We start from the raw sequence: 72,089 nt of genomic DNA, 5'->3' as shown, positions 1-72,089 counted from the left end.
AAAGCTTGTCACTTACCTGTAGAGATTGAACATAAAGCTTATTGGGCTATTAAAGCAATTAATATAGATTTTAATCTTGCAGGTGGAAGGAGATTACTTGAGTTGAGTGAATTGGAGGAACACCGGTTACATGCATATGAAAATGCCAAAATTTACAAAGAAAAGATCAAATATTGGCATGACAAGCACATTATTCCTAAACAATTTCAGGTAGGGCAAAAAGTGCTTTTATTCAATTCACGCCTGAGGTTATTTCCAGGAAAATTGAAGTCAAGGTGGTCTGGACCATTTGAAGTCACTCAAGTATTTCCCTATGGAGCGGTTGAAGTGGCAAATTCAAGAAATGAAAGGTTTAAGGTCAATGGACAACGAGTGAAACCCTACTTGGCAGGTGAAATCGTACCCAAAGGACTCATATGTCTTTTGGGCGACTCTTCTTCAAATTAAGAAACTGAATGTGTGAGTCGAGCCAACGACTATAAACAAAAGCGCTAAAAGGGGAGGCAACCCAATGTTTATGTTATGTGTTAAATTGGTGTCATTTTGTGGTTTGAATAAGTGTTTTAGTTAATTTGTTGTTTTTGTGTGATAGGGTTGGCAAATGGAAGCAAGAATGACCATTTGAGGTGAAAAAGGCGAACTGTGATCAAACAACTCAACCCCTCGATTTGCGTTAAAGGTGTTTTTGATTCATTATAAAGGGGTAAAATGCATGTTTTTAATGTTTTACATTTGTTCCAGTGATTAAAATTGGCAAACAAATGATCTATGATGCATTTTGAGTCATTGGGGTACCTTTTGTAATTTTTCAAAAGTTGAAATTCTGCTAAAAATCGAAGCCGAAAACGCGTTTTCCAAGGAAACGCGACTATAAGTCGCGTTTCTCAGAATCGCGTTTTCAATTCTGCGCCTGCAGAACAGAAAACGCGCCTTTAAAACGCGACTTTAAGTCGCGTTTTAGAGGAAGTCGCGTTTTCACGCCTGAGCAAAACTGGAAAACGCGACACATATAAACGCGACTTTAAGTCGCGTTTTAATACGTAACCGCGTTTTAAATTCTGCGAGATTTGTGCAGAAAACGCGGATTTAAAAACGCGCGTTGAAGGCGCGTTTTTAGTCGCGTTTTCGGTTCATTTTTCTGCTTCAAAAACGCGATTTCCAGAACATTTCTTCACTTTTTCATTTTTCCAGCCGCGTTTTTCTTCTTCTCTTCTACCCAACTCACAAATCTTCATTTGTACTCCATAATCGTCTAAGCCGAATTGAAGATCATTTGGGCATTCATCCACCGCCCAATCGTGATGCAGAGGATGACGATGATGCCGAGGGGGATGACTGACTTGGCACACTGCAGAAGCTATCTTTAGTTGATGAACTTGCTTGCCTAATTATCTTAACTTGTGGAACTTAAGATGTTTAACTTCATTTTATTTTTCTGTTTTCTATGTGGTAGGTACTTGTATTTTGACAGTGGTCCGTGATTAGTGGCTGATAAGGATCTCAGCCATTGACTTGGGGAGTACTTCTTTCTTTTCTTTTCTTCTTTTGTTTCATTTCTTCCCTACACATTGAGGACAATGTGTAATTTAAGTGTGGGGGGAGAAATATGTGTGATACTTGTGGTTTTAGTTGTGTTTGATATAATTCTTGTGCTTAAATGGTGTTTCTTGTGGTTGCTGGCAGGGAGTTTTAGTCCACTTTTAAGGGGAGATTCTGTCAAAATTTTTCCAAAACCTTATACATATATATGTTATTAACTATAATAAATAAATAAAATTTTGTCACTTATCCTTTTGAAATAAATATATGCGGTTTTGATACTTCTTTTCTTATGAAATTTGGAAATGATTTTTATGTGATTATAATTTTTACATTTATAGGAAAGTATATCTAGTAAAGTGGAGAAAATTATGCCTACATTTTGTATATTTGATGAAAATTCTTCTTTTTATCTAATTTTATAAGATAAGAAATTAATATGGTTAATAAGTGTCATACTCTTCTCATGATTACTCTTAGAGGGAATTTTATTATATATATACATCAAAAAAAAAGGGGTTATTCTACTCCAATGATTCTCGTACCGAGTAACCGGGGGTTGGCATCTACAAATGTCGACATTCGCGTAAAAAGGTACTTGAATTAAGAGTATGCAAAGCAACTTGAGTATGTGAAATGTTGAGTAACCGGGGATCTGCATCTAAAAATGTTGATCTTCGCGTCAAAAGGCATTTTTCACAACTTAAGTAATATTTAATCCTTAAAATATATATATATATATATATATATATATAAAAGTAAATTAAATCCCTCTTTAAGAAAAATAAGAAGTTGATCATGAGATTAGTTAGCATCTTTATTGACTATAGGAGTTGCTTGCTTGCGAAATTGGATAAAAATAAGAAGTTGAGTTGAATTGGTAAAATTATGGTATACTTGGCTCTTCTTTGCTTGATATTATGAGTACTTGAACTTAATGGAAAGATCACATAAGGTTATTTACCTTGATTCAAGGAAATGGAGTTGAAATACTACATATGTTTATTTTCAATTTTTGGATCATTGATGGTTGGAATTTCATATTGCTTGAGGACAAGCAATGATTCAAGTGTGGGGGTATTTGATAAGAGTTTATTTTACGTATTTTTAAGTGCATTTTATTAGTTAATTTTGAGTTGATTATTTAGTTTTATAAATAAAATAAAGAGGTTTTTGGTAAAATTATATATTTTTGGTAAAAGTGGATAATATTGCATTTCTATTGATTTTAATGGTAAAAACTTCATTTTTATGCAGGAATGATGATTCAATCACCAAAGGATGTCAAATGAGGTAAAAAATAGAGATTTGGTGATGAATTCAAGTGGCAACAAGAAGAATGAAGTGAAAAATGTTCAAGTGAGGAAATGCAATACAAGTCAGTTTTGACACTCTTCAGTATTTTGACCATATCTGGAGCTACACTTATCGGATTGAGGTGATCTTTATACCATTTTAAAGCTAAGAAAGAGACCTACAATTCGTATGAAGACATCGAAATCCATTTCTGCCATCTTCATGGGCAAAACGTTGGAATACAGAAGCTGCATTCTGTGGTCGGAAGTTAAAACAGAGGTTTGAACAGGTGACAGTATTTCGATCATATCTCAGGCTACAATGCTCCGATTTGGATGATTCTTGAAGCATTGGAAAGCTAACTCAAAGGGCTACAACTTTTGTGTTTTGCACAAAAGCTATTTTGGCCTTTATCATGGAGAAAATCGCAGTTGAAATAAGGCCAGAGTGAAAACGCGAGTAGAAAAAACGCGAGTTTATACCGCGTTTTGTGTAGGCGCGTTTTATAGCCGAAATTCTGCAATTTGACTCAGTCAATTCTCTTGTGTGCATACCACTTTCCAGCTATAAGATGCAAGGGAATTCGGTGCACATGCTTCTGCAATAAAAGAGAAGACCAAATGAGTGTGGACAAAAGGAAACATCATATCTTTGACTTCTTTTTACAAAATCTGAGTGGAGGAAATTATGAAGTGAGAGGAATGGAATTTCTACCACCTTTTATGCAGAAATACAGGGGAGAAGCCTGGATGACCAGACGTAGCTAGTTTTCCTTCTTGCAACAAGTTTTCTCTCTAGTTAAGAGTTCTTAGAGAAGCATTTAGAGTTTTCACTTGTAATCATATTGTGCAAGAACATAGCAGGAATTGGAGAGCTTCACCTTCAATTGGCTAAGCTTTCTTTTATCTTTCTTATACTTGTACTTTATGATGTTTTGCAGTAATAAACTTGTGAATTTGATTGTTAAATCATTCATGAGTAGCTAAACTCCTTCATCTAGGGAGTAGATGAAACTTATGGCTAAATAATACTAATTGAATGTGATTTACACTTGTTATATCTTGAGTTAACTTGTCTACTTGTGTAGCTGTGATTTCTTGTTATTGATTGATCACCAATAGCATGTTTATAGTGTTATTATTCAATGAGAATTGGTAATAACAATTGAAACACATGAGTAGTGCTTGAGTTGTATGTTCATGAAAATAGAGATACACTTAGGTGGATTATTGAGCATTTCATGAAATAAAACGGAGTAGTAGTAGTATTTCACCATGAAAATAGGGAAATCTATATTGCTCTAAGCCATTTCATCATGAAAATGAGACTTGGTAATCTTGGAAATAAATCTCTGGTTAAGCAAGAATAATAGCAAGAAGTAAATCCATTCATTTGTGTAGTTTATGCCATAAGTGGAATCTACATCCCTAGAATCTTCATTAAGTGAAATTTCTCTATTTGCATTCAGCATTTGTTAAACTAGATTTGTATATCAGATTTGTAGATTACAGCATTAGACTTTCTCTGCTCAAAAATTAATTGTAAGTCTAAATAATAGAGAGAACAGGGGCTTAGTAATTGTTTAAATTGCTCCTCGTGGGATCGACCCGATACGCATCTTGTACTAAAATTGCGACCTGTATACTTGCAGTCCAACGGGTGTAAAATCGGAATTAAACTTGCACTTAAAGTGAAAACCCGTCACTAGGTCTTCAAGTATCCTCTTTTGCAACTTCTAATTTGCACCAATCTAATGGCTTCATGATGACCATGCACTCAATCTTTTGGTTCTTCAATTTCCACAAATTAGTTTTCAAATTCATCTTCTTCAGGTGTCTCAATAATTCTTCACTTTCTTTTCTGCAAACTCATAAATTTGTACAGTCATTTTTAATTGTCAACCAAGAGATCTAATGCCACTCAGGCATCCCATTTTTATGCATAAAAGGATGAAACCTTATTCCTCCAATATAGTGAAAAGATGTTCATGTATTAAGATCCAATGTGAAACTTTGTCCCTTTTTTTTTCATGCCACATTTGCCCGAATGCAAGGCCGGTACAATTGGAAAAGTCCCATCAACTTGTTAAACATTGATCATTTATTTATTGCTTGGCCTTTCTAATTTTTTTCTTTTTTGCCTGACAAATTTATTGATGCCTTAACATGTTGTTGGTTTGTTTGGTTTTTGCCCATGATAATTTTGTTCTATAATGCGGATAAATTACATAGAAAATGGAATCTTCTGTAAATTTTTCGAAACCCTCCCATGCTTAAGATGTTTTATTTTCTTTCTACATTATGGTCTTCAACCTCCACATATTCTATTTTAATATTCATAGGAACACTTTAAGTACCTATAGTAATTTCATTTACTGGATTGACTTTTACTTACAAATACAAGGTTGTACAATTTTAGTGGAATAGAGGAACTTGCATTTGACACTTGTGGGATTGAAGAAATCTCAAGCAAACTAGACATGCCTTTAATACAAAACAATGCAGCATTATAAGGCAATAAAGCAACTAGGTTGCTTTGAAAAAGCAAATTAATAATCTGTCACTAGTCTATGGATATTCAAGTTACATTAAGACATCTTTCTTTGAAAAATAGAATACATATTCTGCCCAACTGATAAAGCAATCAATACTAACCATGAACTCTTGCAAATGACTACTTGAACAAAAAAACCAGTATTTATACTCTTGTAAACTATATTACCTTAATTTGAAGAGGACAATATCAGCAAACTGCAAATCTAAGGTAAAATTGGAAAGTGAGACTATTTCTCCTCTCTTTTGGCTATGGAAGTAATGAAAAATTCAGCAAATCTTAGGCCCAAACCAGATTTTTGAGGTAAAAGTTTTAGGCTCGCAACCAACAAATCTTCAGGTAAAATTGTAGAACAAATCAACCATATGGGACTGTTCACAGCCATAAACTAAAAATTAGATTTGTAATTGCACTTTCAGTGCTATAATCAACATACACAACAAAGAAGTTCACAATAATGACACATCCATTCCTATACATATCTGTACAATAGATTCTTTGTTGTACAACCATAATCCAATAGTATCACCATTTGCCCTATCACTTTCAAAGCGAAAATCCATAGTTCAATATTCATTAAATGGTAAATTTTTTTAAAAAAAATTGCCAAACATGTTCAAAGAAATAATATATGTGACTTAGTTAGCAATAAAAAAATTTTTTTAAAAAAGAAAGAATACAAACTACTTTAAGGATAGGTTTGAAAAAGATCAATAGCTTACCCACTCTCACCGCTATCGCGCCTAATACTGAACCACTTCTCGAAGGGGTAGAGTTAGATTGCATTCTTTGTAACTAGTTTCACATCTCCTCCAACCTTGTCAAGCTCCTCTAGCCCTTTCTATTCCACAAAAATCAAGTCTAATAGCCACTATAACAAAATCCCCAAATAAACCATACTCAAATTAGCGATTCATTTCCAATTTTTTTAATTTCATTGTAGATAAATTACATATTAGAATAGAGCTTTCAATCCTATACGAAAGACTAAATAATTCTTCAAAAATAAATTAGAATTTAATCATTTCCTATTGGGGTTTCAAGGTTACAATTTATAAATTTCATATCAAATTGCCAAAATATAAGACCCAAGAGAGCAATCACATATATTTACTTGAAATTGGATGACTGAAGGAGATGTTTCACTGAGTTTAGTCCAAAGATTGTGAAGCAGACGGAATCCTAGTAGAGTTGTTTTCATGATTGCCCCTAATTGAGTTCGCAATCCACATGGTTGGCTCCAATTGAACTTCAATGCTAATGCTCACTACAACTTAGTTGAAGAATTTGGTAAAAATAGAGGAAAATTTTGAGTTGTAGAGGTTTCCTTTAAGTGAGCTTGATGATCGATTGGACAAAGAAAAATTGGAAGAATGAAGTGTGTGCGTACCAAATTGTGAAGAAGAACGTTTACAAATTATTTTTCTTTACAAATGTGCATTTTTTTTTTTTTTTTTTTGCATCAAATGACTTTAACAACCTTGTATGCGTTTTAAGTCAAGATATAAGATACCTAAATTTTTACAATACTCATAATAAACATGTAAGTTCATAATACTAAAAATTTGATTAAATTAAAAAAATAATTACTTGATTAAGCACATCGAGCTGCAAGCTTAAGCTCACAGTGTTCAAAATCGACAATCAATTAGTTTGAATTTAACTCAAACTCAGCATTGGCCGAGTTTGAGACAAACTCTTGACCAAACTACTTACAAGTTCGAGTCAAACTACTCGATTTTATGCCGCTATACCTACCCCTAAATTAGTAATGTATAAATTCTGTTGTTTCTTCTTGATAGATTTTTATCACATTTAATGCCAAAAGATCGGAATCCAAATTCATTGTTATATGTTCTAATGTATTTCTAAATCCCTATTCTTCCTCTAAGGATGAAGTCACAAGTTCTCTTAAGAAATTTGGAAGTTTGTTTTGAGTGAGCAATACACTGCCATTGGAGCAGTAAAAGTTTACTGTTTCAAAATGAAACTTTTTGATCCACGGTGAGTGCAATCTTTCTACTTTAGAAGAATACCAGGCATGTCAACTATGAAGTTTGACAATTCTCTTACCTTCTTAGGAATTCCTTATAAACTGAATGAGTAAATGACAATTTACATCATTACAACTTTTCATAGATACTTATAGAAATTAATTAAGCTAAGAGAAATGCAATGTAAATGTGACCTGAACACATTTTTCTACTGGTACAAGTCTCTATTCATTAGCAAGTTGTCCTACATGCTCATTATATAGTATTAAAGTTCATATAGAATAGTTAATGTTAGTTAGGATGAAAGTGAGTACAGAAAAAACAAGAATCAGAGTGAAACCAAAATTCATTACCTGAACTTTTATACATGACCATAATAGTATTTTGAGTAGAAATAGATAGAAAGTTTGAAGTTCTACGCATATTTTGGTTTGTAATGCATGTAGTTTCTTTCATTTGAGTTGAATATCTGTGCAAATTTTTTAACATCCATCGTCAATCAGTTTTTTACCTTTGGTTTCTTGTTCTTAGATTATGATGTCCATGTATTGTAGGAAGTCTAAAAGATTTTCTTTATCAATTCCTAAGAGATTAGGGCTCGTTGGCAGAAAAAATTCTTGTTTTTTCATCTGAATAGGTGCATGCAATCTTTTTAATTTCTATCTCAGTTAAGGTTGTCATCTACAGTTTTTCCTATTCTAATATAATACCATATACCATATGTTAAGGAAATGGGAGTTAGATTTTCCCCATCAAATACCAAGACATCAAAGGTTACTGATGGAGAAGACTATTCTCTAGAAGTTGCAAAGGCAAAACAATTGCTTTCATATACTTCATAGGAGAATAACCTTTGATAAGCCTGCGATTCTGACCTTGCAATTCCAAGATTGAGGAATCGATAATACAATAGTCTCTATAAACTAAATAATCAATAGTTTGGTCAATAAACTATACAAGAACATTGCTACTCTTTATTAGAAAGGATGATCTCTTATTACAGTGCTTATGAACGAACTAATAAAATATATTAGGTTCTTGACCTATGTTTATGTTTGCTTTTAATTCATTTTCAAATTTCAGCTAGGAATAAAATTTACACCAACAAAAGGCTTATATGACTAGTAAATGAACTTGCAAAGAGTTTAAGTATGTATAATTCAGAAAATTGTGCAATTAATGCTCAAGTAAAGAGGAACAATACACTGATAGCAATAATAGAAAAGTATTGTTATACAGTCTCCTTTCTACATCTTTTAATACGTGCTTGGTAAGTTCAAACTAAAAACTGCAGGAAGAGTATAGAAGAATGTTTGTTAAACTTTTTTTGTTGCTTCTTTGTTTTGTTTAGATTCTTTAGAATGAAAAAAATTAGAATTAATAGTTGAGTAATAAAGTCTCTAATTGAATAAAGCATCTAAGGAGCAATGAACTAAACAGTATACTATTTTGAATTATTTTGACAAACCTACCATAAGCCGTCAATGAACCAAAGCTCCTAAATGATCACTTAAATATTGCAAAATAAAACCATGTAATAGGCAAAAAATATATATGCGTGAGTATGCTAGCATGGCAGTTTTAAGAATAAACTGAAGAAGATGTGCAAGAGGGTGTTACCAAATGGTAGAAAAGTAAGGAATTCCAAGCAATTCTTTATTCTATTCTATGTGATTGGGGAATTAAACAAGGGAAGAAAGAGGCATTTTTTCACTTTCACTTATTCGTGCAAAATACAATTTTATTTATTTTTGGTAAAAAATTGGCAAGAATAAGCCATCCAACCCCACCTAAACCAAATCATTCTCTTTGGTTGAATCTAATGGTAAAGGGATAGAAAAAATACAATTGAAATGTTATCAAATGGCTAAGGTTGTTCTAAAGGACAATTTGATTTTAGGCAAAATAATTAAACATTTAATCCAAGGAGGTAATTGTATCTAATGTAGCAGTCAAACGTGATGTCTATAACAAACTTCCTATTGGCTTGTCAGAGAAGAAGAAGAAAACTAGTATGAATGAGCGGCTATTAGCCAATGGCCAAAAATTTTAAGATTAGTCAAAACAAATTCCAAGATTAACTACTAGTTCAATAATTTAATGGCTATAAATAAATAAGTTCTAATTAAGTAATCTAAAGTTAAAAATGTGGCACCAAAAATGTATTCAACTCTATCGAGTAGAATAGGGATCACAAAATGTTTTTTTCAACTATGAGACAATTCTTTTAATGAGCAAATCTAAACATTCTCTCTAGCAATCCTTTTTTGCAAATTGCTATTTTTATTCTTGAGTAAGAATAACTAGCAATTGTTTTAGGTAATAGTTCCACATAAATGACATATATTATAATAAGTATGACAGTTTCCACGACAATCAAAATAGTGAATATGGCAACTTTCAAAAGAAAATTAAAATAAATTAAAATATTATATACTTTATAACGAGTGTGCATTTGCAAATGCAAGTATATCTAAAAGAAACAATGATTGGGTGGTTGGTGTCTTTATCCATTTTTTAACAAGGGGTTGGGCTCTGTTGTTGAAGATTTGGTGGCCGACACATCATTTCTTGGCCCAAAACCTAAATTCACTATGTTGGAGAACCATTCCACTTGCACTTCCAACAACGTTGAGGATAGTGGTAAACCACATTGAAGACTGTTTCTCATACCAGCTCTCCGCGTAGTAGCATTTGAAGTTTACTACGGTGAAATCAGACCTTTTTCATCTATTCACAGTTCCCCATATGCTAGCTCTGACTATGTGTCCTAAAATCAAATGTTACAATAAAACTTTCCAATATACAAATTTCACGACAGGAGCAACAGCTACCTTTTTTTTTTTTCCTTGGATTATTAATTTGTTCTAAGAATACTGTCAGAGAATCTGTTGTGCACCCTTAACATTTTATTTGCAGTTAATGAATTCGATGACATATAATATCTAAAGGGCCCAAAATTGTCCAAGAAAGCATTGCTTAGGATGTTGTTCCTCCAACCCAAAATAAGACTCAGTCCAAATTGGAGCTTAAGTTCATTAGAAAAAAGGCCTCAAGATCCATCTCAATTCAGTGCAGGTAAACTTTACTTTTAATCTTCTATTAGTGGGAATGCACACCTTGTGTGTGTACAAAAATTTAAATATACATACATATATATATATATATATATATATAAGAAAAAATAATAAGCAGTTACTAAAAGGTTTTATTAGCTTGTTTGATATAATTTTTTTGTTTTGTTAACAAAAATTACTAACGGTTATTGGAGGTTTCTACTATATAACTATTTAGCGGAGGGTAAATAAGCAAAAACAAATTAAGTAACAAGAAGTTTACACCATCCGCTCTTCCTCCCCCTCTATATGGCAAGATACTCTCCACATCCTTCAAAACTAAAAACTTATAACTGGGCCTTCCAGCTCTCCATTCCACCCCCACCTCACCTCAAAAAAGGGGGGACCGGGGGAGGGGGGGCTGGATTCTTGAATTTTATTGATCTAAACAAAAGTCTGGTTTTGGGTTTTTTTTTTTTTTTACTATCTTTTAAAAAGGCTCAACAATGAGATTTTTTCTATTAGCTTTATTCAAGTGTCTTTGCCAACTTGAGTTCTATCTATTAGCTTGATGTTTGAAGGGGGATGAAGTGGCCACTAACAAAGTGTGTTACCCAACTTCATAGACTTGAATGCAAGAATTTACCCAAGAGATAAAGCCCCACCTCTCACAGGTCAAACTCTGATAAAATGCCAAAAAACACTCATCGTCACTGGTTGATGATTTTTTTTTTTTTTTATATTCAGAAAACAGCTGTAAGCTCATTCTCTTTGTCGATGTAGAAAATCCAGGGGGCAAATATTTCGCCAAGCAGGCCCTGTTGCTATATATTTTTGTTTCTTCTGCATCAACTTTGTCTACATGCAAAGCAAGGCGGCTTTTCTCATATACTGTACTGATCAACAATGCCCTTCAACTGTCTGGTGTATTTTTTTTCCAAAATTAATTGTTGTAACAATTTTGTCTACCTATATATATATATATATCCTTAGTTCTGACTTCATAAGAAATTACTAATAATTGATAAATCAATAAATATAAATAATTATTTCAGAGTAAATTCTCAAAAGGTGTGACTTTTTCAATTTAATTCCCAAATAGTGAGACTTCTTGAAATTAATTCTCAAACAGAGGTATTTCTAAAACATCTATTCGCAAAGTGAAAAACGCATTCAGTGAATGCATTATTTTCTGGTAAAAAGCATTCACAGCATGAGTTTCTATTTGTCTAAGCCCTTTTTTTTCAATAAAGAACTCATCGAAATGCCTTACTTAGTGAGTGCATTGTTTCAGAACTTTCATTATTTAAAATCTCCTTCAAAACTAGCACTATTGAGGTATGTATGCGTACAGAATTTTTACAAATTAGTGTAGGCAAAGTAAATTAATTTTCAAAATACTGCGCCTAACTTATCTTTCTTGGACCAATTGGGGCACGAGTCAACTCGGGGAGTAAGGTTTGGTACATCACTAAAAGCAATTAATTGATAAATTATTAAAACATTCACAAAAAATTTGGAAGAGTTTCCAATCACCACTAAATGAAGCCCGAAATTTTATCGAACAATACCTATCCAAGTCATCGAAACTAGTTCCTCACACGTGTATGCCACTCTAATATTGTCATGTCGTGTAAAGCGGGAAATGTCATTAGGCCAACACGTAACCTATCCTGCTATTGGCTATTGCCCCAGCGGCTACGAAACGGTTGCAGCCCATTACCGAATACTATATATTTTACGTTGGTTTACCTATTGCTTTTCAACCCTCGCGAGAAAGGCGTTTACGAGTGCTGCTTAGAGACCCCACCCGCAATCAAATGCCGCATCATTTGGCAAAACTCAAATAGTTTTGTTACTATCCTAGTCAGATCTCACTTTCTTGCTTTGGCAGATGGGGTTTGAATTTTTGGAAAATGATCTTTATGCCACTACTCAAATTTTTTGTAGTACATAGTGATGTGAGTCGGTGAAGTTCATCCCGAAATTCTTTGTTTTTAGTGGACAAGGGGATTGTGCGAATTAGGTCGTGACTTTTTTGAGGTTTTTGGCAGTCTGCCCAAATTGATGGAGAATTCTAAATTGAAAAGTTGATGGCGCCAGCCCATGTATATTGTTAGGATTTACTGAAGAAGTTGGAGTACTTGTTGTTTGTGAAGGTTTTATGTGAGGATTTTGACTAATTTGGGAAGATAATGAAAGTCACTACTTAATATACTTATTTATAGTATGGCTATTTGTGAGGAGAAAATTTACATGTTTGGAAATTGTCGGTCTTACTTTTTCATTACATAGTTCTATTTCACTTTCTTTCACATATTCTTGTCACTATATATTATACACCACATTACTTAAAAGCGTGAGAATACAAGTTAAGCAACAACTTGTGATTGTGCATGTAGTCTAAGTTTAGAAAATCTGTGTAATTAGAGTGAAAAGAGATCGAAAATGGGAACAAAAACTATGGAGTATCTATCTCTAGCAGATGCATTAACTTATTATGTGATTTCTTTAGGCGCGTCTATGTAGAATTGCTTACAACAAAATCATTAGAGGCATAGTTCTTAAAATCAGTCTATCCCATCTTGAAAATTGAACCACTTGGCCTAATGAACAGACTACTTAGCAGAGTCGGATTGTTAATCTGACTGAAGAAGTAATCTGATTAAAACCCAATCAAACTCGTTTGGCCTGCAGGTTTGATCAAGGCCTCGTTGGTATTTGTTTCTGGAACTAAACACCACATGTTTTGGCCCATTTTTGAACCTTGAACTAAACACTATTTGTATTCATAAATATCATTTTACTTGTCTGCGGGGTTTAATAACTTTGATTTTTATTTAGTAAGGGTGTGTTTAATAAAATTGAAAATTGAATTTATTAAGTTATTAAATTGTTAAATATTAAATCAAATATATTTGAATGTATATCACATTTAGTAATAAGTAAATAGTTTATCAGTTATTTTTTAGAGTAAATTTTGCCTAAAAAATTCGATATCACGCAATTAATTCAGATGTTCAATTTTTTGTTATCAAACTCATCTGAACATATTAAAATCTAAATTTATTAAATTTAAATATTGAATTAGATTATCAAACATGCCTAACTTAGGTTCCGTTTGATAAATCTGAATCTGAATTCTGAAGTCTGAATTCTGAAATTTGAATACTGAAACAATTAATTTGCTGAATTTTAAGCACTGAAAAAAATATATGAATGTCTGAATTTTAATGCTAAACCTATTTATACTGTTTGATAAATATTTATAACTGAATGCTTAATAAGTTTAATTTGACAATTTTGCCCTTATATCCTTTCATTCAAAAAAGAAATAGAATCTATGATTTAATTAGTTTAAATTTTGTTAGGTATGAAAATGATAATATTTATTTTGAAATCAAATTAATATGAAAGATGAAATATATTATATGAGGAGTATGGAGAAGATGTGAAAGTCATTAAAAGGGGAGAAAGAGAAACTAAAAATCGTTAGATAGAGAATATTAGGTTGTTTAATTAAATAAGAATTTTGAACATAATTAATAAACAAGGGTAGATTTGGTAGATAAGATAAAATAGTTGAAGTAATTCTATTGATTATTATCAGAATTAAGCATTCAGTTAGGATTCTTGTGCTGAAAAAAATACACACAGGTTCAGCACTACTTAACAAGTTCAGCAAATAGATTTTTATTTATCAAACACTCAAAACATCTGAATGTCTGAAACAATTCAGATTCAGCACTTTTTTATGTTATCAAACAGACCCTTAGCCAGGTTACCTTTTATCATGCATTTTGGGAGAGAAGCGGTAATCTAAAGGGTATGTCCCCGTGCATCAACAAAGAAAACGGGAGACGCGCTTTGAGTAACAGATTAGACACCTTTTCCCAGAAAACATGGCAACTACGCAGAAATTTATGTAACGGACACTTTTTATTTTTAACTGTACTAAAGAAATGAACTTCATCAAACACTACTCATTTTTGGTGGACCTTAGTGCGTGCCTCATTTAACAAATTATACGTAAAGTTGATTTTATATAATTAATTATTGAAAATCAGTTTTCAGTATGACATCAATGCAATTTCAAATTCCCCTTAAGGAAAAAAAGATGTTATTGGATTTTATATGGAGAAAAGACAACAGGAGTTAGGTGGTAATGGCAATTTTGAAAGTGCATTTTCGAGTGGTGGTCTTGAAAAAGCTTAAAGTGACAGGCTTGATTAAATCCATAAGACCTCCTCTGGCATTATTGACAAGGACTTTTTTAATAGGTGTCTGGTGGACATTCGCTAATACATCTAGATTATATTTAATTTATCATATTAATATATATAGCCACAATTAATGCACTTCAATATTTAGACACTTTTTTAAATTAACTACATTTTTCTAAAAAAATATTAATACTTCGAACCTCTCTTAACAAGTGTCCATGGGGCACCTGTTAGCCAAACTGATTTTTTATTAATGAAGTAGTAGGAGGAGGACGTGTTTTGGCTTAAAATTTGCTCTTGATTGTTGGAAAACTGGTTTAAAACTGGCATACCATGCACTATCTATTATTCCTTTTCTCCTTATAACATTAAATAAATAATTTTCCTTATTACACACACGTTCTACTTAAAAATCTAATCCTAAATAGTCAATTTCACAAAATTAAAAAAATCAGAAGTAATTGAAAACATTAGCACTCAAGGCATGCAGATAAGGCTGCCAAATGTCGGTGGTGCTTAATGACGTTACTTTCTTTGGTATGGTTCAACAAAAACAAAGTGTAGCTAAATAGGATAAGCGATTAAATACAGGGGTGTCCAATTAAGGAACATACCATAAAATAAAGCCCTGTATGGAAAGAAATTTTAATCATTTGTCCATAACCATAGGTGGTTATACCAGAGCAGTTACAACGACATTGATAGGTGGGATGGAGCAAAGTTTTGCTTTCACGATATAATCTAGTCATTCATATTGTACATTTATAGACCAGTTAACTAACTGGTAATCTTATTATTATAGCCATTATATACCGTAATTTTGTGGACCACTTCGAATAAAATCTTTGGATGATCCCAATATACCTTCCGTGCATGGAAAGCGCACAGTAAACATACAAATTGGTTTGTACAACATCATAAAGCCTGTACACTTTCCTACATAAGGGCAAAAAAAATAAGCAACTTGTATTGCCAATTTCGTCTTGGACGCTTTTAATTGTGTTACCAATTGATGTTGAATTTGATTTTTTGAGGTAGAATAGGTTATCTAATGAGACAGGACAGAAACCATGAAGAAAACTGCCGTCGGTGGCCATTCCATATTATTCATAAAAGAAATCTCAAGTAAACAAAAAATCATTTTATTAATTATATCTCTAAATTATGTAGTCACATGACTCACATTTACCCCACAATTTCACATGTCGTAATCTTGAAAACAGCTCTGACCAAAAATTTATAAGCGAAGGTAATAATAGGAATCTTGAGAATAGGTCAAAATGCTGAAAAGTATAACTCTCTCTTTCTCTTGCCGTCACATGAAGATTGGGAATTCCCTAAATTCAAGTGAAATTAGAAGCAATTTCCTTAAGAAGATAGTTTTCGGACTAGGACAATCATTTAGCATACTGGGAACGTGTCCAATTAAGAAAAGCAATAATTTTTTTTTTTTGTTAAAACGGTCCTCAAAAGATGTACTAATGACAGAAAATATATTGAACATTATAGGAATTCAATTATTATATCTATTTTATGGTGTAATTATAGCTAACAATTTCAGCGCCTTTGCAATTTTTTTAGTGGTATTTGTAGGAGTTCTGAATCCCCCAAATTGCCGAGTTTTTTCTTTTTGAGCAAAACGTGACAATTTCAATTTCAACAATTTTTTTGCTATGAAACCTTTGTTGGCAAACGCGTCCACGCATGCAATTATGCACAAGCAATTCAGTTGGAAAAACAACAACGAAGAATGACTCCAGTCTGCTGTATAGGGACGGAAGGAGTAGCTATTTTAAGTAAGAGAGGCGTTGGCTGAGATGACGTACATAATTTTGTTATTTACAGCTGTATAAATTGTCGAGTTGGATAAAAATAGGATAAATTTTTTATACACTGATAATGTATACACTAACGGATTTAGATGCGTGCCACATATACAAAATTTAATATTTAAATTCAGATTCAGATAATGTGATATTCATCCAACTCTGTCAGTATATACATTGACCGTGTAGGAAAGATTAATTCATAAAAATAATAGACTATACATGGATACTCCGATTGTTGAATTTGTTTCATTGGCTGAATAAGTCGCCCCTAAACATTCATTCTTTTAATGGATAAATTGAAGGACAAAAAGCAACTCCCATCGTAGCTAACCAGTACCGTAGGAGTTTTCCTCCAAGTATGTGGAAGAGCCAAAGCCTAGGGTGGGCACTTGCGGTGTTTTTCAGTTTTGAGCCAAAAGATTGACAGGACTCTTCAATAGTTAATTAGACTTTTCTAAATAAACTTCATAATTCATTAGTACATGTAAGCTCCAAAATATATTCCAAATTTAAATTAAAATCATCTATAATCCAATGGACATATATATATGTATGTATGTATGTATGTATCTTTTCAATTATCAAATCTACAAGTTAGCTGCCTAATATTGGCTTGAAAGGAACAAGAAAGGCTTTAACTTTTTCTCCGATTTTGGAGTAATAATAAGTATGAAGAAGAAATTGGAACTAATGACATTGGACAAATTTCAGAAAAATATTCAAACAGCTGCTGATTGCAAATTTATTAATCTTATACTCAACTGCTGCATCTAACCTAATTAGGCCAAAGTGCAATATAATCTTCATTTTTGTTAGTGTCCTCATAATGATGTTCAACTGCCTCATGTGCATTTTACTTGAAGATCTGTAGCAAAATTAAAATAAATTGATGCAATTAATTCAGGAGAAAAAAAAAAGCAATTATAATTACGGTTTTCAAATTTTTAAGAATGTAGTGTTCCAAAATTACAAGATAACAAAACTCGAGTTCTTTGGAAATTATTTGGTCTAAAGTAATTCCCAAATATAACAGAAGTGCTCAAAAGTACACAAATTGAATATGAAGTATTGGCTTACTGCAAGCTCAAAGTTTTTATAACATAGTAACATTCAACTGAATTCCCGTGTTGTAATTAACTTGTAAACTTATCGAATAATAATTAAGGATGTCAATTTTAAAAAATGTATAATTTATAAATTAATAACCTAACAACAAAACTCAACAACTTTCACCAAGTAAAAATTAATAAATAAGTCAGTGCCAATTCTTACGTGCTCCGCGTACAAGGAATTGGTAATTTTGAGCAACTTTATTAAATGTCAGAATGGATATATATATGCGCCCATGTACGAAAATTGGATACGTACAAAACAATATATATATATATATATATATATATATATATATATACATGCACACATCTGCACATCTACATGTATGGGATTTGGGACCTCCCTAAGTCTGTCCAGTTCCATCCTATCATATAAACTTGCACAATTTTTGTATAAATTAATATATTTTTAGTGCAATCATGAGTTTTGCACCAATTCAGTTATAATTCACGTTTATATTAAAATTGTACTAGTTTACATCGAAATTCAACCATTTTAGATAATTGTATAGAACTGAAACTGGAGAGTCCCTATTTCCACATGTATGAATTAGCTTTTTGCTCTGTTTGTTGCTGGAAGACCAATCTTCTTGGTGTACCTTTTTTACACCAACGCCTGTTCATGGTTGTGGCTTGGATACAGCAATCCAGTTGTTACTAACGGAATTTCATGTTTCTGACAAACGCAAGAAATTAAGCAATGCCATGAGTTAAACGAAGACTTAAGAATAGCATGTACTAGAGTTTGTTGATTCACATTTCCATTCAACTCAATAAAAAAGCAGAATAGCGAAAAATGTTCAAAAAGACAAAACAAGTTGACAAACTAGAAATCCATGATCTCTACATGCAGCTTGCTCGACAAAATCCACTGGCAAGTGGAAAGCCATCTTGACCCTGTCTTAAAATTTCCTTATCACGTTTTAGAATCAAAGGATTCCTCATCTCATTCATAAATCTTTTTCTTTTCTTAGCTTAATTTAGCTAATAAATATAGATTGATAGAGTATACATTCTTCAATGAACATATGCGGCCATTTTTTTTTGTTGATGCTGCAAGTAATATACATTTGGTAAGTATATATTCGAGGATAATCATGCAAAAAATTTGTTTTCATTCCATTTGCAACTAATAAGCCCCTAGCCACCATTTGGTAAACGAAGCATAAAGCCTATTATGTGACTGGATTGTTCTTTAACTGAATAAAGTTCCACATATCCTTTTCAGTAATGCTAGACAAACACACATGGTGTGACAATGAAGAGTCATTGGCTCAAATCATGATTTGATCGAAATGGGTAATGAATCCTACACTACTTGCAGATTCCACCATTTGGTTACTTATCAACAGATTCAAGGCCGTAGGTGCAGCAGTAAGAGGCCAATTCTCGGCTAAGGCCCTATTTGATAACTAATACAGTACTTAAATTTAATTAATTCAGATATTAATATATTAAAACATGTTTCATAATAAAAAATTAAACATCTAAATTAATTAAGTGGCACTAAATTTTCTAACCAAAACTTGTTTTCAAAAATAAATGATAAACTATTCGTTTATTACTAAATGTAATATGTATTCAAATGTATTTAATTTAATATTTAACAATCCAATAATTTAATAGATTTAGACTTTAAATTTCATATTTCAGTTTTCAAATTTTAATTTTATCAAGTGCACTCTTAGATTTGGGTGCTAGGTGATGCGGTATGGGGTCCAAGCCAGAAAATGTTATTCTAGATAGGAAAAGGAAAATTTTGAACATTCATAACGGCATAAGTTGCGGTTTGTGTTTGCACCACCAATTGTTGTTTTGCTTATTTTGTAACATCAGATAACTTTGTGCACTTATCAACTTCCACTAATTTGCTTTCAGTGCCAAATACCCAAAAGAGTATCCCATATTCTCTTAGGATGCATTACACTCTATATAGTGGAATTGGAACTTAATTGCAATTTTCGATTTTTTTTTTTTTCGAAACGTTAGAAGCTATTCATTCATTTGAAAAGGAAATTACATGTACGAGCAACGGCTCGAAAAACACTTTACAACTAGTGCACATCAGGCACCGAGGAAATTCCATTCCTCATCCACTAAAATGCCAAAGGCATAAGAACTTAAAGCTCTAGCTCGTGTAATACTATCTTCATTAGCCAATCTAAACAAGCACATTCGAAACAACTTTTGCATGCTCAGTATGTCGTCTATCAAGGTAGCTAGCCTACTGTTAGAGGGGCTATTGTGTTTTATCTGTCGCATAAGGTCCTGGCTTTGGAACTGGATCGTTATTCTGCTCCACTGATGCTCTAAAGCTTTGCACAAGACCAGATGGACAGCCACTGCTTCATCTATGACTTTGTCACCCTTACTTCGCTCCTTGAGTGCCCATTCCGCAAGTCTAATACTTGGGTACTTGGTAGCTGTGACTCCTATCCCCAGTGGTTCCTGACCATTCTGGCTTGTTGTAGCCACCTCCAGCTTGATGGTGTCCTCTTCATTGCTCCCCTGATATTGCTCATCCTGATTTAAAGATGTTTCTCTTGTGCTCAGTCTAGTTTTGCCTTTCATAACTTCCTCTTGCTCCAGCCACTCTTTTTGAGCTTTAACAATTGTCCGAACTGGAGAGCAGCTGGTCTTGTTTTCAAATTCCTTGCTATTTCTTTCTTTCCACAACTGCCATAAGATATTGGCAGTCAGGCCAATGTGTTCCATCCCTCCATGCCTATTCCTTGCTTCTGAAATTCTGATCCACCACCTTTTGAAATCCCCTGTTTGATCAACAGCACCATCCCATTGTAATGGAGCTGCCTTCCATACCTGCTGCGTGTGGTGGCAGTTTAGCAATAAGTGTTCAACTGTTTCCTGGTCCTCCCCACATAATCTACACACAGGATCTCCCAAACTTGTTTTCCTAAAAATTGCTGCTCTTACTGGTAGTGCCCCTGTTAAACATTTCCAGATGAATATCTTCACCTTATGTTTGATGTTGAGCTTCCACAAGGTGTTCCACATTTGTCGAACTTGCTGACCTTCTCCTGTGATGCTTGGTCCAGCTGCCTCTGGTACTATCTGCCTAGCTTTGGTACGCTCTTTCATTAAACATTTGTAGCCTGAGCTGACAGTATAGGTTCCCCCTGGATTATGCTGCCAATAGTAGTTGTCCTCCCTCCCCATCAGGCTTAAAGGAATATTCAGTATCTTCTCAGCATCGCTTTGATTAAAATGCTGGAAGATGGTGTTCCTCTTCCATCTATGATGGCTTATAAGTTCATGTACCATCTTCAAGTTGAAGCTTTGAGGTCCAAGGGAGGTTGGCCTACCTGAACTGGAACCTGGAATCCACTTATGGCCCCAAATGCTCGTACTTCTCCCGTTACCAATTTTTCTGATCACCCCTTCCTCGATTAGACTTCTAGCTCCTAACAGTCCTTGCCATATCCAAGAAGCATTCTGTTGTGGCCTGCAAGTTAGTAAAGAATCCTTTGGGAAGTATCTTGCTCTCAGCACTTTACTAATGAGAAGGTTTGGGTTGGTGAGGATTCTCCATATCTGCTTACCCAACAGTGCTCTGTTGTAAGCTTCAATGTCCTTGAAGCCCAAACCTCCTGCATTCCTGTTCATAGACATTTTCTTCCAAGATAGCCAATGCAATTTGTTTTTCCCATTTGCTTCTCCCCACCAGTAGTTAGCCATCAGAGCACTTATGTCCTTACAAAGCTTTCTTGGCAGCTTGAACACAGACATGGCATAAGTTGGCATTGCCATTGAGACTGCTTTAAGCATTACTTCCTTGCCAGCTGTGCTCAGTAACTTGTTCCTCCAGTCTTGTATCTTCCTCTTTATGTTTTCCTTTATAAAACCAAAGATTTGCTCTTTTGTCCTAGAGATCACCATAGGCAGACCTAGGTACTTTCCTTGTTGCATCTCTGTCATTCCTCCCAGTGAGCTGCACACGTCTTGCCTATGTTCCAAAGACATATTCTTACTAAAGAAAACAGATGACTTCTCTAGATTGATTAACTGACCTGAGGCCTCCTCATACGTTTTAAGAATCTTCATGATTTCTGCGGCCTGCTGTTTGTTTGCTTTGCAGAAAATGAGGGAATCGTCTGCAAAAAAAAGGTGAGTGATGACTGGTCCATGTCTGCTTATCCTCAGCCCATTTATATCCTTTCTCTCTTCAGCTTTTCTCAACAAATTTGAGAAACCTTCTGAGCAAATAAGAAATAAGTAAGGGGACAAAGGGTCCCCTTGTCTTATTCCCCTTTTAGGATTTACAAAGCCTTTGGTTTCCCCATTACAATTGAAAGAATACGTGACAGTCTCCAGACAGCTAGTTATCCATGTAATCCATTGTGCACAAAAACCCATCTTTTGCATCATAGCCTGTAAGAAATGCCACTCCACTCTATCATATGCTTTGGCCATGTCCAACTTTATTGCCATATAGCCTTCATTTCCTTGCCTTTTGTTTTTGAGGTAATGCATGTACTCATGAGCTAGAATTACATTATCTAAGATTTGTCTGTCTGGGATGAAAGCAGATTGTGTGTTACTTATGCACTTGTCCAGGACAAGCTTCAGTCTGTTAGCCAAAATTTTGGAAATGGTTTTGTAGATGACACTACACAGGCTAATGGGTCTAAAGTTTTTCACATTTGTTGGGTTCATGATTTTAGGGATAAGAGAAATGATAGTATGGTTTATGGATTTTAGCATGAATCCTGAGCTAAAGAAAGACTGAATAGCTGGAACCAAGTCTCCTTTGATAGTACTCCAAAAACGTTGGAAGAATAAAGGGGTCATGCCATCTTGGCCTGGGGCTTTATCAGGCTGCATAGAGAAGAGAGCTACTCTAATTTCCTCTTCCTCAACTGAGTTAGTTAAATTGGTGTTCATTTCCTGAGTTATAGAGTGGGGGATACCCTCTAGCATCTCAGTCATATCTCTCCTACCTCCACTGGTAAACAACTCACTGAAGTAGTTTGAAATTTCTGTGGTTACTTCCTCCTCATTCTCCGTCCATGAGCCATCATTCCTTTGCAAATTTCTAAGCTTATTCCTGGTTCTTCTACCTCTAACATAAGCATGGAAATATCTAGTATTTTTATCCCCATCTCTTAGCCAATCGATCCTTGCCTTTTGACACCAGAATTGCTCCTCCTTTTCATAAGCCTCCTTCAGTTGGTATTTGATCTCAGCAGTAGCTTTTTTCTTGTTAACATAATTCGAAACTCTCACAGCTTCCAACTTTTTCCTTAGTTCCTCAATCAGACTTTTAGAATTTGCTTGGAAGGTGTTCCTCCACTTCAATAGTTCAACCCTACAATTTCTGATCTTCTTGGTAACCCTGAACATTCGAGAACCAGGCTCTTCCAACTGCCAAGCTTTCTCCACCACCTGTTGGCACCCTTCCCTTTGAAGCCAACGTTTATCAAAAAAGAACTTCTTCTTCCTTTTTTCCTTATGTGGCTCAGTATCTAAAAAGAGCATGCTATGGTCAGAAGCAAAGGTATCCAGGTGTTGACATCTTGTCTTCTCAAAAGTCTGGACCCATTCATAGCTAGCAAGACATCTGTCTAGCCTCTGTCTGATTTCTCCATCTTCCTCCCAGTGGTTACTCCAAGTCCAAGGATGTCCTTCATAGCCTAAATCTATCAAATTATTCTGGTTGATAAAATCCTTGAAGTCCTTAAAGCTTTTCTCCTCCCTGAGAGTTCCACCCCACTTTTCATCATTCGACACTATATCATTGAAATCCCCTGCAATCAAGAATCTACCTCCCCACAGCCTACTTCTATCCCTCAAAACTCTCCACTGTTCCTTCCTAATTTGAGGATCACAACTCGCATAAATCCCTACAAGCCACCAATCGCACTGAGACTCTTGATCCTCAATTCTGACCTCTATGGTGAACGCAGTCTGATTGATTTCCCTGACATTAGTGTCCTCTTTCCATATCACAGCCATACCACCTGCCTTGTGCATTGCTTCCACTACAAAACAATTATCAAACCTTAACCCTTTTGCCATCCTGTCTACCACTAGTTTCCTATTCTTAGTCTCACACAAGAAGATCACATTTGGGGAGAGGAGGTTGTTCACCTCCCTCAGGTGGGGAACTGTCAAGGGGCTCCCCACTCCTTGACAGTTCCACACCAGAGCCCTCATTTCCTTTGGGGGGCCCCATTAGGGAAGGACCCCACCTCCACCTCTCTCATAGCTGTGTAATCCACTATTTCCAGAGGCTTAGCTCGTTTGCCTGATGCCTCTTGCTGATGCGCTTCCTCCATATCCTCATCATATAGCTGAACCTTCCTTTTCCTTCTTCCTTCAAAGATGTTATCCTGATCATTCCTTTCTTTCAGAGCCCTTCGTGTTTTCATAGGGGACTTCAACTTCTTGTAAGACCTTTTGACTTGCTTGTTAATAGCTTCTTGAATCTTTACAATACCTTGGGACTCTTCCTGCCTCCCTGCCATCCGAACTGGAATCTCTAGTAAACTATTCTCCTGAACCAGCCACCTTGTGCAACCTTCTCTGTCCTCCTCCATATCCTCCATTTCAGCTATAGACTGATTTTCCTCTACATTCACTTGGTCTAAACTAGGAACATCAATATTCTCCTTATTCGAGGATTGGGGATCTTCTCTACGCCCATGTTCCCTTCCGCTAGTTTCCACATTAGTATAGGGTTCACTTCGATTTCGCAGGACTCCCCTTTCATCCTCCTGTTCATTCGTAACCTCCTGGGTACTTCTATTTCCTACCCCTGAGGTTCTAAGAGCCTTAAGAAGCACCTCTCCAGAATGGATCCTACACTTCTCCCTCTCCTCCATTTCTCCATTCTGAAACTTCCAATATCTTTTATCCTTCACCGTATCATCCCTTACCACTCTTTCCTTTGCTGGGCTTCTGTTAATCCCAGCTCGCATCCATGGTCCGTATTGGTTCTCTAGCATACCTTCTGGAACAGCTATACGTTCTTTGCAAGTCCGTTCCCCGTGTCCTACTATTCCACACTTATAACAGAAATCCGGGCACCTTTCATACTTAAAAGCAACCCACTTGAGTGACCCTGCTACCTGCACCAATGTTCCTCTGAGCAGGGGTTTTGACAGATCAACATGCACTAACACTTTCAGATGCCTACCTTCTTTTCCCCCTCCCTGAGGGATAACCACTTCCTTTATATCCTTAAATACTGCTCCTATTTTCCTGCCCACCTCTTTGGAAAGCCAATGCATGGGAAGGTTCCAAATCTGAACCCATAAAGGAGCAGTAACAAAAGCACCATAGTCATCTTCAACCCCTTCAGACCATCTGTTCAACACTAAGATTTGGTTATCCATTAACCAAGGACCCCCTGCCAAAATTCTTTCTTTATCGTCCCGGTTTGGGATATTGAATTGGAACAGGTTTGGACCCAATTCCATAACTGTCAGATTCTTGGGGTAGCTCCATGCTGCAGTCACAAAATTCTTCACTCCGGTGAAATTAGCTATTTTCTCCCCCATGATTCTCCCTACCAGACTTCCTTTACAGTCCTTTACTCCACTGCTCAGGTCCTCCAGCTCCAGTTTAGCTCCAGAGATCTCATTCCCTTCCAGCGAAAATCTTTGTAATAGTTCAGATAGGTCACCCTCCATAGATAAAACTGAGATGCGATAGGGTATGCTCTCTCTGAACTTAGAAGTTACGCCGTTTCAACTACCAGCCACGATATAGTCAAAGGAAAGCACAAAGAGTAGCTAAGAAATAAGGAAGCGGAAAAAAAACAGGGGACAAAACAAGCACTTCTGGATCGAGACTATCCCAATAAATGAGACCAGCCAGACTTACGACAAAGAGAAACAGACAACACTGACAAATAAAAAACGCTGTAAAAACTAATGCATGAGTACAGGCCTTACCTCTGAAACGGGAGCAAGGAAAAGAGAAAAATCAATTTTTACCTTGCTTTCAGTTGTTCATAAAGTGTAGGACAGACAACTTTGTGTTCCCCCTGGATAGACATCCTTAAATTTCCTTGAGTGCGATGATTAAAGCTGCGTTAATCTTTCATTGATTGCTGAAACAGATTGGTAGTGGTGATGGTTGGAATATTGTGGAAAAAAGTGCGGGATCGTGTGGATTTTGAAAAAGTTTGAAAACATGCTGAAACTCCCACCAAAGGGAGGTTGGCTCTTACCCCAAGAGAGAGCTTCCTCTACACTAGAGAGAGGATCACTAGTGTAATCTTGAAATTACCCAAATATGTGTAAGGATTTTATTTTTCTTTTTGTAAGATATACTTTTCATTGATATTCCCAAATAGCAAAATCGAAATTGAATTTAGTGCCATCTTGCTCATCTACTTTAATAGACTGCGTTTATAACTCTACTTCTAAATCATGTGATATGTTCAACGGTCACATAAGTTTTCTTACATTATTGTACAAAATTCATTATCACTTTTCATACATCAATCAGCATACATCACCAAGACTATGGTATAGTTTAATATCTTATATGGTTTTACAATTCTACTCCTGAACCAAGCCTATCTAACTAAATATATATTTTTATCAACACCTGACCATTTTTGGCAATTGCGTCTTTTATGTATTGTAATGAAAGCAAGATAACAGACTGGGAATTTTAAGAATCTGAAAGCCAACTACAGCAATTCTAATCGGAAAAAGGCTAGCTTGACGAAAGCATATGAAAAATCTAATTTAATGTATTTTTTTTAAGCATCTGACTTGATGCTCAGAATCGCCAAGTCATTTGTTTTGCACATATTTCTTTCTAACTACCGTTTTCAAATTTTGTCATTCGGAGTTCAGCACAAACTTTATGCAATATCTTTTTTCTTCTCCAGGGTCCTTAAAACCTCTAAAGTGCCCCACAAGGTTCAATGATCTTTTTTTTTTTTTTTTTTTTTGTGTTTGTTAGTGTACCTAATGATCCAACTTGACTCAGTAACAAACCAGAATTATGATGTAGGATTCAACGGATACTCTTCTCATTTTTCTTTTTCTTTTTTCTTTTTCCAGCTTTGGACAACACTAAATCTGTTCTCAAAATTATTGGACCCTAGATAGAACTGTAAATATACTTGAAAACAGAGGCAAATATATTTAGGATAGAATGCTCAAAATGGAACAAAAAGGTCCACATGATTAGAACTTGTCCCTATTGTATCTTTAAGAAAGTGGGAGTTTGCCTTTTTTTCCTCCTTTACTCGAAAGGTCGGATGCTGCACTCAAACCAGTCCGGGTTCATTTCCTTGCTGCTGTATATATAGTCCTCCAAGGCTCCAACCAACCCAAACATGAAGAAAAGGAAAGGATACACACAGCCGAAATCCTTATAAAAAAACCCGCACACACACACACACGCACACAACAATAACATTCCAACAGAGAGTCATCACAAGTCACTAAGAGTGTGTGATCAAACAGAAAACCAACATGGAATGGAGGAAATGCTACCTTGATGTTGTTCTTGTACCTTTAGGGTTTCTAGTATGCATAGGGTATCATTTTTGGTTATGGCGCAAGGTTCGGACCGACCCCCTCTCCACCATCATCGGAACAAATGCTAGAGGTCGCCGGTTGTGGGTCTCAGCCATGATGAAGGTATCATATCAGCTCCGCCGTTCTTTTTTTTTTTTTTGTTTTACACACTTTGCTGATCATTCCGTGAAACAATTGCTAAAATGTTTTTCATGTGAAACGTTTGGAGAGTGCTGACGTTAGGTAATAAGCTAAGCCCATCATTCATGATTTCCACCTTAGATAAACACTTTCTCGATAAAGAAAATCTTTATCAATTGGATTTTACAACCACCAAAATTTCATTTTCCACAGATTTTGTAAGAGACATTTTAAATTGTTGCTCAAGAATCGTATAGCTATCCAGTTAATTTGTAGTTTAATTAAGCAGAATAAGTATTCCAAGATAGAAAAATTTTTCCTTAATTAGGTAGAATAAATATTCTAAGATGGGAAAAATTTTTCAACTTAACGAAACGCAGTTTATTTTAATAATAGTGGATTAATAGTTAATAGGACGTTATTGAACAAATCGTGAAGGCATATATCGAATAACATTTACTTAAAAGTAGCAGTTTCCTGTCCTTAGCGGTCTCCACTTTAACTGAATATAAAAAGCATATGTTGAAGCGCTTATTATTAAGGTAAAATACATTTTTATTATCATGTGATTTAGTGATTTTTTACATAATCCCCCGACAATTTTAAAAATTATATATAACCCCCTTATAATTTGGATTAAAGTATATCATTTGTAACGGAGCCCATGAAAATGTCAAAATTACTCTTGTTTAAAAACTAAAATATATAAACATAATATGCATGACATTCTAACTCCATATGATTTTATATTTTACCATATAACTCCCTTATGATTTTTAAAATATATACATAACTCCCTGTGGTTAATAAATAATTTTTAATTTTATATAGGAGTACTTTTAACATTTTAGTTGATTCAGTTATAGAATGCAAATTCCATCATTTTGACACTTTAATTCAAATCATGAGAGGTTATGTATAACTTTTAAAATCATAGAAGGTTATGTAAAAAATGCTAAACCATAGGCAGTAAAGTGTATTTTGTCCTATTATTTACATTCTCTCCCTTTTCTTCATAAAAACCAAGATATGCACCGAAATGCCATGAATGAGAATGTGACGATTGCATATTCGATATCTTTTTGGTACAATAAGCATATGTTGAAACGCTTACTAGATATAATCTCTCCCTTTTCTTCATAAAAACCAAGATATGCACTGAAATGCCATGAATGAGAATATGACAATTGCACATTTGATATCTTTTGGCACAATTCCAAGATACAAAGTTAATTAATTCTTAATTAAAGAACTTGTTCTCAGCCAAGTCACAATCCAATGGATGATTTTTGCTTGACATATGCAATCTAATCAGGTATACAAGAGTTTATTATTCGAGGAATTTGTTTAATGCCCAATTAAGCATTTGTTTTCTGCTGAAGTATTGGTGACTTAGCTGCTGTTAGTTACGTATATTCTCTTATCTGTTTTTATTCCCCAAAAAGCGATCGATTGGTTCTTCCGGTACAGCTTTCTTTACACCAAAATTGCATGATTGCCATTTAGAGTTCAAAGCATCCAATCTATTCCGAGTAGATCTTTAACTGACACGCTTGATCTTGTAAAGCACGGCAAGTAATATTCCACATGGATTTTTTATTTTTTATTTTTTGCAAGTGGCAGACACAAAATGCTTTCTCACCAATATAAAATCGAAACTTTATCGCTAACAATCTTTCATTGGTAGGCGATATATAAATACTACCATAAACTCCATGCGCCATGTCATGCTTTCCATTGGAATGTATTTATCTCCTAGTTCCTAAATTTTTATTACCCAAAGAAGGAAAAAAAAAAAAAAACCCCAAAGTAAAAAATAGCCAAATCATTAAAACAATCGTTGACCATTAAAATACTTCTTCTGCTTAGACAATTTATGATAAATCGGAAGCTACGCAATCTTGAAAAAAAAAAAAAAAACTTAGTACTATTTCTTTGCTGTGGACTTTCATAAGTGTCACCATTTTGTGTTCCATCCGGTGCGGCACTATCTAACGACAATGTTGCTTTTTTGTCAAAGACATTTTGAGTCTTATGCAAAAAATCAACAACAAAGTGTAAATTTCTATGCCAACTTGTAATGCAGGATAATGACAAGAAAAACATCCTGGCTGTACAAACACTTCGGAATACGATTATGGGTTCGACACTGATGGCCACCACATCGATACTTCTCTGCTCTGGCCTTGCTGCTGTCATAAGCAGTACGTACAGCGTGAAAAAACCAATCAATGACTCTGTATTTGGGGCTCACGGGGAGTTCATGGTGGCACTCAAATATGTCTCAGTGCTCCTGATTTTCTTGTTCTCTTTCATCTGCCATTCTCTGTCAATCAGGTTTACCAACCAGGTAAATTTCCTCGTCAACTGCCCGCGAGATGAGACGGGGATAGTGACGCCGGAATACGTATCGGAGCTGCTGGAAAAGGGATTTGTACTAAACACGGTAGGAAATAGATTGTTCTACGCTGCACTGCCTCTCCTGCTTTGGATCTTTGGACCAGTGCTTGTTTTCCTGTGTTCTATAACGTTGGTTCCAGTGCTTTATAATCTCGACATTGTTTTCGTCAGTAATGTGAAAGGGAAGTTCAATCTTCAGGATGAGAATGGAGCTTCTGAGTTTGCATGAATGTGATTTAGGGACAATTTGAACAATATACATTTTCATGTGAAATGAATCGTGATGCAATCCAAAGACTTGGAGAATTAATGGACAATGATGTTAAGTTGAGTTTCTTTTGGAATTGCAACCGTGTTCCTTCCAAATGATTTATTAATGAAGTCCTTATTCTATGCTCCTTCTAATGAAAAAGCTTTCATCTCTTGTAGTGGATGTCAATTGGGATGCAACATTTTAATGGAGTTGGTGGCTTGGCGCTAGCAATGCTTTGCCTTACAAAACAGCGAATTTAAACTTTGGAGTTTAGTGTTGATTTGAAATTTAGTCAGCAACTCTTTATCAAAGCGAAAGTCATTTGGTACAGAAGCCTAGGTGGTACGAAAAATATTATATGATATTCAATCTTCTCACCCCAAACACTAGCTCGAGAGGTGAGGCCTTCTCTCACACTCATAATCAATATATTGCCTCTACTATAACCGATATGAGATAAATTCAATAATCTCTCCCATCACACATCGAACATTCGGTTGGGACAATATCAATCTTTTATTCGAGTATTTGCATTGGACTTTAAGTTGGATTAGATCATCTACCTTTCATCTGAGTCTTTTTACTGGGGGAGTTGTCAGAACTAAACTCTAAGTGTTGGGTGCTGTTGGACCTTTTCGCTCCAAAAGTTAGCTCAAAGAGTGAGACTTTTCCTCATAGTTATGACCAAGCACACTGCTCCTTCCACAATTGATATGAGATAAATTCTGTGACGGCCCCACCTCTCCCTGGGCGTACCCTAGGGTTTAGCGGACCGCCTGTCCAGCTCTCGCCAGGACTCACTCACTCGCATTAATTAAAATAAGGTGCAATCTCAATAATAAACGAAATAACGGTTCCCAAGTTTGGAACATACGAATACATTCATTTCTATCTCAATCATCCATACAGTCCCAAATACATCAAAAGAGTTAAGTTCTCAGTACATCCAACCCTAATCGAGCGACTAGTGCGAGTACAAAATTCAAAACAACTAGACTACGCTAGCTTGTACACGTCTTACGCCTCGCTCGTACCCCTATAAGGAAAACAAATGGCGTGGTATGAGCTAAAAGCCCAGTGAGGTTCCAGATAGCAAATTGGCCATTATTTATAAGTACAAGTTTTCGATATAGCAAAGTAACGAGCATGAAGAGTTCATAAAAGTAAGCAATAACACGTCAAGTAGCAATCTCAAAATGAGCGAGTGTAAAAGTTTTTCAGAATAAACAATAATCCAATAAGCAATAATCATTCCAAAGCATAAGGATACGGATGGCTCTCAGGAGCCAACTTCCCATTTCATCATCAGGAGCTTGATCACGTAATAGTTGACACTCCGTCAACTTTCAAGTAAAGGAACCAATCCAGTAGAGCACCACTTACACTACTCTCCGTCCACCATTCACACCCCTTATTGGGCCCAAAATCCTCAATAAACACGGGTGGTAATACTCGAGTATACCGATTAGTCGAGGAGATATCACTCCACTCGACAATCAAGAGACCCAGGGTTCGTTACCCAATCGACCAAGCCCTTGCCGGCTCGACCCGAGTAACTTGCCGCAGGGTTTCTGGAATTCCAGGAAGTGCGCACCTCATAACAAGTATGTCAAGTCAATTGCAACAATAAACAAGTATATGTCACGTAAGGGCAAGTGCGATAAAGTACACTCTTGCCCTAACAATTCACGTATACAACATGTAATCACATTGGTCACGTATCAAATACAAGTATCAAGTTCAATTCGGTATTTGAAAGCACTCACCACAATGAAGTGTCCCTAGTAATCACGTCTGGGTTATACTCCGGGTTCGGAGTCCAAATCTGCGATAAAACTTTGTTTCAGAACTTTAAAAATCGACTAAGGTTCGAAACTTAGACGTTTCGTTCAATAAGAATCAAGAAATGGAAATTCACTTGGAGAATATTCGTGAAACACTCGCTCGCTTTTCAAACTATATAACTTTGTAACATTTATACTTGAAAATGCCATTTAAGTCGAAAGTACAAGGAAAACGTATTCCTAGTGGTCATAGTTGTATTTCTCAAGGGTACAAGTTCGGCTAAGTTCTAACGTATAACCCTCGATAACCAAAGTAGCAAAAGTCCTAGATGGTTCAAGTGATAATCACTCTTAACCCTTACTCAAGTTGCAAGTATATTTCTCTAGTCCTCGAGCGTAAATTTGGGCAGCATGTCCTTTGTATTTACCTAATTTTCCAGCCATTTATGGCTTCATTATTTTCCTCATTCAAACCCAAAGGTACACACACAACAATCTAATTTTAATAGCCGTTCAATAGGCTCATGACAATATAAGAACAAAATCAAGCTAACAACAAGTGCGGAAATGAAGTTTAACAAGAGATAGATTTGATAGAGTTTTGCGTAACAGACACAACCAAAGCTACGCTTATCGGATTGGGATAAAAATTATACCGTTTCAAAGCTAAGATGAGGGCCTACAACTTTCATGAAGATCACTTAGTCAAATTTCCAGTGTAACCCAGTCAAATTCCCAATTCACAGAACCAACTTCCAACTAACCGGCTAGTTAACCATACTATATTTAAATGGCCATATCTCAGGCTACCAAAGTCCGTTTAAGGCGTTCTTGGAGGCGTTGAAAAGTTAAGACAGAGTACTAAAACTTTCATGTTTTGGAAAATGGCTAAATCAGCACGTAGCATAGTGAATAGACACGGTCAACTAGATGAACTGTCTAAAACGGATCACTGGAAACATCCTAGGGCAGCGAGGGTATTTTGGTCTTTTCACAGGTTACGTTGCTCCGATTGAGTTGAAAATTTGTAGGTATCTATAAAACATCATTCTATACAACTTTCATGTTTTATGGTAAGCCTAATTCGGCTTCTAACATAGTGCACTGAAACCGGACAGAACTGAAGTCAAATTTTCCAGAAATCTGGAATTTTTTCATTTTCAAAGGAAACTTTCTTCATTTCTTGCTTCAATCACTACCAAAGCCCCTTATATAATCTTAGATACAACATATATTAACCATACAGCAAGTATAGGCAGCAAATACCTCAAACCCTAACTCATGTAACTCAAGAAAACATACACTATATCCACCCAAATCATGATAATAGCTATCATCCACCACAAATTTAAGGTGCTATGCCAAGTTAAACAAGATTAAGTGTAAGAAATGGGGAAATCAGCATTATTACCTTGCTAAAGTGACTACCAAGAGCAACCCTAGCTTTTCCTTTCAAAATTTCACCAACACACCACTAGCTAAACACTCAAGGAAGGTTTTAATCGGTTTAGTTTTTTGTTTCCTCACTTGGATGATTCAATTTCAAGATGAAATGGTGAAGCTCTCCCTTGGGTTTTTCTCTCTCTCTCTCTCGGCCAAACAGCAGAAAAAATGAGGAAGAAAGGTAGCCCAAGGTGATAAGAAGGCAAGACAAGTTGTCTTGGTCAAGGCCCTTAGGTGGCCGACAAGTGTCCTCACCAATTCCACTCATTTTTTTTCTTTTCCTTGCAATTTTTGGTCCAAATTTTCGGTCAAAGCAAGCTGGAAATGAGGGGATATTTTGCTCAAATATTAATGAGCTTGTATGGTAAGAAAGTGGTGATCAAGTGGTGTGTTCAATCGGTAGTGATCGATACCCGTCGGTTCGAGCCGTTTTTCCTTAAATCACGTATACTAGGGTTTTTACCTTCTAATCACTAACTTATTATTATCACTTCAAATCATATAATATTTCCTCATCCAAAAGTCACTCGTACCTACCAAATTTGATCCTTACTCCGTACCGAATAGTCACACTACGGAAAAACGTGAAAACCCTAACTCGCTCCAACTTGAAAACGAAAAGTGAAAACCTTTGCTTTCATGTTCATTTGCACTTATTGTGGGGTGATTGGGTGGTAGGGCTATAATAAAATCATAATTTCCAATTAAAAGGGCATTTTTAAGAAAACGTGAGGGGTTTTACAATTCCATAAATTGAATTTAGGGTTTCGGTTGAAATATGAGAAATTTGAGAAAACGGTCTGTCACAAATGAAACTAGGGTTTTGATTAGACTTTATTTCTAGAATTTAGGGTTTCTAGTTTGTAAAACAAAACAATAAAATAAAGAAACCGTAATATTCTATTTGAGGCTAAACAACAATAGTATCCTAAAAGTTGGGGTATCACAAATTCAATAGAAAATATTGCCAAAATTATATAGCTTTAAATTAGACATTATGGATTATATGCGATATGAAATACATAGTTACATATTTAGGCAACATATTGTAACAGGTATCAGTATATTTGGAGTTCTACTTCACAATCACCTTGGGCTTCTAGGTAGAAGGTTAATCGGATTAGGGATATATCGTTTCGGTGTCAAATTATCAATTACTACAAAATGCTTGGATCCTGAATTTCCAGCAAAAATAGCTTTGGGTAATTGCTGATTATCCATTTACACCAATTTAGGGGTAAAAATGCGCCTTGTGAATTTTGATTACTGACTAAGAAACTTTGATATACGTTGTGACAAAGGACTTCATTTAGTCTTCAGGGGTTTAGTGGTAGGGGCATTATGATTTGGCCTATCGAACAAAAGAAACATGATAAATATGAAAATGACCTCATCAATCTTTTCCTCTCTGACAATTGCACTGTTATTTTACCTTTTTTTCTTTTTTAAATATAAATGGAAGATTTTAAATTCAAGACTTGTCATTTATGCTCTGTACCATTCAATCTATTCCTTCTTCCACAATGTTATTTTACCTCATACATGTCCAACCTAAAAATTATCCAACAACTTGTGGACCACGTTTAATACCTTTGAGTTATAAATTGACTATGTTTTTTTGTCTTTAGTCAACTATAAAAATATGAGCATTGTACATGACATCAAGGGAGCATAAATCAACACTTTCAATTAATTATGAATTGTGAATAGTTTGAGATAGGTGTCAAAAAGTACTTCTCACAAGAGCTTGATCCATTATCTTCATAATCTAGTGCACTATTAGACCACCATTTTTAGCAACTTTTTTTTCATCTTGTTGATATGACTACTTTCCAAGTGTTGGAATGCCCTCATAGACCACAGTGTCATGTCATGCTCCATATGCGAGGTTCTTACAATAGAATTCACGAAGTGTAATCCCGTGGAGATGACGCATTTCTCTCACGGATATAGAAAGATGTTAGTGCTGTTTGAATTGCTATTTTAAAGTGTTTTTGGAAAAAAAATATTGTAACAATTTGATATATATGAGGTAAAAAGATGATTAAAAAATATATTCAAGAAAAATGTAAAATTTGTTTTGCGGAAACTAACAATCCAAAAATTATTTTCTTACTTGGACTATCAACATTTTATTTCATCTTGTGAAAAATGGGTCAGACGAAAGCAAATAAAGTCAACATAAATCAGCATTTCGAATTAATTACAAATTGTTATTGTTTTAGATAGTTGATGTCATGAAACAGGTACGGGGCCTCGCAAGTTGGGACCAGGGTCCTGGACGGTTGTCAGACAACCATCTAGAAACTTTTCATGGCAAAGATTAGATGGGCCCATCATCAACGGCGAAAAATATAGGGAACAAAATGGAGATGAGTGTAGACGATTGTAACTTTAATAGAAACTTGACTTTTAACTCCGTTTGGTCTGGCCGTTAAGGGTATGAAAAATTCAAAATCAAAATTTGAAAATCAACTTTTGGTATGATCGGCGAGCTTTAAAACTCTTTCAACTTAAAAGAGGTGGGAAGAAAATGGCAGTAGTGGGTTTTCTCTGAAAACAATACATTGTCGCTGCAGCTCCTTCTGTTCTTCTCCTCTCAACAAACTATTTAGCATAACATAGACATAAATCTTTATTTTCTTCTCTTCCAACTCTTAAATAAACCCTATCAAAACGGGCATCTTGTTTGAGGTGTGCACAAGATAATTGTGAAGATCCATTGCAGCAACAATACACGCCGATTTAACTTGTGGATGCCTGAGATAGATATTCATCGAGTAACAAATGCATAGCCGAGACTTGTGAGCGGCCCATCTGAAATCCACTGCATGATGAACTCTGTCCAAGGTAAATGCTAATATTATATGTAATTTGATTGTAATAAATGTGTTATCTAGTGAAGCATGATTTGAAAATTATAAGAAGTATGTCATTATCCTTTTACAGAGAATGGTTAACTTGTACAATAAAGATCCCGTACAGAGTTTCAAAAAATGAATGAGGATGTGTACAAATAAAATAACATAAGCGTAAAAACAACATAACAATGTAGCCAACTTAAATAACTACACAAACGGTACAAAAGACGATGTATAGATTTTGAGAACTCTGTTGAACCTTACGCTATGTAAAAGTGTATTTTACATACATGCATTTGTTATGTTACAAGTTGCTATAAATGGTGTACACATTGTTATAAAGTGTGTACATATGATTGTAAAGTATGTAAATACTGATATTATACACAAATTGGTTATAATATTTGGTTGAAATGTATATATTATATAGTGAAATATGCTTTGCAAATTATTAGAGTTATGTGATTACCTATTACAGAGAATATACATATCCATAAAAATTATTTTACAAAATGTTGTAAAGTGTGTACACCTTGTTATAAAGTATGTACATATGTGAATACAAATAATTAAGTGCTTATGATGTGAATAAGGAAATAAAAAATAAATATAATAGTTTGTCCTGAAAAACAATAGCAAAAAATACTTTTGTCGAATACAGAACCATGGAGGAAGCATTGTGTCCTAAGATTGGCATGGAGTTTCAGTCAGAAGATGAGGCATACAACTTCTACAATAGGTACGGATTAGTTCTTGGATTCAGTGTTCGGGGAGACTACTTGAACAAGGATAAAGACGGTGTAGTTACATCGAGAAGGTACACATGTTGCAAAGAAGGTTTCAAACAACGGTAAGAAGGAGATGTAAAATCAAAGAGAATTCGGGCTGAAACAAAAACCGGATGTGAAGCTAAAATGGGGATAATTTTGAACAAAGAAACAATGAAGTATCAGGTTCGAGATCCGGTAATCGAGCATAATCACACATTACACATTGCAGAATGTGCTCATATGATGCGTTCGCAAAGAAAAGTAAGTATTTCTCAAGGAGCCCAAGCTGAGATTGCAAATGATGCAGGAATATCCTTGAAACAATCCCATGAACTCATGGGAAAAGAGACAAGTAGATTAGGCAATATTGGCTACACTCGTGATGACTTAAAACGCTACCTACGAAGAAAAAGAGAGGGGATTAAAGTATGGTGAAGCTGGTGCAATGCTACGATACTTTGAAGAATAAAAATTGGAAAATCTGTCATTCTTCCACGCAGAGCAGCTTGATTGTGAAGAACAAATTACAAATATATTTTGGGCTGATGCATCAATGCTGATGGATTATATCTATTTTGGGGATGTGGTTACATTTGACACCACATAGAAAACTAACAAGGAGTACAGACCATTGGGCGTATTTGTGGGATTCAATCAATTTAGACAATTGATTATTTTTAAAGCAACTCTATTGTATGATGAGACCATTGAATCATTCAAGTGGGTGTTCGGTACATTTGTAGAGGCAGTTTGTGAAAAGCACCCAAAAACCATTTTCACGGATCAGGATGCAGCCTTGACCGCTACAATTTCAGCTGTTATGCCTTCAACATACCATGGTCTGTGCACTTTTCATATTAGAGTCAATTTCATGAAACACATTGGGAACTATTACAAGGATGGTAGTAATCTCCCAAATAGATTTGCTGAATGTATGTATGAGATAGAAGATGAAAATGAGTTTATCATGGCCTGGGATGCAATGCTAAAAGAACACAAGCTCGAAACAAATGAATGGTTGCGTGGTATTTATGCATATCGAAAGAAATGGGCAAAATGCTTCATGAAAGGCGCCTGGACTGCACGTATGCGTAGCACCCAACTAAGTGAGAGTCTAAATGCTTCCATAAAAAAATATCTGAAACTTGATCATGATCTGGTTCAATTCTTCAAACTTTTTAATCGAGTTGTTGATGAAAAAAGATATAATGAACTAAGAATTGAGTATCACAGTCGACAGAAGCTGCCAATGTTGGGATTGCAACAGACTCCCGTACTGATCCAGGCAGCTTCTATATACTCTCCATCCATGTTTGTTGCATTCCAGAATGAATACGATGAATCCACTACAATGGTGATTTTGGATCAAAAGCATACTACAATGCATGTGGAATACAGTGTCAGTAAGTATGTTGGAGGAAGGGAGAGAAGAGTGACATTGAATCCAATAACTAAAGACATTACTTGTAGTTGTAATCTTTTTGAGCAGGAAGGAATCCTATGCTCACATGCTTTAAAGGTGTATGATATGGTTGGAACAAAGTTTATTCCTGCTTAATATGTGACAAAGAGGTTGACAAAGAAGGCAAGGTCCGGAGGCAGCGTCGATTGCAAGGGTAGAGAAATATTATCAGATCCGTCTCTCTCTATTTCCCATCGATATAGGCTATTAGCACCTGAAATGGTAAGACTTGCTACCAGGGTTACTATGTTAGAAGCTGCTACAAAGTTAGTTAGTAGTGTAATGTCTGAATTGTCAAAGAGAGTCGAAATGCTATTTTGTGAAGAAATAGATGAAATAACACAGAATAGTGCATCAATGGATCTATGTAAGGAAATACAGGTGCAGAATGCAACTGGCCACTTTGTGACTCCAACGGATTTGAAGAAACGAAGTGGCAGAAAAACTAAGAAAGTATTACGTAGTTGGGTGGACAGGTTTCATAGGCAAAAGAAGAACTCTAGATTGTCTAAGGCAAGCACTCCTGAGATGGTTAGTACTGAATCTTATTTTTGGATTTACATAACTATATCATTTTAATTGACTCTACTATCATAAGCCGACTCAGTTGTTGTATATTCTTCTCTTGTCAGTCATCAGAATCCTATCAACCTATCCAAAGCCAAACATCAAGCAAATGTTTGTCATCGAATAATTCTGTGGTAGTAAGTAGCTATTTTTATACTTTACATAATGTGCATTATAGTTCACTGTTAGTTATTTAGTTGTTACAAATTAATGTTTTACTTGTACACATTGGTTATTAAGGTGTACATATTAGTGATAGGATGTTCATCACATATTATTTATTTTTGACATAGTAATATCACATTTTGTACGTATTAGTTGGTACACATTACGGCGATCTCTTGATTTAATAGCATTTACATGTTGTTATTTTATGTGTACAAACTTATATATTTGTTGTACGCATTGATTGATACCATGTACCACTGGTTATTTTGTTTTGAATTATCGTTATTGCATTTGGACACATGATTACACCTTTGGATAAAAATTTTTCAGATTATTAATTTATTTGCTCACATTTATTTTTTAAATCGTACAAGTAACAATTATTTATCACCCGTTGTTTAGTTTTGACATCATGTTATTATTCTGGTACACGGTGTATTTTAGTTGGTACACATTACGACGATCTCTTGATTTAATAGCATTTACATGTTGTTTTATGTGTACAAACTGATATATATGTTGTACGTATTGATTGATACCATGTACCACTGGTTACTTTGTTTTTAAATATCGTTATTGCATTTGGACACATGATTACACCTTTGGATAAATTTTTTTTACAGATTATTAATTTATTTGCTCACATTTATTTTTTAAATCATACAAGTTACAATTATTTATCACCCGTTGTTTAGTTTTGACATCATGTTATTATTCTGGTACACGATGTATTTTATCTTGTACACACTACAAAAAGACCTTTCCAAATCTGTTGCATAATTACTTCAATTTAATGCATTAGTTATGTGTTATATTCATAGTAGCCCATAAGTTTGTAGTATAACTTTACAATGTATTCATTTACGGTCACGTATGTACTGAATTTTGATTTTTGTTTACATATCGTTAATCCAGTTGAACACGTTGTTATACATTATATACACATTTGCATCATAATTTTCGTACATCATAGCATCTTAAATTTTGGACACAATATGTATTTAGATTTTACTTGTAGTTATTTTGCTATTATACACAGTGATAGTATGACTTTGCAACTAATGTAATGTGCTACTCGTGATAACAGTCATTCAGTGAATCAAATTTTGGATCATCCCCAGTTATTCACTCAGATATGCAGTCTTGTAGGATGGAAAGTGAGATATTGTACTTATGTGGATAATCAAGATTTTGGACAAATTTACAGTATCTTATTCAGTAAATACTGAAATCTAGCCCGGTGAACCTGGAATCACTCCTCAAATACTGGTTGCTCATAATCTCCCACTTTTGATTCCTAACGATCCTGTGATCAAGACAAAGTACAACTCATTCACCGAATTCTTAATGGTCAGTAATTCTTTAAAAGAATGTATTTAAAGTTATTATTTAGAATTATTCTAACCTTGGTACAAGACTATTGTAGGGCATGCTTTTATGAACACTGAATATTTGATTTAAATAATTTATTGCTTGTTTCAATGATTGCCAGACCCCCATTGTGGCTTCTGTGGAAAGGTCAAAGAGCAGTACTCCCATACATATAAGCGACGAAGAAGTGCAATTACCTACGATATAAATGGGTAGAAGCTAATTGCCTTCCATGAATATGTATGCTAAGATGATGTATGTTGTGCCCCTTTTGGAACTGGATTGGAGCAATGTAATACTAAAATGAATGTTTTCTTTTTATATTATATAGTAGTTTGACAATTGCAATCAATGCAAAATAGTTTTAAACCATTTACATCTCTTTAATTGATTACACGAAGTTATAAATTAATCGTGGTGTGCCAACCCTGTCTACCGCAAACAAAAAATTCTACATGTACTAACAGTAATGAACTTTGCTCCCAACAAAAAATTCTACATGTCCCACTAGTAGTAAAAACTTCATAACTAATGAACTTTGCTCCCAACAGTAATCCCAAAATGAGATAATTCTACACAACACAAGTACAAAATTCTACGCAACACAACTATAAATTACTAGATATTTGTCATTATTTATTACAACTGATTTTTTTGTCAGGGAGGGATATTTAACAACTCAAGGATGGATTCGGCCCATTCGTTATGCTCAGTTGCAACCATCATAGACACATATTGCACTCGATACTTCCACATGTTATCCTATCCAAGCATTGAAATAATCAGCACCACATGTTATACATAAGTCATCATAAAAATACTTGCTACCAAAAAATTTCTATAAATCAAAATAATATATATACCTCCGTAATGCGTATGCCTAATCTTCCATTCTAGTGCTCCAGAAATTTTATTATGAACACACCACAATCCTAGCTGAAACACGAGGTATACATTGTCGTGAGAACCAGATAATTGGACATACAAGTTTTACCTTACCATCCTAATAATATAACTTAGTATTTAGTTATATTCCAAGATAGAATATAAATAAACTCTTATTTACAGTACATATACCCATTGTGTGGAGACTGCTGAGGTACATCTGCGACTTGCAAGGTAAATTTCTTGAAATCTACCGACTTATCAAATTGTTTCGCCATTATTAATCCCAAAGTTCGCTTCTGCAACATACAAATATAATTTTACTGATTACACTTTCACACTAGTTATATAATTTAAAGCCATGGAACAGATGCATTAAAAATGCAAGTTATAAATAGTATTTAGATTTCACCAGCCGTCATAAGATGTTAGTCTCTCGAACCCGTGACGAATCAACTCGTGAGTAAAGGAGATGAACAATGCCTTGTGCAATATCAAATGAGTATACAAACCAGTGACTTTTGTTCACCACTGGAACCAGTATCTGAAAATGTAATGTGTTAGACTTTACAAATGCAACGTATTTGATATAAAGTAAAAGATATTTGTTTGAGCAGTTATAAGAGATTGCTCACGATATCGGCATTTGCTAGACTTGAAGCATTATCTGCTCTTATTTTGAACCACTTGTTCAATTGCGAATATAGGTCATCATCAGACATTTTCTCAAATCGGTCTACACGTTGAATGGCAGCCTGCCCAACAAATCAATGAAATTGGATCGAAAGTCATAGGATAGTTAGAAATTGCACGAGTAATTCATACTATTTATTAAATATTGGAATCAAATTTTCTAACTAAACTAGCAATGAGTGAAACTGTACATGCATGGTGTTAGTTGGTGGTAAAAAAAAGTTGACCATTATACTTACAACAACACATGTCTCGACAATGTACCGCTTAACCTTCATCAGTCTTTTACTCACATCCATATTCAATAACCTTGCATACATATCGATGACCTAAAAGAGGGGTGAGTATAAGTGCAAAATTTTTTAGCATTCCAAAAGGTGAAACTATCTCCACAACTACAGTAAGTAAATTAGTCAAATAAAAAAATTTTGATTTTTCTCATGGCTTACCCTATCTGATACCCAATGCTTCTCCTGCAAGGATTACATATCTTTCCGGTTAAGGCATCAACAAATCGTAGCTTACCATTGATTGGGTCAGAAAGGACATTAAACAAATAGGCATGCAGGTTTCAACATCATACAGGTTTCAACATCATTTTGGGCTACTATGAGAATTCGGGAATGTGGGCAATAGGGTTTTGGGCATCTACTGCATCTGCCTTGGCAGCATTAGTACTCTTCCTCGTAGGCACCACAAGATACAGGCATTTCAGCCCCTATGGAAATTCTATTTCTAGGTTTACCCAAGTAATAGTAGCAGCAATAAGGAACTGGAGAGTGGAGGGGCTACAAAGTGATGATGAATTATTTGAAGTTGAAGGAAAGGAAAGTTCTGTAACTGGTTCGAGAAAGATGCTCCACACCCATGGTTTCAAGTAAGTTCTAAAAGCTTTTGATGCCCAATAGAAGCCAATCTAACTACAAGTCTGATCCTAGCTTTATAGAATTTGTTTGATCAAATCATAAGTCAGGATTGCCTTGTGTACCACAGGTTCTTGGATACTGCTACATTCATTGCTTCAAGAGATTTCAACGAGAAACAGGGATATTATAACTGGTGGTGTCTCTGCCCTATTTCTCAAGTTGAAGAAGTTAAGTGCATACTGAGACTACTGCCAATTTGGCTATGCACTATAATTTATTCAGTGGTATTTACTCAGATGGCATCCATATATGTTGAGCAAGGTGCAGCCATGAAGACAAAGATGTGGAACTTCGAGATCCCTCCTGCGAGCTTGTCTAGCTTTGACATATTGAGCGTGGCAGTTGTCATATTTTTCTACAGGAGAGTCCTCGATCCAATAGTAATCAAGATTAAGAAGAGTGGTGCTAAAGACCTCACTGAGACTAAAGATTCTAAAGGGCTCACAGAGCTTCAAAGAATGGGGATTGGATTCGTAATAGCAGTAATGGCAATGCTTTCGGCAGAGACTGTGGAGAATTGATGAGAATATAAAGACCAAGGCCCATTCAAGCACATGGGAAATTGGAAGATTCAAGTGAAGACCAGTTGATTGCACGAATACTTGAGTTTAGTAGGATTATTTGATTTTCCTCGTTGATTTTGGTTATTTCTCGCTTTAGAAAGTCTAGGTAATTAAGCTAGTTTAATTGCGGCCCATTTGTTAGTAAGTGAGGCCCAAAATCTTCCTTAAGTATGTAGGGTAGTTTGGTCAATTTTTGGATTAGGGTTAATGCTTGTAAGGGCTATAAATAGCCCCACTTCCTCTTTGTTTTGGGATCAGTTTTTTGGCTATTAAATACAATTAGTGAGTTTTCACTTTCTCTTTGGCAAGAGAGTTTCCTTTGAATACTTGAGAATCTTCTCAAGTTATTCACCCGAACTTATCAATCGAGTATCTCCTTGATTGTGGCGTTCTACTACCTCCAATTTGGTTTGTTAATTCGAGTAGTTACGGGTTGAGATGCTCTTTGACTGCAACCACTACTCAGAGTCCCAAAAAGTGAAGTTGGCAACCATTGAGTTCACTGAATACGCAGCCGTTTGGTGGGATCAGATTCGCACCAGACAAAGGAGACATGAAGAACCACTTATTCGCACTTGGGAAGAACTCAAAAGGATCCTGAGGAAGCGCTTCATACCAGCGTATTACCACAAGGATTTGCACCATAAATTGCAAACTCTCACCCAAGGTAGTATGACGGTTGAGGATTACTTCAAGGAGATGGAGATGGCCATGCTGCGGGCTGATGTTCGGGAGGATATAGAAGCAACCATGGCACGTTTCTTGAGAGGACTACACGCTGAAATTGCAGATGTTGTGGAGCTCCAACATTACCTTGACATGGATGAATTATTGGACAAAGCTATCAAGGTGGAAAGGAGGCTCAAGAGGAGGGGTATCCCCCACCAAAGCTCCAACGCCCAATCTGGAAATTGGAGAACTCCACAGTATAAAGGCGAGATTACCCACACGAGCGAGCAAAAGTCCGCTAAGGCAAGTGGAGTTTCGAATGGAGCATGGGTGCCTGGTTCGTCATCTTCAACACCGACCCAAAGGGACGAATTTAAGGCTGATCTAGGGGCATCTAAACCTAGAAACCGCGACACTAAGTGCTTTAAGTGTCAAGGTTTCGGTCACATCGCGTCCCAATGCCCAAACCGAAGGACCATGCTCATGCTTCCAAGTGGTGAAGTGCTAACGGATGAGGAGGATGAGTATGAAGGCATGCCACCATTGGTTGAGGAAGAAGAGATAATTGCCCCTGACCAACCAGTTGGACTAGGCCTTGTTACAAGGTTGGCATTGAGTGCTCAACACACAAATGAAGAAGAGCAGCGTACCAACATCTTCTATACCCGATGTCTAGTTAACGGGAAAGTGTGTAGCTTGATTATCGACGGAGGAAGTTGTACCAATGTCGCCAGTGCCTTATTTGTCAAGAAGTTACACCTACCTGTCCAAGATCACCCTACACCATATAAGCTTTAATGGTTTAGTGATTGCGACGAAGTGCGAGTGTCCAAGCAGGTTTCTGTGAAGTTTAACATTGGGAGATATGAGGATGAGTTGGTGTGTGACGTGGTTCCTATGCAAGCTGCCCATCTTATTCTTGGAAGACCTTGGCAATTTGATCGCGAGGTTACTTATGAAGGTCATTCCAACAAATACTCGTTCATGCATAAAGGGACAAGGATCATACTTGTTCCACTCTCACCTACACAAGTTCGAGAGGACCAAAATATTTTACAGAGGGAATGGGAGTTGGATCGATTAGAAGGCAAGGAGAAGAAAGGGCGAACATTGATCTTGCTCGCTAAGGCTGAGGACAACATCGGGCACTGGGAGCTGAATCGTTCCACCTTTGTGGTGTTTAACGTGTTTTCATTTGTGCAGGTTGTTCGTGGTCAGATATCTTTCATCTTGCAGTGTGCAATACCCGCAACCATAGAGATCTGCGAAGAGAGTGCTGGTCAAGTAATTCCAACCAACAGTAGTCGAGTTACATTGGCCTTTGATGCAGTGTTTGCACGTCTTGATGCGTACAACTCGCAGCCCAGCCAAACCTTGGTTCACCGGGCGTCCGCTCACGATCCACCCATAGGGTTGAGACGTCGCTTGTGTGACCATTGTCATGGAAATCTTGCTGTCCGCAACATGTATCTACCACCACCATGAGTTGTCCTTGTTCCACACAAGGATGTCATGATCATTCTTCGCTTAAGAAGGCGACATGCAGGCTGCTTGGTGACTATACACATGCTCTCATCACTTTTGTTTTGTAAGAGAGTCATGATTTGGGGACAAATCGCCTTTAAGAGGAGGGGAATGATGAGAATATAAAGACCAAGGCCCATTCAAGCACATGGGGAATTGGAAGATTCAAGTGAAGACCAGTTAATTGCACGAATACTTGAGTTTAGTAGGATTATTTGATTTTCCTCGTTTATTTTGGTTATTTCTCGCTTTAGAAAGTCTAGGTAATTAAGCTAGTTTAATTGCGGCCCATTTGTTAGTAAGTAAGGCCCAAAATCTTCCTTAAGTATGTAGGGTAGTTTGGTCAATTTTTGGATTAGGGTTAATGCTTGTAAGGGCTATAAATAGCCCCACTTCCTCTTTGTTTTGGGATCAGTTTTTTGGCTATTAAATACAATTAGTGAGTTTTCACTTTCTCTTTGGCAAGAGTGTTTCCTTTGAATACTTGAGAATCTTCTCAAGTTATTCTCCCGAACTTATCAATCGAGTATCTCCTTGATTGTGGCGTTCTACTACCTCCAATTTGGTTCGTTAATTCGAGTAGTTACGGGTTGAGATAATATCAAAATTTTTCGTGACTTCTAGGGATTAGTTGGGTCAAATTTCCGCTGCCTAAGCCATGGTGTTTTGGTTGTCTAGATCGGGGTTTCACATCAAGAATTATAGGCGAAAATATGCTAGAATAGATTGCACAAACTGTGAAGGCTCAAGCTCATTGAGCATCGTCTGGCAGGTCCCTCAATATGCTTTAATAGGTGCTTCAGAAGTTTTAATGCACGTAGGCCAACTGGAGTTCTTTAACGATTAAGCTCCTGATGGACTTAAAAGCTTTGGCAGTGCACTTTACATAACCTCGATTTCCCTGGGAAACTATGTTAGCAATTTTTTCTATTGAGCATGGTCATGAGAATATCTGCCAGAGATGACATGGCTGGTTGGATCCCAATAAACCTTAACAAATGGTCATTTAGACAGGTTTTACTTCCTCTTGGTTGGTCTAACCATAATAGATTTGGCAGTCTACATGGCCTGTGCTAAGTGGTACAAGAGTGTCAAGATTGAAGGGAAGTATGTGGAAGACACCGAGAAAGAGGACTGTGGAGTTTGATACCAGTGACAAATATAATGCCTTACAGGCATTCAATGGTAAAATTATCTAAATAAGACTGGGAAATTGTGGTTGCAATAGAAGTTTTGTACAGATTTAAAATAAAACTGCTTGAATTTTATTCCTCTACTAGATTATGAGTTAAGAACTTTTAACAATCACACACTTTTCATGACTCATGTACTGGCCTTAAGTTATGCAAGACCGTATGGTCCAATTGATTTTTTCATGATGCAAATTACGAATAAAAACAAACTCTACATAGGCAAGGAGAGATGAGAAGTAGATGAACTGCAACTAACTCCAATTTGATGGTAAATACTATTCAGTCAAGACAAATGAAGATGAGATACAAACTTTTCTCTTGCAAAGATTGCAGAAGCACTTCACCAGAGTAAGAAATTCAACCTTAACAAAAAAATCACAAGCATAAGAGACCTACCTGTAAAACAGTTAGCGAGAAGCCAATGCTATAACCACCAGTATCATGTGATGCCTTAGGATCAGGGTTCCAATTGGAATCTCCAACTATGGATTTGGGTGTATTCAAGTCAACCTGCTGGGCAGCTTTTGTCTCAAGAAGCTTTCCAACAATAGCATGGTTTTCTGCAATCATAATGATTTGTTCAGAAAGTAGTGAAGTAATTACAGGTATTAAATTAAAGAAAAGAGAGGTACTCATATCTAACCAAAAATCCTAACAATTGTTTCCAGAATGGAATCAACAAGTTCTTTTGCAGAAGCCTGTGCTGTTCCACTAGGAGATATTACAGGAGACATTACAGAGAAATTACTAGTTCTTTTCTCTTGAAACAACGAACCTCCTCAAAAGGGTTATTTGCTCACATTTATTTTTTAAATCGTACAAGTTACAATTATTTATCACCCGTTGTTTAGTGTTGACATCATGTTATTATTCTGGTACACGATGTATTTTAGTTGGTACACATTACGGCGATCTCTTGATTTAATAACATTTACATGTTGTTGTTTTATGTGTACAAACTGATGTATATGTTGTACGCAAACTAACTAAGATTGCAACCTAAAGAAGAAAAATAAAAAAGATAACTTTTTTACAAGCATAATTTCAACACTTTTAACTGCTCAGCTGAGCTACCCAGCTCGAAATAAACAAAGCTCCAAAATTTCTTCAATCCATCCCATGAAAACTAATGTGAAACTTCAAGACTCACTAAAATAAGAAATTAACTCGAAAATCCCAGAAAATTTTGACCTCAATGAATTAAAAAAAATGTAAAGAAATGAAGAGTATCAATGTTGTGGATAAACATTACAAGGGCAACAGAGGAGACAAGGGCATAAGCAGCGCAGAGAGTGTAAAAGATCCCATCTTGCCATTCAACGGATTCGTTGATCTTGTGCCACCAGTTTGCCTCGATTAAATCTGAAATCTCCAATTATTGCAACACCCCAGGGCCTTGGATTATGCAGTTTCTCCTCCTCCAAAAAACACCCGGGTCTTCTTTGGGAGGAATTCAGGCAGTTGTTTTAGAAATTAGCAGACAACGGGGAGTGAAATGGGAGTGATTTTGTAGAGTGAAATGGTAGTTCTTTTGTGGAGTGATTTTTTGCATTAGCAGACAACGGGGAAAGGGTTTGGGAAATGGGGAAAGTGACATGGGGATTTCTGATAAAAATGAACTTTTCATTAATAATTTGGGTGGGATAAATTTGTTGTATGCAAACGCCGTTTGACAATGATGCTCCATTCGTTTCCAAAATTTTTATTTTTTAAATTGCCACTCAATAAAACGACGCCATCTTCTTCAACTGATATAACTTTGCGATGTGGCTTCGTTTTGGCCGTTGATGATGGGCCATCACATCTTGGCCATGAAAAGTTTCTGGACGGTTGTCAGACAACCGTCCAGGCCCCTGGTCCTGCAAGTTGAGGGGCTGCCATTTCGTACTATTTCCTTCTAAGAGGAATGGTGTCATTTTGGTAGGAGCTAAGGAAAATGAAAATTTAGCTGATTAAGGGAACATCGCTTACAAGCTTCCGTTATGAAATTTGCAAGCTAAATTTAATATAAAAAAAGTAGTAGGGTGACCCCATCCAGTGGCGCAAAAATTATTTCTCTCTCTTTTTTTTGGGTTTATGTGATATGTGCACTACAAAACTTTTGCAAAAGAGCGCATTTTCTTCTTCACAGTGGATGCAGAGTAAAGCCCAGAGCTACAGTTCGTGGGAAAAGCTCAGCACTACTTCGGAGCTCTTGTGCCGGTATTATTGTTTGGCAAATTTCAGCTTCACGGAAGAACTCAAGTATGTCTTTGCATTAGGGTTTTCCATCAATCAAGATTTAGATGCAATTTTGTGTATGTTTAGGGTAATGGGATACAAAATGGCAATGGACCATATTTTTTATTTCAATCTTAAACTGTGGGATGGATACAAGCATAACAAACTCAATAAAAAACCCATGCTTTATTGTAGTGAACTGGATTTCTGCAATGGCGATGGCCAAATTTACCATTAAACATTAAAAGTTGTGGGTTTGGAATGCGTCGATGGCCATAAAGAACTGGGAAAAACATATGTGCAAATTGTTAGAATGTTGGTGTAATACCACGGACGATGTGATGTTGGTGTAAAACCATGGACGATCTGTATTTTGTTTGTGATAGACTGGTTTTCTGTGGTGGGCTGTTGTAAATGTGGATTAAGTTTTGAAAGTTTGGGGTCCTGAACAGGTTATCCATCATAAGGACATGCAAAAATTGCATGTTCAATTCGTAAGAATTTTGATGTAACAACTCCGGATGCAATGTGTGTGCTAGGGGATGTGAAGAAGCAACTAAGACTGGTGAAGGGATTCTTTTGCATAATTTTTTTCCATATGCAAATGCAAAACGTTCTAATTTGGTTTTTAGATTCACCTGTGAATGGTTGGGTGGTAGTGTGTGGGGTCATGCTTCAGATCACATATAAGACAATTTAGATATTTGTCCAGAATTGCAGCATGCTAGTATTCCGTTAACACTGAGTTGGTGATTTTGGTTATTGCATGGTTGTTGGTGTTGGTAAAATTCGTTTGCCTTGAGTTGGTGTATAGTTGTGCTGTAATACAAATGAAACATTAGTATGTGTAAGGCTCAAAGACAATCTAAGAGGGGGTGAATTAGGTTATTCAAAAAAAAGTAAATAATTGCAAATATTCACCCAATTTTCACTAAGCAAAATTAGTCTAATCGATCACACATTCAAGCATACAAAATAGCAATAAAGATGAAACAATTTAACCATACTATAGAATAAAAGAAAAGAGAGAAATGCAAACCAATCAAACTCCCAAGGTTCTTTCAAATTTGGAGTTGAATCAATGAAGTAGCTTCTTCAATTGATGGTGACACTAACCAACTTGTATGAGTGAAAGCTCACTCATTTCTCACCTTAAAATCCTTTAGTTGAACCAAAGAGTTTTACAACCCTCCTAGTTAACCCTTAACTAGTTACAATTGGAAGCTTATTCAACCAATTAAAAATTACTTACAAGTGAGACTTGTCTTATCCAAGGTTTTACTTCTCGTCAATAACAAGCCTCACAAACCCAAGAACTTTCCTCACACCTATACAATATTCAAAGTATTTTTCTACCCAAAAACCACTCTTGAAAATTTATATCTTATGTAGGCAAAAATCTTGTTTCTTCTCATATTTGGAAATATTTATACATGGTGAAACTTTACCTCAAAAGCTTCTCTAATTGTCAAAAAAATTAGCTGTTGGACTTGTCGGAAGTCCGATCCTATTGCTCTGCATCTGAACCTTGCGTCCGATAGACAACAGAAGGTTCAAGATTCAATCCATTTTGTGTTGGATGGCTGATAGAAGCGATGAGTGTCCGGTCTGTGACAGCCCCACTTTCTCCTAAGGCGAACCAAAGGGTCGGCGGACCGCCTGCCCAACTCTCGCCAGGACTACTGATCAAATCATTCATAAATCTTGCCAAACGGTCCAAAGAACTTCGGGAAAACAAATCATCGGAAAGCGCAAAGGACCGCGGCCACGTCAAAATTCGACCAAAATTTTTTTTCTTCCTCGTTCAAGCTTCGTACTCGCTCAATTCTCCAATGGATACAAAAAAATTCACATAACCATAGAAACATACAATCTCAAACGAGTACGCTTGAAACACTTGATTCAACACTTATATACATATATATATCAGGTTCTTCAACAAGTTAACTTGAAATACAAGCCACAGTGACCATACATATACAAAGTACAATTAGGGTTTCGGTTACAGAGGAGCATGATTAAAAGAATGTCTGCACTAGCTCGACTCTTTCTTCAAAAATCATAACTCTCAAAATTTTGAACCCTGTAAGGAAAACAAAGATAACGGGAACGGAGTGAGCTTACGCTCAATGAGGTACCACAAAGTAGTCAAGAATCATGGCATTTCACTTTTAAGGCACATATACTCAACACATAAGGAAATGAACAAACACCTCAAATAGAAAGGATACAGGTGGCTCTCAGGAGCCAAATTCCCATTGCAGTACTTGATCACAACTCGTTGACTCTCCGTCAACGTTCGGAGAAACAAACATGACAATAGACCCCACTTTACGCCAAGTTCCGTTCACCAAACATACCCCCTTGCCGGGCCCGAACTCTTTAACAGGAAACAGGAATGGTAATACTCGAGTATACCGGAAATCCAGAGTCTCTAATACCCAAAGATTTCCCAAGAACAGGCACCCATGGATTGTCAATTTTCCTCGACCAAGCCCTTGCTGGCTCGATTCAATTGACTCTCCATGAGGTTGAGCTCAGGTTTAACAGGAAGGTCGTTGGATACACTTCCAAATGACATCATAACAGGCACAGATAACAGGTTCAAATTGATACAGGAACTAGTAAACAAGCAAGAGAAACGAGTGTAATAAAGTACACCCTCGTCTCATACAGAATAAACAGGAGTCACAGTTAATCAAGTCACAAATTGCAAGTACGGATAAACCAGTTAGGCAACAAATTAGGGGAATGGTACGCTCACCAGTTTGAGCAAAGATAACTTCAAAACTTTTCTCCCAAAAGATGGCTTTGATCACCGTCACGTCCTAACAACAACCAAGGTAAAACAATTATGATTTCTCCCATCCACAAATCTGGGAAATGGAACGTACAAATGAGGCTCAACTACAAGTCGTGTGCCTAGTCAAGTTAACTACTAGTGCGAAGAAATAACAATGTGACGTTGGAGTAAAAAGGTAGCAATTGGTTTTAAAAACATGAACAACCCTAAACCCTTTCACTCGAGTCACAAGTACGTCCAACTAGCTCTCGAGTGAAAATTTGGGCAGCATGCCTTTTGTATTTAGCTATTTTCCAACCATTTATGGCTTCATTATTTCCCTCAAATTAGCCCCTAAAATCACACACAAATAATCTCATTACACTATCCGTTCAATAGGCTAAAAGTTATTCAATTACAAAACCAAGCTAGAAAAGTGACCGGAAATAATGTTTAAGGCAAAGAACAAAATGATAGGTTTGACGTCTCTTCGCGTATCGGTCACAACCGAAACTACACATATCAGATTGGGGTACAATTTATACCGTTTCGAAACTAAGACAAAGGAATACAACTTTCATGAAGACTACTCAATCCAGTTCGCAATTGATCTAGGTCAAAAGTACAGATTACAGAACCAGAAGGTCCTTGTCAGTACGGTTGTCAGTACTGAATTCAAATGACAATAACTCAGGCTACACAATTCCGTTTGAGGTGGTTTTGGTTGCGTTGGAAAACTAAAACATAAGGCTACAACTTTTGTGTTTTGACCAAATGCTGATTTAATATGGATCAAGGTGAAAAAATGAAGCTAGAATGAAGAAATGTCAAAACTGTCCGCAAAACTATACCTATGGCAGTCAAGGCTATTTTTGTCATTTCACGTGATACAGTACTCGTATTGAGATGAACTTTTGCAGGTAACTATATAACATCATTTCCTACAAATTTCATGTTTTAACCTAACCCTAATTCGGCTTGCATTATGGCCGAATGAAACTGGTCAGAACAGGGTAGGTTGAATCCTTAAAGCTGGAATTTCCTCTAAACAAGTTAAACTAACACATAAATCCTCAATATTACACATGACAAAGTTATCAAACCATGGCCAATCATAAAACATCATACAAAAGTAGAAAATTCATCATAAAACTGAAATTTACCACAATACTACTTCAACCCATGAAATTTTCTCACAAAGCTACATCTTTAACAACTCTAATCCACTAATTTGCAATTATTAAGAGCAAAGAGGGATTTCTTAGACAAGTTACCTTAGAACCACTAGAAAAATGGTATCTTAGTACTTCCTCCTCAAAAATCACTCCACCAACACCTCTACTCCTCCTTAGTGAAAGCTTGTATGGAGTGGTTTGCAAAGTTATTAGGTAAAACTCAAGATTGAAGCAAGTTTGGTAGCTAAAGAATGAAGTAGTCTCTCTTGTTCTTCCTCTCAAGGTGGCCGGCCAACAAGACAAGGAAATTGTGACGCCCCACCTCTCCCTAAGGCGAACCAAATGGTATCCGCGGGACGCCTGCCCAGCTCTCGCCAGGGCTCAAAACAAATCCCGTTCAAGCTTAATGAAATCCCAGCCATCACGATGATATAAGTAAGAAAGGAAGGTCACTCCCATAAATAACATTCAAACTTACATCACGTGTGAGGACCCGAAAATTTTCCGAATTTCTAGGCTTTATTTTATTTAATTGCACACTTTTATACCTTTTCTTTATTAGAAAATTTCCCCAGATTTTTTTTTATGAGTACATATAGTTTTTAAATCATTTTCCTAGTATACGTTAGTTCATGGGAAATTAAGAGCGTATACCGGACGTGGGACCCACTAATGCGAAAAGTTCGGAAAAATTCGGCCAACTAGGTTAGGTTTTGGATACTGGAATTAATTTACCGGGTGTTAAGAGATAAGTAGAGGTTGCAATTTGGATTGGTGTGAGAAGAAACAAAGTGATAGACTTGCATTAATTAGGTGACAAGTGTCACCATAGGGTTGGTAGAAACTTTTGACCATTATTTCTTGTTTTACCATTTGACTTAAATAAACCAAAAATTACCAAAAATCATAAAAAATCTTACCTATTGTGGCCGGCTCTCTCTATCTCTTTCTCTCTCTCTCTCTCTAAGCAAAAGAAAGAAAACTCTTCAAGCTTGCTCCAATCTACCAAAATCAACCATCCAATCTTGTTTTTGTTCCATAGAAACCCATAAGGGAGTGTTTGTGAGGAGTTTTGTGGAGTTATTTGGAAAGCTAAGAGGACTAGATGCTCTCTTCCTTGTCTTCCTAAGGTGAGTGGTGAAGGATCCCTCTCCTCCCTCTAATGATGCTTAAATCACGATTAGTGGTAGTATAAGATGCAATTTTATGGTTTATTTCTTGATTTTGGTTGAATTGGTTATTTTGATTAGGAATGCTTCCGAATTGGATGTTGTGGTCTTCTGATGAAATGTAACCCTGTTCCTTAGCTTTCGGATGGCTTTGGAATTTCTGGATTTGGACTTAGGTAGCCTGTTTTATGATGTTTACACTAGAATGCGTTCTGTGAATCTGTTTTTCCGGTTCTGGTGTAGTTTCTTGCATTTTTGACCTGGTTACACCCGAAACTGGGTTGAGTGACCTTCTGCAATATTGTAGCCCTATCTCTTAGCTTCGAAATGGTGGGTCTTGCACCTTCATCTGATAATCGTAGTGCCTTTGGTGCCATTACCGCAAAATGAGGTCAAAAACTGTTTTTTCAGGGCTAAAGCTAATTCCATTTCCAGATTTTCTGGTTTCCTTTAATGCTTATGTATGCTTATGGAACCCTATTTCGGTAGTATTTGGCATTGGTTTATGACTTGTAATCGAGTCTTATTGTGCTTATTGGAATATTTTAGGGCTTGACTTTCCTTTCCGGTTATTTTCCTAGCTAAATGACTTGAATGACTTTAAGCCTAGTGAACGGCTTTTGGAAATGAGATTATTTTTGTACGAGATGTTGGGACTGATTTGAGGATAATGAAGCCAAAATGGCTGGAAAATTAGGTAAACACAAAGGGCGTGCTGCCCAAATTTTCACTCAAGGACTAAGTTTCTATTTGAATTTGTATAATTTCGTTTGGCAAATACTATGACCGTTTTACCATTCCAAAACATGATACCTCTTCGATTTGAAACGCCAAATGTTTACTTACTCCGTACCCAAAATATAGAAGTATGAGTTAGGGTTTTATCGGCCACAAGTGAACTACTTTCAAGTACGGTTTTCAGAGTCTTCCTTTTCCATATGATTTTCATCAAAACCCTTGTTATATAACCTCTACTTGAATATATAGTGACTTTTAGTCATACAAACGATTCTTTACGATTCCGAAAGAATATTTTCTTAGCCTATCTATTTGTCTTTTGATTTGTCGTTAGTCAAATGTTTTCCGTTGGAATTCTATAAGCCTTTTGAGCTTGGTTTTGCGATTGATTTTGAAACCCTAGTTATTTTCATCCTTGGGCCCAAACAACCCTCTGTTTACTTGAAAGTCATCTTTACACGCTTTACTCCTAATTAGTCAGGTTTCTTCGTTTCCCCTTAAATGTTTTGCTCGATAAACTGTAATGTGTTCTCTTGTTCAATCTTAGGTTTCACTGGTGACTAAGGGTAATATCCGGAAGGATATTTTGCACGTTATTTTTCATAACTAGGTGAGTGCTTCCAAATATCTGATTGAACTCGATATTTGCCATTTACCTTTGATCAACGTGAATACGTGATATACATGTGATTTGATAGAGCAAGGGTGTACTTTATCGCACTTGCCCTATCCAAATTTGTTCTTGTTTATCGACTTTACTTGACTTGCTCTACATGCACATGAATTATATTATACCTGGAATTCCAGAAACCCTGTGGCTAGTTAATCGAGTCGAGCCGGCAAGGGCCTGGTCGATTAGATAACAAACCCTGGGTCACTAGTAAGGTCGAGTGGAGTGTTATCTCCTTGGCAATTCGGTATACTCGAGTATTACCACCCGTGTTTCGTGTGGCGTGCGGGCCCGGAGAAGGGGGTTGATTGGTGGGCGGAGACTGGCGAGAAGTGGAGTTTTCTTTCTGGACTAGTTATTACTTGAAAGTTGATGAAGTGTCAACTACTATTCGATCAAGCTGGGATGGAGCCGTGACATGAGCAACTGTATCCTTACTTGTGAACATGATCCACACATTTCTTGCCTACTTGAAGTATTATCTCTTTACTTGAACTTGTTTGCTCGCTATTTCACTATTACCTTGTAGTCCGGCCACGTCCGGATGGGTGGAGTCCGGCCAACGTCCGGATGGGTGGAGTCCGGTCAACGTCCGGAAAAGGGATGAACGAACAAAAGAATGAACGAGGGATTCTACTTACCAAAAATGTATTTTAAACGATTGGAGTAATAAGGGGAAATGTCAGGGGAACGAACAAACAAACAAATAGCTCCATGTGGGCCCGTATCCTTTTAATGAATGTTACTATCGCTTTCCATTGTAAATGTTTCTTGAATTATTGATACTCCATGTTTAATGTATTGAATTGATTGTTTGTTTATCTGTTCGGAACCTCACTGAGTTTTTAGCTCACCCCTTTAGTTTTGTTTTCCTTAACAGAGGACGGCGAGCAGAATGAGAGCATAGACTAGCCAGCCCAGTTCTTTTGTTTCTTCTGTTTCTTTTGTAGTGGTTCTCGCCTAGTGCTTGGCACGGGCTGGACGTATGAAGGATTGAGAACCTTTGTATATTCGATCTTTACACTCCCGTTTGGGGATGACAATGTATATAAGTTTCGCTTTAAGTTTTGGATCGTTGCCCTATTTATCGTTGTGATTTATTCAGATTTTAAGTGAGGACTGTGGTGAACGACTGAGTCCCGGCGAGAGCTGGGCAGGCGACCCGCCGAACCCTTTGGTTCGCCTTAGGGGGATGTGGGGCCGTCACATCACGAGTTCCAAAATACATCAAGTATCCAATCCTTACATCAAGTTCACAAAGGTTACATCAAATCCCAAAATATGCAATAATCTAGAGTCTAGCCAAGTACATTGAAAACCCTAATACAAAAGTACATTCAAAAGGGGTTTCTCCGAGGTTCACTTCTGATCCTTTCCTGTTAAGGAAAACAAAACTACAGGGTGAGTAAAATGCTCATGAGGCCTGGAACACACATGCAGACACGTTGTTCAAGTAACAATCCCAATTTAACAAGTAGAGCAATAATATTTCAATAAATAACAATTCAAGCGAGAAAAGTAAACAAAAATAATTCAAGGATATAGGAGCTCTCAGGAGCTATTTTCCATTTGCACGATCACGAACCTCCACGAGTTGACACTCCGTCAATCGGGTAGGTTTAGTCCGTAGAACTTCACTTATCATGTCCCCTTTTCACCTTACATACTCTTGCATCGGGCCTGCCTATCTTTTGTTTGAGGCGATACTGCTCGAGTATGCCAAGCAAGACCTCTTAATAGGTCAACCTTTTATTTCTCATGGTTCACCAAGGAGCCCGAACAAGCCCATGTCGGCTCGAGTCCAGGGTTAGCCAGTGAGATTTGGGCGTCCCCCACTTAACACTTAAGAGTCGAGGAGATTCACTCCCATCGACCTATGCAGCCATAGCATAAATAATCACTTAAACACTTCACTTAAATTCACTTAACAAGTCACTTCAAGCAATTCAAGTATTTCATGTCACGAAATTCAAGTACACTTCACTTAAATGAGAACGAGTGTGATAAAGTACACACTCGACTCAGCATTTTTAAGATATTCTATTATCAAAGCAATTAACACGTTTTCACACACTTGACACTCACCGAGTGATTCAAGTAGTAAGTACAAGCGATAAGTTAGGCGTCTCCTGTGAGATCCCCTTGAAGGTCCTCTTGAGTGCCTGAGCAATTAATAATAATCTATCACTCATAAACCCCAATTATCGAAGAAGATTGTACTAGAGTACAATCTAAGAAAATCTCATGAAAATGAGTCCATTTACTCGTAAATCGAGACTCAAAGGTGGGGTTTTAAAGCATAAGAGAAATCTGGTTTTCATCTCCAAATTCAAATGTAAAACGATCATGTGATATCGAAGGAAAAAGGAGAATTCGAAAAACTCCATTTCCTTAAGTTTCAAAAATTTCAGCTTTGATACGAGATCTTTGAAAAATCGTATCTCACTCTTTACAAGTCCAAAATTGGAAAACTTGGTACCGTTAGAAACTTCTTCCAAAGTGTTAAAAGTTCCTAGAAGATACTTTTCCATGATTCCAAATGGAAGACATTCAAAATTTGGCTTAAAGTTACTGTTTTAGGCTATCGAGGCAGTTTCGGGGTTGGTTTTTTGGCCAACTTTGGAAATTCGGAAAAATTCACAAAATTTGAAATAGCCTCTCAAATTTGAAACTCAATTAGAGTTACAATCAAAGTTTAAAACAAAACAAGTGGAACAAGAATTGCAGTTTTGAGCACCAAGATATGGCGGTTCAAAGTTGCTGAAAAGTGAGACCGTTAGGCCAAATTCCAGATTTAATTCACGAACGTTAGGACTTTGGTTGAACATCGAAACGGACTCAGAATGGCACCAAAATTAGCAGTATTACACTACCATATAAGGGCTATTTCTCTGTCAAATTTCATAGAAAAATACGTACGAAAAGTTGGTTAACAAAATCACTAAAGTCCCACGAATTTCCAAGACAAATCTGTCATTGTATGCAAATTTTCCTTTTCTAAATATTCGGCCAATGAAAACATCTCAAATATGGTTCATTTAGGTAGAAAATGTCTAAGAAGCATCCAAGATGTGTTTGGTAGGTGATTAACACTAATAATTTCGAAACAACAAGTCCCACTCAAGGTTAAGGCATCAACTAGCCAAAAGAGTGTTTTCAATCCCTGAATCAGTTTCGAACCTTGGCCACAACTCACTCAATTCAACTTGGAATTGTGTGTGGTTTGTGGCACTGAAAACTATATCATAAAGCTACAATTTTCAGAAGAAATTATTTTAAAAATCTGTCCACAACTAGCTCATATTTGGGCATCAACTCGCTGCTTAAAACAGAGCTTCCAGTAAAACGAGAAACAGAACAGGCAACTTTACAAGGTTGGTTCGGATCACTCAAGTGGAATTAGGATGTACATTTTATACCATTGGAAATATGGGAATATCTAGTTTCTAGTGCCACAAACGGCACTCAATTTTGACATCGGAGCAAAAAGTTATAGCTATTCGAAAACACTGCCAGTGCAATACGGGAAAAATTCCAGTTTTGAATGAACTTTCGAAATCACCATATTTGGCCAACCAAATCATGTAATTTTTTGTGGAAACTTTCCACACAACCCATACAACATATATACATCATAAACAAGTCAATAGAACTTCAAAAAAATACTCTAAAGGTCACGGCATTCACAGGGGTAGAAATAAAAAAATTCTCCCCTTCACTTCCTTTGAGTTTTCATCCATAATATCACTCATTTCTACTAATTTAAGCACTAATCCAACATTATTAACATCAAAACTCACAAAATCAGTCCATCAAGCCATAGTGGGAATTCATAAAGCCCACTCACCAATTTTCCAATAATTTAAAACTACCCATAAGAAATTATGAACTCATAAGTGCTAAACAACTTCCATAAGTGAAGATTTGCAAGGTTGATCGTCACTTACTTTCTTAGATGATTAATGTAGACACCAAATTTTTGGTTTCGAATTTTATTTTTAGATTTTTTGTTTCAATTTTAGATTTATTTTGGTAGTTTCCTGTTTCGTGCCTCTTATTGTATTTTAATTAGTTTACGAGCATTTATTTTATCTACTAATTTGATTAAAAAAAAAGAGAAAAAAGAAAAGAAAAAAGATGAAAGTGAAAAATGAAGGGAAAAAAGATTGAAAAATGGCAACTTTGTTGTTTTAGTTTGTATATTTTGATGTGATATTACTTAAATTGTTTTTTTTTTTACTTAATGTTATTATCAATTTTGTTAAATTACCTTTTAAAAAAAAAAAAAAAAAGGGAAATATAGCCGCATGCAGCAGCGTAAAAACATATGCCATTTTCTGGCAAATCCTACGGCTAACAATAAGGAGAGGAGCTGAGGTTGCTTTAGAGTCATTGAGATAAGGTTTAAGGGGTTTGGAGGGGATATAAAAGAAAAGGCTAAGGGTTCAAGAAGGGGGGCATCGAGTGACGGCTGCAAAATCTGAAGAAAGGAAAGAAAACCAGAGAGGGGAACAGCGGATGAACGGAGAAAAATTCTGAGGGGGGCTAAGGCAAAAGGGTTGGGTGAGAGAGAGAGCTGAGTTTCTGGGTGAGATTGGAAGAGGAAACCGAGCTTCGGAGGAGGCAAGGCTGAGGAGTAGGGGGACCAACGACCGCCACCGCCGCATTACAATCATCCAGCATCGCCGATAACCGTCATCGGAAGAGCACCGTAATGCATCCTTACCCTTTTTTTTCTCACCCTTAACCTTTGAAATGAGAATCGTGTAACCTGTTTGTGTCTTTCTTTGTCGGTAGTAAAAAGCGTCATCTTTCTGCATGATTTCTGGTTTTGGTAACGAAATTTGTTGGGCCAATGTTTGTCTTAGGTTTGTTATTGCTCAGGTTAATGAAATCAGTTTATGGTATGATGTTTATGTGGGGTTCATAGTACGATGTTATCTGGATTGCATGGGTTTCATTTAAAGAGGGAACCATGGCCTGATGTTTGCACGAGAAAGGGAAGGAAATCAGGTTTTGGTGTCTATCATTTTGTGTCAAACAATGTTTGCTTCCTCGCTGCTTTCAGGGCAGGATAACGATCACATATGGAGTTCTTGTCCAAATAATCCGATATGCTGAAGGAAAACTAAAGCAGCTGCATCGATTTCTTACGTTGTTATGCTCTTATATGAATTTTTTATGTCTATAAGCCAGAACTTTATCTAGGTAAAAAAAAAGGAAAGCTCTGTGGTCTGTGAATGATGTTGATAAATTGGATTTGCTGGATAACTAGAGTCTTATCTGGCTGGAAGGGTTGGGTTTGGTTTGTTGTTTGATTAAGATGCAATGCGCAAGATTAGGAACTTAGAAATGAAAGCCATCAATTTCCTCTCTCTTGTTTGATTTTGCGTGTCTTAGAAATCTGGTTCGGAGTTTTCAGCAAATGGTTATGGTACTCAGTCATATTTTATTTTCCTCTCTCCCTTATCCCAAGTTCTCCCAGTTGATTTGAATTGCCAAATCCATTAGAACCCTTTGGATTGCTTTGCATGCGTATATCTAAGCTGAATGAGAAAATCTGCTGCAATAGGCCTGAAGTTCTTAGCTTGTTGCAGCAGAGGAATAAATAATTTTTTTTCTTTTTTGGGTTTGCTGAATTTCATGGAGTGGCTTGAATTTTCTTTTGGTTGGCTGATTGTTTGATGGTAATCATATGCATTTGTTGGCTGTAAATTGAAGCAATATGGTGTGGCATAACAGCAGGCCGTAACACTGCCTTTGTTTTGCAAGCTTGAAGCTTTAGTTACTTCAGCTCTGTGTTGTTTGAGCCTCAAGTTTGCAGCAGGAAAATTGCAGCAGGAAACCGTGTCTGAAAATAACCTGGGATGAACCTTGAATGGGTTATTAGCTTACATGATTTCATCTAATGTTTTATGATGGCTTTTTGAAATCTAATGTAATCTTTCTGGGTAGCTCACAAGTTGTAAAATCATAGAGAAACGAGTGATTTTTGCTGCACTTGTTTTGTTGATGTGAAGTCTTTTGCTGCATTCTGTTTTGCCGATATTTCTAGCAGCCATCATCCCAGATTTGCTGTCTTAATCCTGCAATAAGAGTGTAGTTTTGGGCTTGATGATTGAAGGGAAGGTTGGTTTTTAGGTTTGTTTGATTCAAAGATTAATGTTTGTTGATATGTTCGGTTGGAAATGAGATGCTGCGTGATGCAGAGGGAAAGAAAATCTGAAACGAGAGCAATGCTTCTTCAATGCATGCATGCAAATATTATCAAAATTGCCTTTTAACCCCCTAAGCTTCCCTTTATCTTACTTTGGCACAAACAATTGGGAAATTCAATCAAATTGCCCCCTCAAACTTCCCTTTTACTTTCAATTAACCCCCCAGCTTTGCGAACATGGATGTTTAAGTTGTTTAAATGCTTTAACACTTATGTGATTATTTGTGATTACTTGACCTTCTTTGCTCTTGGACCCTTAAAGTTCCTGAAATGTTCCAATTGGCCCTGATTGATTGATTAATGGTTGCTATTGGGTCCTTAGTCATTTTTCTATTTCAGAAATTTGATCAATGCTTCACTTTTGCTTGGAAATTATGCATTAGTCGATCATTTTTAAGTTGCAATTGAAGAAGGATTCGATGGTTTGGTGGATTCAAATTGGCTTATTTACATTTTACCACTAAATTGGTGCATTAATTCTTTGCTTTGATGGTTTTAGCCCAAGTTATCCCTTTCTTTGGTGACTCTAGCCCAAGTTATCCCGTTACTAACATCATGAATGGGGAGGTATAATTTCTTTTATCTTTTTTTTCTCTCCTCTATGTGATCCAACGTGCTAAGTGACAATTGCATGCCTACTTTGCTTTCCTTGCCTTTCCTTAATTCCTTTCATTCCTTTCATTTACTTTTGTTTTTATTAAGTTATTCTTTATGGGGTATGTGTACACCTCTTGGCTTGTAATAGATAGGGCTTGGAGAGCATTTTTGTCCATTTTTCCCCTTCCCCTTTTGTTTTAGTTAGCAAATGTAATAGGTTCATTAGATTGATTGCTTGCTTTCGTTGCTACGTGTTAATTTGCTTTATTAGGCTCTTGCATTTAGTCGAGCATGCTAAGTGTTATGTGCTACGTGTTTATAGGTGATTGGCATGTCTACTTGCTTTCTATAGTCATAGATGAATGTGATGGATGAATGCACGTCACCACACTAGTCCAACGCTAGTTGTGGCTCATTGTCCCGTTTTCCACTAGTCCAACGCTAGTAGGAATTCATAGATATGGGCTAGTCCAACACTAGACCCTTAGGGATTTCCCTCGCTAGTTCATACTTGCATGTTTCACTACATTTCATGCATTTTTCTTAGTTTTCTAGCATTTGGCATGCTCCTCCAATCCTTTCCCCTTCATTTTAGGCTTTTGCATCTTCATGCTAGTTATAGGGTACATTTGCCTGAGAGACCCCTTTTGGTAAGGGAAACGAGCGAGTGTGGCTACAAAATAGCCTTAGCACGCTAGTTCTTCCTTCTAATCAAAGGGAAAATTAAAGTCGTGAAATTAGGAGTCATTCCCGTACCCAACTTGATGCATTCCTCTAGGTTCATGCATATCACTTTTTCATTTTTTATCTACATTTCCCACTACTTATATTTTTCTCACTCCACATGCCATGTTCACACACTTCTCTTCTTTCCCTATCACTTATTTATTTTCTACCTCACAAATTGCACCCAATTGCACTTATATGCATTTACTACTATTTATACCATATTTTCATCCACTTGCACACAAACACCTTCATTTTCTCAATTGGCACACATGCACTTTTCTTACATTTGCACGCATTGCACTTTTTCTTACATTTGCACACTCGCACTTACATTTGTATTTCTATCTTATTTTGCATTCCTCTTACATTTTTCACACTTGCACTCATATTTGGGTCTTCATTTGCATTACCCGTGATCTCTATGAGAGTTTTCCTTATTGGCCATCACAATTCATGTGATTGGGACCAAAAAACCTCATACGAGACATTTTAGATTTAGGATTGCATTTTTTTTCATATCCATTAGTCATATCCAACATGCAAAACATACTTTGGGTAGAAGAATTAGGAAAAGAGGGGCTAAGTCACGCAACTAGCTTTGGCTAGGGTAAGGGAGTGCCTTAGGCTTTGCCTTTGCCTTCTCCCTTATCAAATGTGACCCCCGATCCCTTGCTTTGGTTACGTAGACCTAAAATTCTTCAAAAAGGGTTTGTTTACTTTTCTTTCCAAAAATCACTTTTTGGGTGACTTGGTACATCCTAACTCTATACCAAGTGGCGACTCCATTTTTCCATTCAAAAACCCTTTTTGAACTTTATTTGGCCAAACCGTCGCATTTCACAATCCCCCGGCCTTTTATTTTCATGTTTACACACGTTCACATACACACTACTTTCACACACTCAAAAAGTGGGGCGCGACAATTAAGGCAGAAATTTCGATCCTCCTTGCTCAAGAAAAATCGTGGATTTGAAGCTCTTTTTGTAGCTTGAGTTGCTCTCCAAGTAGATTGCAAAGTGTGGTTAAAGTTTGAGATGATTTGGTGAAGATTTAATGAAGAAATGGTGCAAGAAAATTGAAGAGCTTTGGTTGTTTTTCTTCTCCTTGGTGGCTGGCTGGAATGAGAGAGAGAGTGTGTGTTTTGGGTTCTAATGAAGCTTCCAAGATAAGCTAAAATGTGTGGCTCTAATTAATTCAAAAGTCAACTCGTTCTCCCGCGCGCACGCACGCGTTTTGTGCTCGATTCCTCTCGAGTTTGTTGCACTAATGCACTAAACCTCTAATGCACTTGCATTCATACTATTATTATTCACTCTTAATGGTCTAAAAATAAAGGTCTAAAGTCTCTCAATTAATCGCACGCGTAAAAATGCGTACTTCCGATTTGTGCGCGATAAAGTGGAATTTTCAAGAAATTCTTATAACGATAGTATAACTAACTAACACTTGAATATTTAAACATAAAAATACTTATTTTAAGACTAATGTACAAGTCTCCAATTTTCCAAACTCATTGTACTCTCAAATCGGTTATTGTTTCCAAACGCACATTCACTATTCTCACTTAACGAGCTTCCAAAAAATTAAATTTTGAAACAAGTCACTTAAAAAATATAATTAAGCTATAGATCCATGTAATTAGGTCTAAAAAGATTAGAAAATAATATTCGGGGAAATTGGCCAAATAAATAATTAAATGAGCTAGAATTAGGAGTTTAAAATAAACAAATTTTTTGAGTCCTCACATCCTCTCTCCCTTAAGAGAATTTCGTCCTCGAAATTTACCTTGATCTGCGAACAGGTCTGGATACTTTTCTCAAATTGCTTCTTGAACCTCCCAGGTCGCTTCCTCTAGTTTGTGGTTTCTCCAAAGAACTTTTACGAACGGTATCCGTTTATTCCTCAATTCTCTCACCTTCCTGTCCAGAAGTTTTACCGGTTTCTCCTCATAGTTCAAGGTCTCATCAATATCAATACTTTTCGGTTGCAAAATATGTGAAGGGTGTGGATGATACTTCTTAAGTATGGACACGTGGAAAATATTATGAATCCGAGACAAACTCAGTGGCAATTCCAACTTATACGCTACCTTTCCCACGCGTTGGATAACTTTATAAGGTCCTACAAACCTCGGTTGTAACTTCTTTCCTTTTCCGACATTAAACTTGCTTTTAGAGGTGTAATCTTGAGAAACACTAGATCTCCAATCGCAAATTCTAAGTCCTTCCTCCAATTATCTGCATAACTCTTTTGACGACTTTGTGCAGTCTGAAACCTCTGGCATACTAATTTCACTTTCTCATTAGCTTCCTCAATCCAAGGCACTGTAGTCGGGTCTAAGACCTTTCGTTCACCTACTTCATCCCAACAAATCGGAGATCTACACTTCCGACCATAAAGTGCTTCATATGGAGCCATTCGAACAGAAGAGTGGTAACTATTATTATAGGTAAATTCCACCAATGTCAAAAACTTACTCCAACTTTCCCCAAAAACCAGAACACAAGTCCTCAACATGTCCTCAAGGGTTTGAATTGTCCTCTCAGACTGTCCATCGGTCTGAGGATGGTAAGTAGTACTAAAATTCAATCTAGTCCCCAACACTTCCTGCAGCTTTTGCCAGAACCTCGAAACAAATCTCGGGTCTCTATCGGACACGATACTCACAGGTATTCCATGTAATCTGATAATCTCATCCAAGTACAACTTAGCTAACTTCTCCAATGGGTATTTCATATTAATCGGCAGAAAATGAGCCGATTTGGTCAGTCTATCCACTATCATCCAAATAGCATCATGGTCTCTTTGTGTCCTCGGTAATCCTGATACAAAATCCATAGTGATATTTTTCCATTTCCTTAGGTATCTCCAAAGGTTGTAAAAATCCAGACGGTTTCTGATGTTCAGCTTTGACCTGTTGGCAGACTAAACAGGTCTGGACAAATTGGGTAATTTCCTTCTTCATGCTCTCCCATCAATACAAACTCTTCAAGTCTTGGTACATTTTATTCCCTCCGGGGTGTACCGTAAACTTCGATCGGTGTGCCTCTGCTAAAATTTCCTTCTTAAACCCTTCATCCTTTGACACCACTATCCGATTCCGAAACTTCAAAATACCATTTGATCCCAAGTTAAAATCCGACTTCTCTCCCTTTTTGACTCTCTCCATCCACTTTTGCACTTTAGGGTCCTTTTCTTGAGTCTCTTTAATACGTTCCAACAAAGTGAAATTTACTACAATATTCCCAAGGATTACTTTCCTCGGCTCAAGTCTAGGGTTCCAATAACTAATTTCTTCTAACATGTGTAATTCCTTAATCATCAATCCGGCCACTTGCACTTGACGACTTAAAGCATCGGCCACTACATTGGCTTTCCCTGGATGGTACTTTATCGTGTAATCATAATCTTCCAAGAATTCCATTCACCTACGTTGCCTTAAATTCAGCTCCTTTTGAGAAAACAAATACTTAAGGCTTTTGTGGTCAGTAAAAACCTCAAATCTCACTCCATACAGGTAATGCCTCCACTTCTTTAAAGCAAATACTACCGCCGCTAACTCCAAATCATGAGTCGGGTAGTTTCTTTCATGAGGTTTCAATTTCCTAGAAGCATATGCTATCACCTTGTCATTTTGCATTAAAACACATCCCAAGCCTTCTTTAGAAACATCTGTGTAGACCACAAAGCTATCCTTCCCATTTGGTAGAGCTAGTACAGGCGCTCATGTCAAACGTCTTTTCAATTCTTGGAAACTCTCTTCACACCTAGGATTCCATATAAACTTTCCACTCTTCTTGGTCAACTCAGTCGTGGGTCCAGCAATTCTAGAAAAATCTTGGATAAATCTCCTGTAATACCCTACTAACCCTATAAAACTTCGAATCTCAGTAGGGTTTTCCGGTCGTTTTCACTTTGAAACAGCTTCAACTTTGGCTGGATCCACTTTTATCCCATCCTTAGAAATTATGTGCCCCAAGAATGTCACTTCTTTCAACCAAAATTCACACTTGCTAAACTTAGCATACAATTGGTGTTCCCTCAAAGTTGCAAAACAATTCTCAAGTGTTTCTCGTGATCTTTCACATTCTTAGAGTACACCAAAATATCATCAATAAATACCACCAAAAATTGGTCCAGATAAGGCTTAAAGACCCTGTGCATCGAATCCATAAAAGCAGCAGGTGCATTCGTTAATCCAAATGGCATCACGGCAAACTCAAAGTGTCCATACCTCGAGTTAAAAGCAGTCTTGGGTATATCTTTCTCCAAAATCCTCAATTGATAATAATCCTGTCTCAAATCCAATTTCGAGAATACTACCGCTCCTTGCAATTGGTCAAACAATTCATCGATGTGGGGCAACGGGTACTTGTTCTTAATAGTAACATCATTCAAGCCTCGGTAGTCTATACACAACCTCAAACTCCCATCTTTCTTCTTAACAAATAAGACTGGGGCTCCCCATGGTGAATCACTTTCTTTTATAAAATTCCGTTCCAACAAGTCCTGCAGTTGCAATTTCAATTCTCTCACCTCGGCTGGAGCCATCCGATATGGCATCTTAGAGATAGGTGCTACTCCCGGAGTCACATCAATCTTAAAAGTTATTTTCCTTTCCGGGGGTAAGGACTCTAACTTTTCAAGAAAGACATCTGGGTAATCCTTCACTACAGGCATGTCTTCCAATCTTACTTTATCACTAGGAGTGTTGATTAGAAAAGCCAAATATCCCCGAGCCCCTTTACTTAACATTTTCCTAACTCGGATTCCTGAAATAAGTGCAAATGGGGCTAATCTATCCCTTACATCCAATTTCAAGGTTGCCTCTCCCGGAATGCACAATTCTACTATCTTTGCTTTACAATTCAACTGGGCATTGTAATGGCCTAACCAGTCCATTCCTAAGATCACATCATACCCCTTAATTGCTAAACCTATCAAATCGGTCAATAATTTCCGTTCTCTAACCCAGATCTCACAACCTCTATACACCAAGTTAGCGATTAGACTTTGGTCCCCAGTAGGTGTCTTAACCTCCAAGTCATAAGGTAACTTAATTGGCTTCAAGTCTATTCCACTCATGAAATTAGGGTTTACAAAAGAATGTGTCGCACCCGGATTAATTAAAATCTTAGCTAAACGGTGGAAGACAGGAATCGTACCTTCAACCACCTCAGTCGCATCAGGTATCTGTTGTAGACACCAAATTTTGGGTTTTTGAACTTTATTTATTTAATTAATTCAATTTTTATTTTATTTGTTTCGATTTTAGGTTTTTTATTTTTATTTTATTTTATTTTATTTAAGGTTAAAATCATTTTTTTATCTACTAAATTTCAAAAAAAGAAGAAAAAAAGAAAAGTAAAAATGACAAATGGGGAGGCATGCATTAGGACAAGTGTCCCTTTTATATTTTGGACAACACAACACCTAAGGGATGAGGTGTTGAGACACTTGTTTGGTATAGGGATTTTCTAGAAAAAGACAGCAACGGAAGAGAAAAAAAAGGGGCTAAGCTGTGAGGAAAAAAAAAGGGGGAAACGGGGACAAAATTTTAGGGCAGAAGAAAGCAAGGGTGTGGCGGCTAGGGTTGGAAGCTACGTAAAAAAAAATCAGAGGAAATGAGAGTAAGAAGGCTACGCAGGAGGAGGACAGCTCAGGGGGGAGAATAGAAAAAAAATAGAAGAGGACGGCTGGATAGAAAAGAATGAGTGACGGCTGGGAAGGGTTTGGAGAGAGGAGAAGGAGAATAGCGTGAGAGAGCTAGGGAGGAGAGCTGAAAGAAAGGAAAAGATAAGGAAAAATACAGGAAAAGAAAAGAGAGGTAAGAGAGGATAAGAAGAGTTGGCGGCTAGGCTGAGTAGAGAAAAACAGAGGACGGACGAGGAGGATGGGATTGACGGCTAGGTTTCAGAAAAGCAACAAAAGAAAAAGGGCTGAGGGAATAAGGAGAGAATGAAAGTGACGGCTGGAAATCTGGTGAAGGTTGAGGGAGGGTAGAGTAGCGGAGAAAGTGAGGAGCTTTCGGTGAAGGTAAAAGCAAGAAACTGGAAAAAGGGAGCCGAGGGAGAATCTGGAAAACAAAAGAAACCAAGGAGGGAAGTGAAGAGAGCTTCAAGTCAAACCAAAAGAAGGAGAGGAGCTACTGGAGTCCTTTTTCATATTCGCTGCCAACTTCCATCGAAATAGCATTGTAAGATTTCTTTTTTAGCTTTTCCTATAGATAGTTTCTATGAGAATCATGGGTTGTTTGTTGTTTCTAATGGTTATGTGTTTGAATGGTTGTGCTATCTTGTTCGGCGATGAGTCTGCAAGTATGGCGAAAAGATTTGCAGTAGCCATTTTCCTTATCATTATAGGTTAAAGCTGTTGCCTTTTTGTTGATTATTTTGTATGACAAGTTTGTTAGGGTTCCAAATCTATTTGGTGTTGTTAATTTCATTCTCAAGCTGTAGTTTAGTAGTAAAGATGTTAACTTTGAAAAGAAAATAACATTTCCTTGGCTGATTCATTCGAACCTGCTTTTGAAGTCATATGTTGGATAGTTGTGAAGGTTCCCAGTTTGTACGTGTTTTCTATTTTGATGTTCATGCTGAAATCTCAAAGTTTCACGTTCGCAAAGTAGGAAGAATGTTTGAAGATTGTGTCGCCTGGATTCATATGGTGTTTAACTGATTTTTGCACATAAAAAGAAATCTGCTGCAACAAGCTCGAAGCTTTCGGCTTGTTGCAGCAGCGTTGGTGAAGCTTAGTCTTAGGTTGGTTGAGGTTTTGGTTTGGCCTGATTTTGTTGTTTGTGTCTGTTTGCTATTGGATGGTGAGCTTTTGCATACGTTTGCTACCATTTAAAAGCAAGAAATGCAAGACATAACAGTTGGCCGCAACAATGACTTTGCTTGTAGCTTTAGTTACTCCTGATCTGCTTGAAATTTTGTTTGGCCGAAAGATGTGTTTGCAGAATTTGGTGTTCTTAGGCAATACTAGTTTCGTGTGTGAAGGCTCTTTTCTTTTGTTTATTTTGGGTTCGGTCTTGGGTAAGGGGTAAGCATTGAGATTTCATTCTTATTACTTGTTTCTTTCCTGCTTCGCACATTCCGGTCTTGGTGGCTGAAATGGGGTAGTATAGTTCATTCTCTTGATATCAGTTCTTGGTTAGTTCATGCTAGAAGGATACGTATAGAAATCTTGTTGTTTGATTCAAGTTGAGTATGATTTCAAATAGTTAACTTGCGGTTGAACATGTAATCTGATAAGACTGCCATAGTGAACAAGGAAAATTTGCAGAATATCTTTTCAATGTTTGCATGCTCTTTGGTCTGATTTTTGTGTTTGAATCTAAAGTTTTTATTGCAAGGTGAGAGGATTAGATGGTGGTCTTGTTGTTTTAAATTTGAATCTTGTTAGCAAGCTACGGCTGGAATCGTGCAGAAAGCTTAAGAAGTTGTTGAAACTTTGTTGCAGAAGCATATGTTTCGTAGCTTTGCATGCTTGCATGGGAAATATCTTTAGAATTTCATTTTTGACCCCCTAATACTTGCTTAATGTTGCTATGGCCCATAAAATCGTAAAAGTTAATCAATTTTGTCATCTTAACATGCCATTTTCTCTTTAATATGTCTTGACTTGTTTTTGGGTAGGTTCTTAAGGAGTTGTAGGATGAATTTGAAGGGTCTAATAACTTTTTCTGGATTTATAGTTAATTTGATTTTTGGAATTTTGGCATTTTTGTTGTTCAATCATGGCAAATAGTTTTTCCATTTATTTTTGCGAGTTTTGTCATTTGATTGGTAGTTGTTATCTTAAGCCATTAATTTTAATTTCATTCCTTTTAGACCCTTAATATTCAATAAATTGACCCCTCAAACTTCTTTGGCTTTTACAAGCCATTCTCTACTTGTTTTAATTTCTTAAGCATGGGTTGTTTGCCTCCTTTTAAGTGCCTTTGATTGATTCAATTTCACACTTATTCCCATTTCGTGTGATTATTTCTTAATTAAAGTGATGCCTTGACCTTTTTTTTATTTTGGAGGGTAAATAAGTAATTTCACTCCATTAGGGCCCCAACTCAAGGGAGGTACACCCTATCCCTTATTTCTTACTTTATTTGACTCTACGTGCCCTATGTGACTTTACGTGTTTAATTGTATGCCTCTTGGATGTTTATTTATTTATTTGCTTTATTGGCTTTAGCTTTGTATATTTATTTTAGTTCAATTTTGATCATTTGAAAGGCACTTGAATGCCAAATTTGTAATAGTTAGGTATTTATTTTTATTATTTATTTTATTTCCCCTTTTAGATTGTAGTAAGCCCCCCCTCGAATGTAATAGTTAGGGCTTATTGGTTTTATTTTGTTTTGTGTGGTTTCCATGCTTACGTGCTATGTGTTACTGCTTTCTTAGGGCCTTGCATCTAGATACCATGCTTATGTGTTATGTGCTATATGTGATTTATGTGTTTATTTTCTTTATTATGCCTTACATGATTTATTTGATTGTAATGAACGTGTGACGTCATCACGCTAGTCCAACGCTAGTTGTGGTCCCTTTTCTCGAATCCACACTAGTCCAATGCTAGTTGTGACTCCTTGTTCCGATTTTTCACTAGTCCAACGCTAGTGAGAACTTATAGATGTGGTCTAGTCCAACACTAGACCCTTAGAAACCCTTCGAGCGTTAGATCATGATTGTGTGATAAAATCACGTCATCTCATGCATATTTTTCGCTTTCTAGGGTCTTTTATCATTTTGTATGATATTCCCCTTATACGTATATCCCCTATCCCATATTTTCCCTTATATGTATATTCCTTACCCCTATGTGTGATACATAACATTAGATTTGCATTCATTTAAGAATTAGAATTAGGATAGTACATTTGCTTGATTAGATTAGGGAATAACCCCTTGAATATGGGATATGGACGAGTTTGGCTTTCTAGCCTTAGCACACTCGTGTTGCCTCTATTAAAGGGAAAATTGAGTCACGAACATTAGTCCTCCGTACCCGAC

The 72,089-nt window shown here is 36.4% G+C and overlaps 2 protein-coding genes and 1 pseudogene across 2 annotated transcripts; all 3 read left to right on the top strand.

Annotated features, from left to right (window-relative positions):
- Nucleotides 1–26,938: 26,938 nt before the first annotated feature.
- Nucleotides 26,939–30,190, top strand: LOC113749755. Its single transcript, XM_027293588.1, has 2 exons — nt 26,939–27,228; nt 29,333–30,190. The coding sequence occupies exons 1-2, from the start codon at nt 27,061–27,063 to the stop codon at nt 29,873–29,875; spliced, it is 711 nt and encodes a 236-aa protein (XP_027149389.1). The 5' UTR covers nt 26,939–27,060; the 3' UTR covers nt 29,876–30,190.
- Nucleotides 30,191–36,652: 6,462 nt separating this feature from the next.
- On the top strand, nt 36,653–38,315 carry LOC113750593 (protein FAR1-RELATED SEQUENCE 5-like). Its single transcript, XM_027294554.1, has 3 exons — nt 36,653–36,804; nt 37,015–37,183; nt 37,365–38,315. Exons 1-3 carry the CDS (start codon nt 36,653–36,655, stop codon nt 38,313–38,315), a joined length of 1,272 nt encoding a protein of 423 aa, XP_027150355.1.
- A 3,763-nt stretch (nt 38,316–42,078) lies between these two features.
- Nucleotides 42,079–46,789, top strand: LOC113750592 (annotated as a pseudogene).
- The last annotated feature ends 25,300 nt before the right edge of the window (nt 46,790–72,089 follow it).

This window comes from Coffea eugenioides, chromosome 10 (genome assembly GCF_003713205.1).
Source record: "Coffea eugenioides isolate CCC68of chromosome 10, Ceug_1.0, whole genome shotgun sequence".
In the NCBI taxonomy this organism is placed as follows: domain Eukaryota; kingdom Viridiplantae; phylum Streptophyta; class Magnoliopsida; order Gentianales; family Rubiaceae; genus Coffea; species Coffea eugenioides.
This window is presented reverse-complemented; position numbering and strand designations above follow the sequence as displayed.

Excerpts from the sequence above, each read along its gene's own strand:
- LOC113750593 (XM_027294554.1), top strand. The coding sequence starts at position 36,653 with ATGGAGGAAGCATTGTGTCCTAAGATTGGCATGGAGTTTCAGTCAGAA. Across the intron at positions 36,805-37,014 it reads GGTGTAGTTACATCGAGAAG|AAAAGTAAGTATTTCTCAAG; the intron begins GTACACATGTTG and ends GCGTTCGCAAAG. Across the intron at positions 37,184-37,364 it reads GAAAAAGAGAGGGGATTAAA|AAAACTAACAAGGAGTACAG; the intron begins GTATGGTGAAGC and ends GACACCACATAG.
- LOC113749755 (XM_027293588.1), top strand. The coding sequence starts at position 27,061 with ATGGAATGGAGGAAATGCTACCTTGATGTTGTTCTTGTACCTTTAGGG. Across the intron at positions 27,229-29,332 it reads GGGTCTCAGCCATGATGAAG|GATAATGACAAGAAAAACAT; the intron begins GTATCATATCAG and ends CTTGTAATGCAG.